The 72,089-nt window shown below is 47.9% G+C and overlaps 1 protein-coding gene across 1 annotated transcript; it reads left to right on the top strand.

The window, feature by feature from the left end:
• Positions 1-28,338: 28,338 nt before the first annotated feature.
• Positions 28,339-69,910, top strand: PTGER3 (prostaglandin E receptor 3). Its single transcript, XM_038745652.1, has 2 exons — positions 28,339-29,344; positions 67,681-69,910. Exons 1-2 carry the CDS (start codon positions 28,439-28,441, stop codon positions 67,975-67,977), a joined length of 1,203 nt encoding a protein of 400 aa, XP_038601580.1. The 5' UTR covers positions 28,339-28,438; the 3' UTR covers positions 67,978-69,910.
• The last annotated feature ends 2,179 nt before the right edge of the window (positions 69,911-72,089 follow it).

Raw genomic sequence — 72,089 nt, 5'->3', positions numbered from 1 at the left:
GATTCGTAGGTTGATAGGCAACCACTGGAGATTTTTGAGGAGGGGAGTGACATGCCCAGAGCGTTTCTGTACAAGGATAATCCAGGCAGCAGAGTGAAGTATAGACTGAAGCAGGGAGAGACAGGAGGATGGGAGATCAGAGAGGAGGCTGATGCAGTAATCCAGTCGGGATAGGATGAGAGATTGAACCAGCAAGGTGGCGGTTTGGATGGAGAGGAAAGGGCGGATCTTGGCGATTTTGTGGAGGTGAGACCAGCAGGCTTTGGTGACAGATTGGATGTGTGGGGTGAATGCGAGAGCGGAGGCGAGGATGACACCAAGGTTGCGGGCTTGTGAGACGGGACGGGTGCTAGTGCCGTCCACAGTGACGGGAAAGTCAGGGAGAGGGCAGGGTTTGGGAGGGAAGATAAGGAGCTTTAGATGGCAGGCAGACATCCAGATGGAGATGTCCTCTAAGAGGTCTTCCCCAGTTAAAGCCCCATTACTTCCCCTAACTACCGTCCCTTGTACATTGACTATACACTCGACTGTGTACCCCTAAAGTACTTTGATGCTCACCCCAGCTCCGCCTCACTTATATAGTTTGCTATCTATAATACATTTAAATAATCATAATAATGGTATTTGTTAAGCACTTACTGTGTGCCAGGCACTGTACTAGGAGCTGGGGTGGATACAAGCAAACTGGGTTGGACACAGTCCCTTGTCCCACGTGGGGTTCACAGTCGTAATCCCCGTTTTACAGATGAGGTAACTGAGGCACGGAGAAGCTAAGTGACTCACCCAAGGTCACACAGCAGAGAAGTGGCAGAGCTGGGATTGGAATCCATGACCTGATTCCCGGGGCCCGGTCTCCCCCTGTAGATTAAGTTCCCTGTGGGCAGGGATAGTGTCTATCGTCTATTATTCATTCATTCATTCATTCATTCATTCAATCGTATTTATTGAGTGCTTAGTGTGCAGAGCACTGTACTAAGCACTTGGGAAGTACAAGTTGGTAACATAGAGATGGTCCCTATGCAGTAGTGGGCTCACAGTCTAGAAGGGGGAGACAGACAACAAAACAACACATATTAACAAAATAAAATCAATAGAATAGTAAATATGTACAAGTAAAATAGAGTAATAAATATGTACAAACATATATACAAACATACTATTATAATCAACAATAATAACTCTGTACTTTCCCAAACATTTAGTACACTGCTCTGCACACAGGGCAGAATTATTAGGACCGATTGCTTGATTTCATTTGCAGATTGGTGGTCTGATGAGAGAGTCCTTCAAAAAATGAGAAGAAGCATAGCCCAGTGGAAAGAGCAAGGGCCTGGGGGCCAAAGCACATGAGTTCTAATGCCAGCTCTGCCGATTGCTTGCTGTGTGACCTTGGACAAGTAACTTAGTTTCTCTGTGCTTCAGTTTCCTCAGTTGTAAAAGGGGGCCCTCCTACTTAGACTGTGAACCCCATGTGGGGTAAGAACTGTGTCCGACCGAATTAACTTGCATCTACCCCATCGCTGAGTACATTGACACATAGCAAGCACTTAACAGATATCATTTAAAAAAATAAGCATTGACCACTGCCAAAGTGGAATCCTCTCTGCATGACTAATAGTCTGTGCTTAAACCTCATTTCTTGAGCAAGGAGCTGAGAAGCTTTAGTCCCCACAAGTGGTTCCTCCTGGGGATTGATTGATTGATGATTGATTGATTGATTGGGATGCACTGACCTCATTTTTAACACGGGTTTACTTTCCCCAATTTGAAAGAACCAGGGAATGTTCTTCCCATGAGTTGGCGCAAGTAATAATAATAATAATAATGGCATTCATTAAGCACTTACTATGTGCAAAGCACTGTTCCAAGAGCTGGGGAGGCTACAAGGAGATCAAGTTGTCCCACGGGGGGCTCACAGTCTTAATCCCCATTTTACAGATGAGGTTACTGAGGCACAGAGAAGTTAAGTGACTTGCCCACAGTCACACAGCTGACAAGTGGCGGAGCCGGGATTTGAATCCATGACCTCGGACTCCAAAGCCCGGGCTCTTTCCACTGAGCCACGCTGCTTCTCTAAGTAGATTTGGTGTAATAATAATAATAATACCATTTATTAAGTGCTTACTATGTGCAAAGCACTGTTCTAAGCCCTGGAGAGGTTACAAGATGATCAGGTTGTCCCACGGGGGGATCACAGTCTTCATCCCCATTTTACAGATGAGGTAACTGAGGCACAGAGAAGTTAAGTGACTTGCCCAAAGTCACACAGCCAATTGGTGGAGCCGGGATTTGAACCCATGACCTCTGACTCCAAAGCCCGTGCTCTTTCCTACTGAGCCACGCAGTAGGAAGAAATGATTGTGTGCACGCGATAGCGTCAGACAAAGTGAGATGCGCCTAAACCTCCCCACCTCAGTCCCAGCTTACTTCCCTATACCTTACAATCAATCAATAGGATTTGTTGTGCGGCAATAATAATAATAATGGTATTTGGTAAGTGCTTACTCTGTGCCAGGCACTGTTCTAAGTGCTGGGGTGGATACAAGCAAATCGGGGTGGACACAGTCCCTGTCCCATGTGGGGCTCACATTCTTAATCCCCATTTTACAGATGAGGAAACTGAGGTACGGAGAAGTGAAGTGACTTGCCCTAGATCACACATCAGACAAGTGGAGGTGCCAGGATTAGATCCCATGACCTGATGCCCAGGCCCATGCCCTATCTACTACGCCATGCTGCTTCTCAGCTATCATGTACAGAGCACTGTACTGAACACCTGGAGAGTAAAACAGAGTTGGTAATCACAATTCCTGCCACAAAGAGCTTTCAATTTAACTGGGGAGACAGACATCAGTCACTCAGTCATATTTATCAAGTGATTGCATTTATTAAGTGTGTACTGTGTGCAGAGCACTGTACTAAGTGCTTGGGGGAGTACAATCTAACAGAGCTGATAGACGTGTCCGCTGCCGTCTCAGCTGCCTTGACACTGTAGACCATCCTCTTCTCAACACGTTATCCAACCTTGGCTTCCCGGACTCCGTCCTGTCCTGATTCTCCTCTTACCTCTCTGGCCGTTCATTCTCAGTCTCCTTTGCGGGCTCCTCCTCCCCGTCCCATCCCCTTACTGTCGGGGTTCTTCAAGGGTCAGTCCTTGGTCCTCTTCTGTTCTCTATCTACACTCACTCCCTTGGTGACCTCATTCGCTCCCACGGCTTCAACTATCATCTCTATGCTGATGACACCCAAATCTACATCTCCAGCCCTGTTCTCGCTCCCTCCCTCCAGGCTCGCATCTCCTCCTGCCTTCAGGACATCTCCACCTGGATGTCTGCCCACCACCTAAAACTCAACATGTCCAAGACTGAACTCCTTTGTCTTCCCTCCCAAACCCTGCCCTCTCCCTGACTTTCCCATCTCTGTTGACGGCACTACCATCCTTCCCGTCTCACAAGCCCGCAACCTTGGTGTCATCCTCGACTCCGCTCTCTCGCTCACCCTTCACATCCAAGCCGTCACCAAAACCTGCCAGTCTCACCTTCAGAACATCTCCAAGATCCGCCCTTTCCTCTCCATCCAAACCGCTACCTTGCTGGTTCAATCTCTCATCCTGTCCCGACTGGATTACTACATCAGCATCCTTTCTGATCTTCCAGTCCCTGTCTGTTCCCACTTCACTCTGCTGCCCAAATTATCTTTGTACAGAAACACTCTGGGAATGTCACTCCCCTTCTCAAAAAATCTCCAGTGGTTGCCTATCAAGCAAAAACTCCTCACTACTGGCTTTAAAGTTCTCCATCACCTCGCCCCCTCCTACCTCACCTCCCTTCTCTCCTTCTCCAGCCCAGCCCGCACCCTCCGCTCCTCTGCCGCTAACCTCCTCACTGTACCTCATTCTCTCCTGTCCCACCATCGACCCCCAGCCCACGTCCTCCCCCAGGCCTGGAATGCCCTCCCTCTGCCCATCCACCAAGCTAGCTCTCTTCCCCCCTTCAAAGCCCTACTGAGAGCTCACCTCCTCCAGGAGGCCTTCCCAGACTGAGCCCTCATTTTCTTCTGCTCCTCCTCCCCTACCCATCGCCCCTACTCCCTCCCTCTACTGTACCCCCTTCCCCGCCCCGCAGCACTTGTGTATATTTGTACATATTTATTATTCTAATTATTTTATTAATGATGTGTTCGATTGATCTATTTTGATGCTATTAATGCCTGTCTACTTGTTTTGTTTTGTTGTGTGTCTGTCTCCCTTCTAGACTGTGAGCCCGTAGTTGGGTAGGGATTGTCTCTGTTGCAGAATTGTACTTTCCAAGCGCTTAGTACAGTGCTCTGCACACAGTAAGTCCTCAATAAATACGATTGAATGGATGAATGAAAGAAGCTTACAATAATTTGAAAATTGGATACAGTATGATTCCGAATGCCAAATGGTACTTTTTGTTTCTTTGTGGCTTTGTAAAATTACAGAACTTAATACAGTAAAATTGTAACACATTCTGTACTAGTGGTAGTTATAGCAATAATGTAATGTAGGAATTTGCTTCCAAAAATGTCAATCATGGTAATCTCATCTAACCATCTACTTTGTAATCCATTGACTCAGTGGTTACTATTACACAATTTTCCTATCTCATCTTCTGCCAAGTTAGAGAACTCCCTGAATCTAGTTTTTTGGGGTTTTTTTTTCTTTCAGAAGCTCTCTGGATCTTGGATAAGGAGGTGATAGATATTTTTAGTTCCTGTTGCTCAGTGCCTGACACTTTCGGTAACAGTCAGGCTATCAATCAATCAATCAATCACTAGCGTTTATTGAGTGCTTACTCTGTGCACCCTGAGCCCGTTGTTGTGTAGGGACCATCTCTATATGTTGCCGACTTGTACTTCCCAAGCGCTTAGTACAGTGCTCTGCACACAGTGAGCGCTCCATAAATATGACTGAATGAATGATTACAGGTTTTGGGTTTAAGCACTGTAGTTTTGTTCCCAAATTCCCCAGGCATTGGCAGTGTCTTGGATTAATTGCAGAAACTTCAAATATTCCACTGGATCTTCATGGTGCTTATGACATCACTGACGTAGCCAACTCTAAGTGGAATTCAGCGTGTTTTTTGCTGCAACTCAGCGCTCAAGCCTAAATAAACAAGGCTTGAAGACTTGCAATTTTTTTTTGGTGGTGGGTGGGGTTGTATTTTTTTGTTTTGTTTTGTCTTTGAGATGGTCTCCTAATTGGCCCACCGCAAACCCTATTAGAATGATTGTACTTCCCAAGCGCTTAGTACAGTGCTCTGCACACCATAAGCACTCAATAAATACAATTGAATGAATGAATGAATGAATGAATGAATGATTCTTCAGAATGCGATGGGTAGTTAAGGACAGAATCATTCGAGTAGCATCTGTTGCTAGGCAATGCTTGTTCTTAACATCTACGTTGTCATCCTGTTTGTTCATGTGCCCTCAATTTCAGGACCAATTTAACTCTATTATAATGGGGGTAAGAGAATTCCCGAGATGGAGAAGTAAACGTTCAGAGTTTGGATTGAATTTAAATTGCAAGCCGGAAAGCCAAAACATTTAAATATGAATAAAAAATCAAATCTTCTGTGAATATAAAAATCAAGTCTCACAAAGCTGAGGTGCCAGTGGAGGAGGTGGCTCTATAGCTCTAAATGAAAATGATAGAGAAGCAGCATGGCTCAGTGGAAAGAGCACGGGCTTTGGAGTCAGCGGTCATGGGTTCAAATCCCAGCTCCGCCAATTGTCAGCTGTGTGACTTTGGGCTTAACCTCTCTGTGCCTCAGTTACCTCATCTGTAAAATGGAGATTACGACTGTGAGCCCCCCGTGGGACAACCTGATCACTTTGTAACCTCCCCAGCGCTTAGAACAGTGCTTTGCACACAGTAAGCACTTAATCAATCAATCAATCAATCAATCAATTGTATTTATTGAGCGCTTACTATGTGCAGAGCACTGGACTAAGCGCTTGGGAAGTACAAATTGGCAACACATAGAAACAGTCCCTACCCAACAGTGGGCTCACAGTCTAAAAGGGGGAGACAGAGAACAGAACCAAACATACCAACAAAATAAAATAAAATAAAATAAATAGGATAGAAATGTACAAGTAAAATAAATAATATTGCCATTATTATTATTATTTCAAAACATTTTTGCCGTGCCATTCACTGTTACAGTAGATAGTACACTCCACAAGCATCTTGTCAATCAATCAATCAATCAATCGTATTTACTGAGCGCTTACTGTGTGCAGAGCACTGTACTAAGCGCTTGGGAAGTACAAGTTGGCAACACATAGAGACGGTCTCTACCCAACAGTGGGCAATCAAATCATGCCTTTAAAAAGCTGAGGAGGCGGACCCCCAAATTGGGTTCACCTGAGGAAAGCGGAGATGTTGCGGACTGCAATAGCTCCAGGAAGAAGTCAAGCAGAGAGCGCCTAGTCAAAGTTTCTGTAAGTTCTTCAGGACAACTTTATACAGGATGCCTTGCGCTATTAGGCTCACTGGATGGTGCTGTTGTTTCAGACAAAGCCAGGACGTACCTCTCGGCAGTACAAAACGCCCTCCAAAATACAAAACTAGATTCCTGGTTCCACAGCCTCCCGCTCTTTTGGACTTCAAAATAGTTCTACAAAGGTGCTTCAGGCATAATTAGGTCAATCAGTCAATCAATTGTATTTATTGAGCGCTTTCTGTGTGCAGAGCACTGTACTAAGTGCTTGGGAAGTACAAGTCAGCAACACATAGAGACAGTTCCTACCCAACAGCGGGCTCACAGTCTAGAAGGGGGAGACAGAGAACAAAACCAAACATACTAACAAAATAAAATAAATAGAATAGATATGTACAAGTAAAATAAATAGAGTAATAAATATGTACAAACATATATACATATATACAGGTGCTGTGGGGAAGGGAAGGAGGTAAGTTGGGGGGGATGGAGAGGGGGGCGAGGGGGAGAGGAAGGAAGGGGCTCAGTCTGGGAAGGCCTCCTGGAGGAGGTGAGCTCTCAGCAGGGCCTTGAAGGGAGGAAGAGAGCTAGCTTGGCGGATGTGGGGAGGGAGGGCATTCCAGGCCAGGGGGAGGACGTGGGCCGGGGAAGGCCTCCTGGAGGAGGTGAGCTCTCAGCAGGGCCTTGAAGGGAGGAAGAGAGCTAGCTTGGCAGATGTGGGGAGGGAGGGCATTCCAGGCCAGGGGGAGGACGTGGGCCGGGGGTCGACGGCAGGACAGGTGAGAATGAGGCCTAACGGTGAGGAGGTTAGCGGCAGAGGAGCGGAGGGTGCGGGCTGGGCTGGAGAAGGAGAGAAGGGAGGTGAGGTAGGAGGGGGCGAGGGGATGGACAGCCTTGAAGCCCAGGGTGAGGAGTTTCTGCCTGATGCGTAGGTTGATTGGTAGCCACTGGAGATTTTTGAGGATTAGGTGATGCCAGTGGAGAGTTACTCTGATAAAGCAGGTTTGGGCCATTACAAAATGGGCCAGCTAAAGGGCCGTGTCTGGCTACTGATCTCCTGCAGGCCCCGGACCCCTTTCCTTGGCTCTGTGAGCGACCCCGCAGCCAACCTTGGCTCTGCTTCTCCTGCAACTGGACTCTGTCCCAGGACTCTGCACCTCTTCTCTTTCCAAGGCTTCAGCCAACTAAAATGCTAACGTTTATTTTACCCCCTACTTCAGCTGCACTTATGTATGTGTAAATAATCAATTGCCCAGTCAACAACCTTCTGATTATTCTGTTTCTATTCTATTCTATTTGTGTATTTTATGTCTTGCCTCCCCCATTAGACACTTGTCTGCTGCATGACCTTGGGCAAGCCGCTTAATTTCTCTGTGCCTCAGTTACCTCATCTGTGAAATGGGATTTAAGACTGTGAGCCCTACATGGGACAACCCGATTACCTTGTATCTACCCCAGTGCTTGGCACATAGTAAGCACTTAGCAAATACCATTCATTCAATCATATTTATTGAGCGCTTACTGTGTGCAGAGCACTGTACTAAGCACTTGGAAAGTACAAGTTGACAACACATAAAGACGGTCCCTACCCAACAGTGAGCTCACAGTCTAGAAGGGGGGGTCGCAGTCTAGACAACTTCTATTTTATATCAAAAGGCAGAGAGCGGCAGCAGCAGCCTCAGTAGTAGGAGTAGGATTGGTAGTAATTGTATCTTATTGAGTGCATACTGGTGCATTGCACCTAGTTTGGGAAAGTAGCAAAAAAAGCGGACACATTTCCTGCTCACTAGGAGTTTCTAGAGGCATTTCAGATCCACCAATATCCTGCTACTTTGAAGCAGCGTGGCTTAGTGGAAAGACCCCGGGCTTGGGAATCAGAGGACGTGGGTTCTAATCCTGGCTCTGCCACTTGTCTGCTACATAGATAGCTCAGGTCCAAGCCCAGACCACTCCTCGAACTCCAGCTTGCTCACTGTGTCCCGATCTCTTCTATCTCACCACTGACCCCTTTCCCACATCCTCCCTCTGCCCTGGAAAACTCTTCCCCATAATAATAATAATGATGGCATTTATTAAGCGCTTACTAAGTGCAAAGCACTGTTCTAAGTGCTGGGGAGGTTACAAGGTGATGAGGTTGTCCCACGGGGGGCTCACAGTCTTAATCCTCATTTTCCAGATGAGGTAACTGAGGCACAGAGAAGTTTAGTGACTCGCCCAAAGTCACACAGCTGATAATCGGTGGAGCTGGGATTTGAACCCATGACCTCTGACTCCAAAGCCCATGCTCTTTCCACTGAGCCACGCTGCTTCTCTATCCCCATCCAAACATGCCAGACCACCACTCTCCCCACCTCTAAAGCCTGACTAAGGAAGCCTTTCAAATTTAACTTCCCCAATTAGGCCGGCCCTCTCTCCAACTCCCTCTCCCTTCTTCACTCATTCATTCATTCATTCATTCATTCATTCATTCATTCATTCATTCATTCGTTCGTATTTATTGATCGCTTACTGTGTGCACAGCACTGTACCAAGCGCTTGGGAGAGTATAACAATCAACAGATACATTCCCTGCCCACAACGAGCTGTGTTGTCTATACCCTTGGAACTGTATCCTTTGGGCATTTCATTCATTCATTCATTCACTCAGTCGTATTTATTGAGCGCTTACTGTGCGCAGAGCACTGTACTAAGAGCTTGGAAAGTACAATTTGGCAACGTAAAGAACCCAACAATGGGCTCACAGTCTAGAAGGGGGAGACAGACGGCAAAACAAAACAAAGCAAAACAAGTAGACAGGTGTCAATACCATCACAATAAATAAAATTATAGATATATACACATCATTAATAAAATAAATAGAGTAATAAAAATGTACAAATATACACAAGTGCTGTGGGGAGGGGAAGGGGGTAGGGCAGAGGGTGGGAGTGGAAGTGTTGGGGTGGGGAGGAGGAATAGAGGATAAGGGGGGGCCTCAGTCTGGGAAGGCCTCCTGGAGGATGTGAGTTCTTTATTATTATTATTATTATTATTATTATTATTATCATTATTATTTGATTTTCACCCCCCCCCCCCAGGCCCACAGCACCTATGGAACGCAGCCAAATCGTACTTTCCAAGTGCTTCGTACAGTGCTCTGCACACAGTAAGCACTCAATAAATATGATTGAATGAATATGGAACTGTCTATAAATTACTTATTTGAATTAATATCTGTCTCCCCCTCTAGACTGCAAGCTCGTTGAGGGTAGGGAACATGTCTACCAACTCTGTTGTACTCTCCCAAGCACTTAGTACAGTACTCTGAACACAATAAGTACTCAATGGATTGATTGTTTGATTTCCTAAGTGGGTGGGTAGTCAGTTATTTTTACAAGGTAAAATCAAATCGATATGTAGGCCACAGTCTTCCCAAAACTCTCAGGCCTCCCACTTGCTTTGGGAAAACAGAGCTGAGTAATCTAAAATTGATGGAACACCAGTTCTATTTTTTTCCCCCTGTTCAGAGGAAGGGCTACCAAAGGAACCAGGCCGTCTGTGGATCAATCAATCAATCAATCAATCATATTTATTGAGTGCTTACTGTGCGCAGAGCACTGTACTAAGCGCTTGGGAAGTACAAGTTGACAACATATAGAGACAGTCCCTACCCCACAGTGGGCTCACAGTCTAAAAGGGGGAGACAGAGAACAAAACCAAACATATTAATCAAAATAAAATAAATAGAATAGATATGTACAAGTAAAATAAATAAATAAATAAGTAGAGTAATAAATTTGTACAAACATATATACATATATGCAGGTGCTGTGGGGAAGGGAAGGAGGTAAGGCGGGGGGGATGGAGACGGGAAGGAAGGGGAGAGGAAGGAGGGTGCTCAGTCTGGGAAGGCCTCCTGGAGGAGATGAGCTCTCAGCAGGGCCTTGAAGGGAGGAAGAGAGCTAGCTTGGCGGATGGGCAGAGGGAGGGCATTCCAGGCCCGGGGGATGACGTGGGCCGGGGGTCGATGGCGGGACAGGCGAGAGCGAGGTACAGTGAGGAGATCAGCGGTGGAGGAGCGGAGGGTGCGGGCTGGGCAGTAGAAGGAGAGAAGGGAGGTGAGGTAGGAGGGGGCGAGGTGATAGACAGCCTTGAAGCCCAGGGTGAGGAGTTTCTGCCTGATGCGCAGATTGATTGGTAGCCACTGGAGATTTTTGAGGAGGGGAGTAACATGCCCAGAGTGTTTCTGGACAAAGACAGTCCGGGCAGCGGCATGAAGTATGGTTTGAAGTGGGGAGAGACACGAGGATGGGAGATCGGAGAGGAGGCTGATGCAGTAGTCCAGACGGGGTAGAATGAGAGCTTGAACGAGCAGGGTAGCGGTTTGGATGGAGAGGAAAGGGCGGATCTTGGCAATGTTGCGGAGCCGAGACCGGCAGGTTTTGGTGACAGCTTGGATGTGAGGGGTGAACGAGAGAGCGGAGTCGAGGGTGACACCAAGTTTGTGGGCTTGTGAAACGGGAAGGATGGTAGTGCCGTCAACAGTGATGGGAAAGTCAGGGAGAGGGCAGGGTTTGGGAGGGAAGACAAGGAGTTCAGTCTTGGACATGTTGAGTTTTAGGTGGCGGGCAGACATCCAGGTGGGGGTGTCCTGGAGGCAGGAGGAGATGTGAGCCTGGAGGGAGGGGGAGAGAGCAAGGGCAGAGATGTAGATCTGGGTGTCATCAGCGTAGAGATGATAGTTGAAACCGTGGGAGCGAATGAGGTCACCAAGGGAGTGAGTGTAGATCAAGAACAGAAGGGGACCAAGAACTGAACCTTGGGGAACCCCCACAGAAAGGGGATGGGAGGAGCCTGCAAAAGAGACTGAAAATGAACGACTGGAGAGATAAGAGGAGAACCAGGAGAGGACGGAGTCTGTGAAGCCAAGGTCGGATAGCGTGTTGAGGAGAAGGGGGTGGTCCACAGTGTCGAAGGCAGCTGAGAGGCCGAGGAGGATTAGGATAGAGTAGGAGTCGTTGGATTTGGCAAGCAGGAGGTCATTGGTGACCTTTGAGAGGGCAGTTTCCGTGGAATGTAGGGGACGGAAGCCAGACTGGAGGGGGTCGAGGAGAGAGTTGGTGTTGAGGAATTTGAGGCAGCGTGTGTAGATGACTCGTTCAAGGAGTTTGGAAAGGAATGGTAGGAGGGAGATGGGGCGATAACTAGAAGGTGAGGTGGGGTCAAGAGAGGGTTTCTTTAGGATGGGAGAGACGTGGGCATGTTTGAAGGCAGAGGGGAAGGAACCAGTGGAGAGTGAGTGATTGAAGATAGAAGTTAAGGAGGGGAGAAGGGATGGAGCGAGAGATGTCATGAGATGAGAGGGAATGAGGTCGGAAGCACAGGTGGCCGGAGTAGCACTTGAGAGGAGGGAGGAGAGCTCCTCTGAGGATACTGCTGGGAAGGATGGCAGAGTAGCAGAGAGCTTTGAGAGCCAGGGGTTTGGAGAAGGCGGGGGAGTGACTTTGGGGAGGTCGGACCTGATGGATTTAATTTGTTAATGAAGTAGGAGGCCAGATCGTTGGGGGTGAGGGAAGGAGGATGGGGAGGAACTGGGGGCCTGAGAAGGGAGTTGAATGTACAGAAGAGCTGACAGGGATGATGGGCATGGGTGTCAATAAGGATGGATGTGAAAAGTCTTTTGTAAGTTCCTTGTGGTCAGGGAATATGTCTGGCTCTTTTTGCTCTTTCCCAATTGACTGCATTTATTGAGTACTTACTGCTTGTAAGTACTTACTTCTCTCTGATCTCCCATCCTCGTGTCTCTCCCCACTTCAATCCGTACTTCATGCTGCTGCCCGGGTTATCTTTGTCCAGAAATGCTCTGGGCATATTACTCCCCTCCTCAAAAATCTCCAGTGGCTACCAATCAATCTGCGCATCAGGCAGAAACTCCTCACCCTGGGCTTCAAGGCGTCCATCACCTCGCCCCCACCTACCTCACCTCCCTTCTCTCCTTCTCCAGCCCAGCCCGCAACCTCTGCTCCTCCACCGCTGATCTCCTCACCGTACCTCGCTCTTGCCTGTCCCGCCATCGACCCCTGGCCCACATCATCCCCCGGGCCTGGAATGCCCTCCCTCTGCCCATCCGCCAAGCTAGCTCTCTTCCTCCCTTCAAGGCCCTGCTGAGAGCTCACCTCCTCCAGGAGGCCTTCCCAGACTGAGCCCCTTCCTTCCTCTCCCCCTCGTCCCCCTTTCCATCCCCCCATCTTACCTCCTTCCCTTCCCCACAGCACCTGTATATATTGTATATACATATTGTATATATTTATTACTCTATTTATTTATTTTACTTGTACCTATCTATTCTATTTATTTTATTTTGTTAGTATGTTTGGTTTTGTTCTCTGTCTCCCCCTTTTAGACTGTGAGCCCACTGTTGGGTAGGGACTGTCTCTATATGTTGTCAACTTGTACTTCCCAAGCACGTAGTCCAGTGCTCTGCACACAGTAAGCGCTCAATAAATATGATTGATGATGATGATGATGCTTGTCCAGCACTGTCCTAAGAGCTCGGGGGAGTGCAATGCAACACTATATAACAATATAACACATATTCTCTGCCCACAATGAGCTTACGGTCCAGAGGACTTGCACTTAGTATAGGGGAATGGCCGCTAGTGATCATTAAACACCATCATTACTACCATTGCTGCTATTCAACATGTCCAAGATAGAGCTCCTTCTCTTCCCTCCCAAACCCTGTCCTCTTCTGAACTTTCTCATCACTATAGACGGCACTACCATCCTTCCCGTCTCACAAGCCCGTAACCTTGGTGTCATCCTTGACTCTGCTCCCTCATTCACCCCTCACATCCAATCGGTCACCAAATCCTGGCCATCTCACCTTCACAACATCACCAAGATCCGTCCTTTCCTCTCCATCCAAACCGCTGCCACAGTACTACAATCACTCATCCTATCCCGACTGGATTACTGCATCAGCAGTAAGGAGGAGCAGCGTGGCTCAGTGGAAAGAGCGCGGGCTCTGTAGTCAGAGGTCATGGGTTCAAATACCGACTCCACCACCTGTCTGCTGTGTGACCTTGGGCAAGTCACTTAACTTCTCCGAGCCTCAGTTACCTCATCTGTAAAATGGGGATTAAGACTGTGAGCCCCACGTGGGACAACTTGATCACCTTGTAACCCCCCCAGTGCTTAAAACAGTGCTCTACACATAGTAAGCACTTAACACTTATGTACACTTATGGTTGTACATATTTATTACTCTATTTATTTATTTATTTATTTATTTTACTTGTACATTTCTTTCCTATTTATTTTATTTTGTTGGTATGTTTGGTTCTGTTCTGTCTCCCCCTTTTAGACTGTGAGCCCACTGTTGGGTAGGGACTGTCTCTATGTGTTGCCAATTTGTACTTCCCAAGCGCTTAGTACAGTGCTCTGCACATAGCAAGCGCTCAATAAATACGATTGATTGATTGATTGATTGATTAACAAATGCTATTATTATTATTATCAGCCTCCTTTCTGACCTCCCAACCTCCTGTCTCTCCCCACGTCAGTCCATACTTCATGTCATTGCCTGGATTATCTTCCTGCAGAAAAATTCAGGTCATGTCACTTCCCCTCCTCAAAAATTTCCAGGGGTTGCCTATCCACCTATGTATCAAATAAAACCTTCTCACCATTGGTTTTAAAACTGTCCATCACCTCGCCCCCTCCTACCTCACCTCCCTTCTCTCCTTCAACATCCCAGCCCGCACTCTCTGCTCCTCTGGTGCTAACTTCTCACTGTGCCTCGATCTTGCCCGTCTCACCGCCTATCCTATCTCTGGCCTGGAACTCCCTCCCTCCTCAAATCCGCCAATCACTCTTCCCCCCTTCAAAGCCCTACTGAAGGCTCACCTCCTCCAAGAGGCCTTCCCAGACTAAGCCCTCTTTTATAATAGTAATAATGGCATTTATTAAGCGCTTACTATGCGCAAAGCACTGCTCTAAGCTCTGGGGAGTTTACAAGGTGATCAGGTTGTCCCACGGGGGGCTCACAGTTTTAATCCCCATTTTACAGATGAGGTAACTGAGGCACAGAGAAGTTAAGTGACTTTGCCCAAAGTCACACAGCTGACAATTGGCGGAGCAGGGATTTGAACCCATGACCTATGACTCCAAAGCCTGTGTTCTTTTCCACTGAGCCACGCTGCTTCTCCTCAGCCCCCCTCCCTTCCGCGTCACCTCGACTCGCTCCCTTTGCTCTCCCCCCACCACCCCAAATCACTAATGTTTATATGCATACATCTATAATTCTATTTATTTATCCTGCTGCCTGTTTACTTGTACTTTACTTTACTCACCTGCTGTCTGTCTCCCCTCTCGACTGTAAACCCGGTGTGGGCAGGTATTGTCTCTCTTTTTTGCTATATCTTGTACTTTCCAAGCACTTAGTACAGCGCTCTGGGCACAGTAAGCATTCAAGAAATTCATTCAATCGTATTTATTGAGCGCTTACTGTGTGCAGAGCACTGTACTAAGCGCTTGGGAAGTACAAGTTGGCAACATATAGAGACAGTCCCTACCCAACAGCAGGCTCACAGTCTAGAAACGCGACTGAATAATAATAATAATAATAATAATAATAATAATAGCGTTTATTAAGCGCTTACTATGTGCAAAGCACTGTTCTAAGCACCGGGGAGGTTACAAGGTGATCAGGTTGCCCCCCTGGCTCATGGTCTTAATCCCCATTTTACAGATGAGGTAACTGAGGCACAGAGAAGTGAAGTGACTTGCCCAAAGTCACACAGCTGACAATTGGCGGAGCCGGGATTTGAACCCATGACCTCTGACTCCAAAGCCCGTGCTCTTTCCACTGAGCCATGCTGCTTCTCTGAATGAATGTTTCCAAACTTGACCCACCGTTGGGAAGGGACCGTCTCTATATGTTGCCAACTTGTACTTCCCAAGCACTTAGTCCAGTGCTCTGCACACAGTAAGCGCTCAATAAATACGATTGAATGAATGAATGAATGAATGAATGAATGAATGAATGAATGAAAGGATGGCTTCCCATCTCACCCTAAACTGAGGCCACAGCAGGAGGAGTACAGGTAGGGGGGAAAAAAAAGCCCACCGGGGTTCAGTGGAAAGAGCCCGGGCTTTGGAGTCAGAGGTCATGGGTTCGAATCCAGGCTCTGCCAATTGTCAGCTGTGTGACTTTGGGCGAGTCACTTCACTTCTCTGGGCCTCAGTTCCCTCATCTGGAAAATGGGGATGAAGACTGTGAGCCCCCCGTGGGACAACCTGATCACCTTGTAACCTCCCCAGCGCTCAGAACAGTGCTTTGCACATTGTAAGCGCTTAGTAAATGTCATCATCATCATTATTATTATGCTGGAGGCCCAGCTGGATTCTCCACTGATAGGCCGTCCTCAGCAGGTGGCAGTCTCTGCCTTGGGATTGGGCTGAATGGAGCTGGGCTGTGGGCAGAGGTGGAAAGGGAATCCAGGAGGAAGCCCCATCCCCTCGGGATTCACAGGAATATAGCCCCCTTGGCAAATGCCACGGGCAGCTCCCTCTCCGCTCCGCTCCGCTCCACTCCGTGCTGGAAGAAGGCCAAGCCAACCTCTTTGCCAGGGCGAGTGCTCACCCGGTGTTTTCTCTGCCCGTCCCACCCAAGTGTCCCAGTTAGAGAAGCAGCGTGGCTCAGTGGAAAGAGCCCGGGCTTTGGAGTCCGAGGTCATGGGTTCAAATCCCACCTCCGCCTCTTGTCGGCTGTGTGACTCTGGGGCAAGTCGCTTCACTTCTCTGGGCCTCAGTGACCTCATCTGTAAAAGGAGGAGAAAGACTGTGAGCCCCCGCCGTGGGACAACCTGATCACCTGTGCTTAGAACAGTGCTTGGCACATAGTGAGCACTTAATAAATGTCATTATTATTATTATTAGTTTATCATTATCATCAATCATATTTATTGAGCGCTTACTGTGTGCAGAGCACTGGACTAAGCGCTTGGGAAGTACAAGTTGGCAACATATCGAGACAGTCCCTACCCAACAGTGGGCTCACAGTCTAAAAGGGGGAGACAGAGAACAGAACCGATCACACTAACAAAATAAAATAAATAGAATAGATATGTACAAGTAAAATAAATAAATGAATAGAGTAACAAATATGTCCAAACATATATACATATATACAGGTGCAGTGGGGAAGGGAAGGAGGTACGATGGGGGGGGATGGAGAGGGGGATGAGGGGGAGAGGAAGGAAGGGGCTCAGTCTGGGAAGGCCTCCTGGATTGGGTGAGCTCTCAGTAGGGCCTTTAATCAATCAATCAATCAATCATATTTATTGAGCGCTTACTATGTGCAGAGCACTGTACTAAGCTCTTGGGAAGTACAAATTGGCAACATATAGAGACAGTCCCTACCCAACATTGGGCTCACAGTCTAAAAGGGGGAGACAGAGGAAGAAAAAAAAAACAAACAAAAAAAACCCAAACATACTAACAAAATAAAATAAATAGAATAGAATAGAATAGAATAGAATAGATATGTACAAGTAAGCCTAGAAGTGATTTATTAATAATAATAATAATACTTGTTAAGCACTTACTATGTGCCAAGCACTGTTCTACACGCTGGGGTAGATCCAGCGCTTAGAACAGTGCTTCGCACATAGTAAGTGCTTAACAAATGCCATCATTATTATACAAGTTAATCAGGTTGGAAACAGTCCCTGTCCCACATGGGGCTCACACTCTTAATCCCCATTTTGCACAGATGAGGTAACTGAGGCACAGAGAAGTGAAGCGACTTGCCCAAGGTCACACGGCAGACACGTGGTGGAGCCAGGATTAGAACTCATGACCCTCTATCTCCCAGGCCTGTGGTTTATCCACGACGCCACGCTGCTTCTCTAAAAGTAAGAATGAAATGTGTAACTGTAAAGGCGTCTCAGTCGTTGTTGGGTAGGGATTGTCTCTATCTGTTGCCGAGCTGTACTTTCAAGCGCTCAGTACAGTGCTCTGCATGCAGTAAGCGCTCAGTAAAGCAGCTGAGAAGCAGCGTGGCTTAGTGGGAAGCGCTCCGGCTTGGGAGTCAGAGGTTGAGGGTTCTAATCCTGGCTCTGCCACTTGTCAGCTGTGTGACTTTGGGCAAGTCACTCAACTTCTCTGTGCCTCAGCTATCTCATCTATAAAGTGGGGATTAAGACTGTGAGCCCCATGTAGGACCACCTAATTGCCTTGTATCTACCCCCAGAGCTTAGAACAATGCTTGGCACATAGTAAGTGCTTAAAAAAGATCTAGATTGCGAGCCCGTTGTTGGGTAGGGACCGTCTCTATATGTTGCCGACTTGTACTTCCCAAGTGCTTAGTACAGTGCTCTGCACACAGTCAGCGCTCAATAAATACGATTGAATGAATAAATATGATTGAATGAGCGAGTTCAGAAAGGTGTCGCCTCAGGGAGAAAGTCAGCAAAAAACTGGGAAGGCGGCAGCCCGAAAACTGCTCATCGGCCCGAGGTTGGGCCCGCCGCAGGAACTCTAGGAGAAAGAACGAGGAAGTTGGCGAGGGAAATGAAAGAACGGGTCATTTTGATGACATTTATTACACACTTACTGCATACCAGCTGGGTAGTTGATACGAGATGAGCAGATTGGACACAGCCTCTCTCCCACGCGTGGCTCCTGTCCTTCGCCCCATTTTAACGTATGACGAAACAGGCCCGGACCAGTTCAGCTGTTGGACTCGGTCACGGAGTAGCAGGCGGGGCGTTCCGGGAGAGATGAGTCCTTGGCGTCGCCAAGCGCTTAGTACAGTGCTCTGCACACAGTAAGCGCTCAATAAATATGACTGAATGAATGAATGACTCGACGGAGTAAGGCAAGACAAGAACCCAGGACTCCTGACTCCCAATTCCGTGGAATTGGAAGTGCACTAGTGGGAAGATTATGGGCTTCCGAACCTTTTACACCCAGTGTTTGAGAATTTCACCTCGCGGCTTGTGTAACAAAAATAATAATAACTCACCCGTCTACTTGTTTTGTTGTCTGTCTCCCCCTTCTAAAGAATAATGATGGCATTTGTTAAGCGCTTACTATGTGCCAAGCACTGTTCTAAGCGCTGGGGGGATATAAGGTAATCGGGCTGTCCCACATGGGGCTAACAGTCTTAATCCCCATTTTACAGGTGAGGTAACTGAGGCCCAGAGAAGTTAAGTGGCTTGCCCAAAGTCACACAGCAGGCAAGTGGCACAGCCGGGATTTTTTTTTTAATGGCATTTATTAAGCGCTTACTATGTGCCAAGCACTGTTCTAAGCGCTGGGGAGGTTACAAGTTGATCAGGTTGTCCCACGTGGGGCTCACAGTTTTAATCCCCATTTTACAGATGAGGTAACTGAGGCCCAGAGAAGTTAAGTGACTTGCCCAGAACCACTCAGCTGACAATTGGTGGAGCCGGGATTCGAACCCTTGACCTCTGACTCCAAAGCCCAGGCTCTTTCCACTGAGCCACGCTGCTTCGCTGCTTCTAGACTGTGAGCCCATCGTTGGGTAGGGACCGTCTCTATATGTTGCCAACTTGTACTTTCCAAGCGCTTAGTCCAGTGCTCTGCACACAGTAAGCGCTCAATAATTGAGTTAATGAATCAATGAATATTTGTTCAGCGCTTACTATGTACCAGGCACTGTACTAAATGCTGGACTGCCAGAGGATGCACCTCTGCATCTGAGAAGCAGTGTGGCTCAGTGGAAAGCGCATGGGCTTGGGAGTCAGAGGTCATGGGTTCAAATCCCAGCTCTGCTGCCTGTCAGCTGTGTGACTTTGGACAAGTCACTTCACTTCTCTGGGCCTCAGTTACCTCATCTGTAAAATGGGGATGAAGTCTGTGAGCCCCACATGGGACAACCTGATCACTTTGTATCCTCCCTAGTGCTTAGAACAGTGCTTTGCACATAGTAAGCGCTTAACAAATACCAAAATTATTATTATTATTATTATTATTATTATTATTATTATTACCTAATGAGAAGGAAAGTAAAGGAGAACAGTGCTACTTTAAAGCAGTGTTGCCTGGTGGAAAGAGCACAGGCCTAGAGGTCACTCATCAGCCGCGTGACCATGGGCAAGTCACTTACCATCTCTGTGGCTCAGTTTCCTCACCTGTAAAATGGGGATTAAATCCTACTACCTTCTATTTGGATTGTAAACAGGCTCTGAGTGCAACCTGATTATGGTGTATTTATCCCAACCCTTAGTACGGTGCTGGGCACATAATCAGCCCATAATGAATACCATTAAAAAAGTATACGATTCTAGCTGCCCAGCTCTCGGTAGCGGTCGTGTCGTTAAGTTACCCAAAAGTGAGCTCTGCAGCAGAAATATATTGAAAACCTAGTGAATCTGTGAAATCAAGCAGGATGACTTGGAAAATCATACGCAAGGGAGTTCAGTTTAGCTTCCCTAGTCTCCACATATAATGAAACAGTCTGGATTTTACTGAATAAATAGCATTTCCAATCCAACGCAACTCTGTGTTCACGATGCTTTCGCAGGACGGCCGAGTCTGTGGCTTTTGCATCAGATGTTAGGATTCTATTCAAAAAATGGCTATGATTTTCTGGAGAGGCTCTGGAAAACATTTGTTTTTTTCAACCATGAGTATGAGATTCATTTCAGCACACATAAAAGGAGAAACTATTTTTTTTTAATCAAGGTTTTCAAATGCACAACTCGGTCACTTCTTACTCGTTTCACAATTAATAAGGAGAGTCTGTTTCTTTCCACAATTCCACGGTCTAGGGCTCATTCCCAAATTCGCAACCACATTACGGGGTAATAAAAATGGCAAGAACTCAAAGGAGCACGAATAGGTGGCCATCTCATTCACTGATACAAGATGACTGGTGAATTCAATTGTGATTTTAAAGGTATCACTAAAATGAAATTAAATCTGGGCTTATTTTCTTCCCTCTTGACAAAATCACAACTCGCTTGGGGGTTCACCCAGTGAGAGGCTAGAGATACTACTCCTGTTTGGTATTTTTTACAGGGTAAGAAAAAGCAGGGCCAAAACAACAAAAGCGGCTGAAGATACTACTCCTGTTCGGTATTCGTTACAGGGTAAGAAAAAGCAGGGCCAAAACAACAAAACCAAACCCCAAAATACTGCATATAGGCATCAGAAAACAAATTCAGATTTCCACGATTCGCTATACCCTCTAGACTGCGAGCTCGTTGTGGGCGAGGATTGTCACTCTCTACTGTTGTATCGGACCTTCCCAAGCGCTTAGTACAGTGCTCTGCACAGAGTAAACGTTTAATAAATACGATTGAATGAATGAATGAATGAATATACCTGCACGTTAAATATGAAATCGGGAATGGGAAAGAAAACCACCGTCCTTCCGGACCACCTCACCTCCCGAAAGCTCAGGGGCATCCACTGCTCAGCCAAGGTTGCGTCTGGAGGTTGGCATCAATCAGTCAATTGTATTTATCGAGGACTTATTAATAGTAATAATTGATTCATTCATTCAATCAATCAATCAATCAATCGTATTTATTGAGCACTTACTGTGTGCAGAGCACTGTACTAAGTGCTTGGGAAGTACAAGTTGGCAACATATAGAGACAGTCCCTACCCAACAGTGGGCTCACAGTCGTTTTTATTGAGCACTTACTGTGTGCAGAGCACTGTACTAAGCGCTTGGGAAGTACAAGTTGACAACATTCAGAGATGGTCCCTACCCAACAGTGGACTTACATGATATTGATAATAACGGTATTTGTTAAGCGCTTACTAGAACAGTGCTTCACACATAGTAAGCGCTTAATACCATCATCATTATTATTACTATGTGCCAGACAGGATGAGGAGCACTGTAATAATAATAATGATAATAATAATGGCATTTATTAAGTGCTTACTATGTGCAAAGCACTGTTCTAAGTGCTGGGGAAGTTACAAGGTGATCAGGTTGTCCCACTTGGGGTTCACCGTCTTCATCCCCATTTTACAGATGAGGGAACTGAGGCCCAGAGAAGTGAAGTGACTTGCCCAAAGTCACACAGCTGACAATTGGCGGAGCCGGGATTTGAACCCATGACTTCTGACTCCACTGTACTGAGCGCTTGGGAGAGCACACTACAACAGAGTGAGCAGACCCATTCCGGACCCACAGGGTGGGTCTGGAACTTATCCTCGGTGTGCGGCGGGGAGAATCACGAGGTGTTTAAAAAATGGCTCTAAAATTAACAGGTGGCAACAGCGTCCGGGAAACTCGATACAGCGGGGGTCCTTCTCGGCTGGCGCCCCTTGGGATGGGGGTTAGGGGGAGGAGGAGAGGAGGAGGAGGAAAAGGAGGTGGAGGAGGAGGAGGAGGAAAAGGAGGAGGAGGAGGACGAGGAAAAGGAGGAGGAAAGGAGCAGGAGGAGGAGGAGGAAAAGGAGGAGGAGGAGGAGGAGGAGGAAAAGGAGCAGGAGGAGGAGGAGGAAAAGGAGGAGGAGGAGGAAAAGGAGCAGGAGGAGAAGGAGGAAAAGGAGCAGGAGGAGGAGGAGGAAAAGGAGGAGGAGGAGGAGGAGAAGGAGGAGGAGGAGGAGGAGAAGGAGGAGGAGGAGGAGGAAAAGGAGCAGGAGGAGAAGGAGGAAAAGGAGCAGGAGGAGGAGGAGGAAAAGGAGGAGGAGGAGGAAAAGGAGCAGGAGGAGAAGGAGGAAAAGGAGCAGGAGGAGGAGGAGGAAAAGGAGGAGGAGGAGGAAAAGGAGGAGGAGGAGGAAAAGGAACAGGAGGAGGAGGAGAAGGAGGAGGAGGAGGAGGAAAAGGAGCAGGAGGAGGAGGAGGAAAAGGAGCAGGAGGAGGAGGAGGAAAAGGAGGAGGAGGAGGAAAAGGAACAGGAGGAGGAGGAGAAGGAGAAGGAGGAGGAGGAAAAGGAGGAGGAGGAAGAGGAGGAGGAGTAGGAGGAGGAAGAGGAGGAGGAGGAGGAGTAGGAAGGAGGGTTGTCCCCGTGCCCTCCCCTCCGGCCCGCTCTGGCTGCCAGGGTCCTAGGGGCATCCTGGGCCTGGGCCTCTGGAGGCGGAGAGGGGCAGGACCGGACGCTCCCGGGGGTCAGTGCCCCCCTCCTTATTCATTCATTCAGCGTGGCTCAGTGGAAAGAGCCCGGGCTTTGGAGTCAGAGGTCATGGGTTCAAATCCCGGCTCCACCACTTATCAGCTGTGTGACTGTGGGCAAGTCACTTTACTTCTCTGGGCCTCAGTTACCTCATCTGTAAAATGGGGATGAAGACTGTGAGCTCCCCGTGGGACAACCTGATCACCTTGTTAGCCTCCCCAGCGCTTAGAACAGTGCTTGGCACATAGTAAGCGCTTAATAAATGCCATTATTATTATTATTATTCATTCAGTCGTCTTTATTGAGTGCTTATTGTGTGCAGAGCACTGGACTAAGCGCTTGGGAAGTCCAAGTTGGCAACATATAGAGACGGTCCCTACCCAACAGCGGGCTCCTCGCCCTCGCAGCCCGGGAAGCGCAGCTCCAGAGCGCCCAGCTTTGGGGCTCACAGCTCGGGGCGCCCAGGTTTCGGGGCGCACAGCTCTGGGGAGCACAGGTCCCCATCCTCCCCGCCCTACCTCCTTCCCCTCCCCACAGCACCTGTGTATATGTTTGTACAGATTTATTACTCTATTTATTTTCCTTGTACATATTTACTATTCTATTTATTTTACTTTGTTAATATACTTTGTTTTGTTGTCTGTCTCCCCCTTCTAGACTGTGAGCCCGTTGTCGGGTAGGGACCGTCTCTATATGTTGCCAGCTTGGACTTCCCAAGCGCTTAGTCCAGGGCTCTGCACACAGTAAGTGCTCAATAAATACGATTGAATGAATGAATGAATGAATGGATGAATGAATAGGGCGCACAGGTAATAATAATAATAATAATAATAATGGCTTTTGTTAAGTGCTTACTATGTGCAAAGCACTGTTCTAAGCGCTGGGGGGATACAAAGTGATCAAGTTGTCCCACGTGGGGCTCACAGTCTTAATCCCCATTCTTACAGATGAGGTAACTGAGGCTCAGAGAAGTTAAGTGACTTGCCCATGGTCACACAGCAGACTTGTGGGGGAGCTGGGATTCGAACCCATGACCTCTGACTCCAAAGCCCGGGCTCTTTCCACTGAGCCACGCTAGGTCCAGGTCGCACAGCTTTGGGGTGCTCAGCTCCGGGAAGCATAGCTTTGGGGTGCCCAGCTTTGGGGTGCCCAGCTTTGGGGCGCACAGGTCCGGGGCACACAGACTCTAGGGCGCACAGCTCGGGGGGCGCACAGCTCGGGGGGTGCACAGCTTTGGGGCTCACAGATCCGGGGCGAACAGACTGTGGGGAGCACAGGTTCGGGGCGCACAGCTTTGGGGTGCACAGCTTTGGGGCTCACAGATCCGGGGCGAACAGACTGTGGGGAGCACAGGTTCGGGGCACACAGGCCTGGGTGCACAGCTTTGGGGTGCACAGCTTTGGGGCACACAGCTCTGGGGCTCACAGCTTTGGGGCGCACAGACTCTGGGGAGCACAGACTCTAGGGCGCACAGGACTGGGGCGCACAGCTTTGGGGTGCACAACTTTGGGGCGCACAGCTCTGGGGCGCACAAATTTGGGACGCACAGCTCTGGGGCGCACAGGCCCTGGCAGCACAGACTCTGGGGAGCACAGGTCTGGGGCGCACAAACTCTCGGGCGCACAGGTCCGGGGCGCACAGCTTTGAGGTGCACAGTTTTGGGGCGCACAGAGTCCGGGGAGCACAGCTCCGGGGCACGCAGCTTTGGAGTGCACAGCTTTGGGGCGCACAGCTCTGGGGCGCACAGGTCCGGGGCGCACAGACTCTGGGGAGCACAGGTCTGGGGAGCACGGACTCTAGGGCGCACAGCTCGGGGGGCGCAAAGGTCCGGGGCGCACAGTTTTGGGGTGCACGGCTCCGGGGCGCATTGCTTTGGGGTGCACAGCTTTGGGACGCACCGGTCTGGGGCGCACAGACTCTGGGGAGCACAGACTCTAGGGCGCACAGGTCCGGGGCGCACAGCTCGGAGGGCGCACAGCTTTGGGGTGCACAGCTTTGGGGCGCACAGCTCTGGGGAGCACAGGGCCGGGGCGCACAGACTCTGGGGAGCACAGGTGTGGGGCGCGCAAACTCTAGGGCGCACAGCTTTGGGGCGCACAGCTCGGGGGGCGCACAGGTCCGGGGTGCACAGCTTTGAGGTGCACAGTTTTGGGGCGCACAGACTCCGGGGCGCACAGCTTTGAGGTGCACAGTTTTGGGGCGCACAGACTCCGGGGAGCACAGCTTTGGAGTGCACAGCTTTGGGGCGCACAGCTCTGAGGAGCACAGGTCCGGGGCGCACAGCTTTGAGGTGCACAGTTTTGGGGGCGCACAGGTCCGGGGAGCACAGCTTTGGAGTGCACAGCTTTGGGGCGCACACAGCTCAGGGGAGCACAGGTCCGGGGCGCACAGCTTTGAGGTGCACAGTTTTGGGGGCGCACAGGTCCGGGGAGCACAGCTTTGGAGTGCACAGCTTTGGGGCGCACACAGCTCAGGGGAGAACAAGTCCGGGGCGCACAGCTTTGAGGTGCACAGTTTTGGGGCGCACAGGTCCGGGGCGCACAGCTCTGGAGTGCACAGCTTTGGGGCGCGCACAGCTCAGGGGAGCACAGGTCCGGGGCGCACAGCTTTGAGGTGCACAGTTTGGGGGCGCACAGGTCCGGGGCGCACAGACTCCAGGGAGCACAGGTCCGGGGCGCACAAGTCTGGGCTGCACAGGTCCGGGGCGCACAGCTTTGAGGTGCACAGTTTTGGGGCGCACAGACTCCGGGGAGCAGAGGGCCGGGGCGTACAGCTCGGGGGGCGCAAAGCCCGGCCGGCTCCCGCGGGGGCTGAGCATGTCGTCTCATGTGGGGCTCACAGTCTTAATGCCCATTTTACAGATGAGGTAACTGTATATATGTAGATATATACAATATATATATAACTGTATATATGTATATATATATATATATGTATATATATACACATACATCATCATCATCAATCGTATTTATTGAGCGCTTACTATGTGCAGAGCACTGTACTAAGCGCTTGGGAAGTACAAATTGGCAACATATAGAGACAGTCCCTACCCAACAGTGGGCTCACAGTCTAAAAGACTGTACATATATACATGCGTATATATATATATGTATGTATGTAGGTACATATGTATCATATGTATGTATATATGTATATATGAGGTAACCTGTATATATGTATATATGTTTGTACGTACTTATTACTCTATTTATTTTACTTGTACAGATTTATTTATTTTATTTTGTTAATATGTCTTGTTTTGCTGTCTGTCTCCCCCTTCTAGACTGTGAGCCCGGTGTTGGGTAGGGACCGTCTCCCTATGTTGCCAACTTGTACTTCCCAAGGGCTTAGTCCAGTGCTCTGCACACAGTAAGCGCTCAATAAATACGATTTAAATGAGTGGATGAATGAATCCAGACTCCGGGCCGGCCCGGCCGGGGAGCGCTCCCTCCTCGGGTCCGGAGACAGACAGGAGGAGCCCGGGGGCGGGGGTCGTCCATTCCATCGGATTTATTGAGCGCTTACTGTGCGAAGTCCAAGTCGACAACTTCTAGAGACGGTCATCATCATCATCATCAATCGTATTTATTGAGCGCTTACTATGTGCAGAGCACTGTACTAAGCGCTTGGGAAGTACAAATTGGCAACATCTAGAGACCGTCCCTACCCAACAGTGGGCTCGCAGTCTAAAAGGGGGAGACAGAGAACAAAACCAAACATACTAACAAAATAAAATAAATAGAATAGATATGTACAAATAAAATAAATAAATAGAGTAAAAAATATGTACAAACATATATACATATATACAGGTGCTGTGGGGAAGGGAAGGAGGTAAGATGGGGGGGATGGAGAGGGGGACGAGGGGGAGAGGAAGGAAGGGGCTCAGTTCCTGCCCAACACCGGGCTCACAGTCTAGAAGGGGGAGACGGAGGACAAAACCAAACATGGAGACAGGTGTCAAAATCAGGTGTCAAAATCAGGGCCCCGGGGAGGGAGACAGAAGGACCCTTAGGGCGGGGGGCATACATTCATTCATTCATTCATTCATTCATTCATTCATTCATTCAATCGTATTTATTTGAGCGCTTACTGTGTGCAGAGCACTGTCCTAAGCGCTTGGGAAAGTACAATTTGGCAATCTATAGGGACAATCCCTGCCCCCAAAACGGGCTCCCAGTCGGGAAGAGGGGGACAACCGGGCCGGCAGACAGAAGGCCCCCTTAGGCTGGGGGCCATTCATTCATTCATTCACTCATTCATTCATTCAATCGTATTTATTGAGCACTTACTCTGTGCGGAACGCTGTATTATTCATTCATTCATTCAATCGTATTTATTGAGCGCTTACTGTGTGCAGAGCACTGGACTAAGCGCTTGGGAAGGACAAGTCGGCAATATCTAGGGATAATCCCTGCCCAACAACGGGCTACCAGTCGGGAAGAGGGGGAAAACCGGGGCGGCAGGCAGAAGGACGTCTTAGGCCGGGGTGTGTGTGTAGGGGGTGTGGGGTGTGTGTGTGTGTGAGTGATTCATTCAGTCATTCAATCGTATTTATTGAGCACTTACTGCGTGTAGCGCACTGTATTAAGCGCTTGGGAAGTACAAGTCGGCAATATGTAAGGATAATCCCTGACCAACAACGGGCTCCCAGTCGGGAACAGGGGGACAACCGGGGCGCCAGGCAGAAGGACCATGAGGGCGGGCGGGGGTCCCGGGGAGGGAGACGGCCGGCTCCCTGAGGGCTGGGGTCCCGGGGAGGGAGACGGAAGGACCCCTTAGGGTGGGGGTCCCGGAGAGGGAAACAGAGGGACCCCTTAGGGCGGGGGTCCCGGGGAGGGAGACGGAAGGATCCCTTAGGGCGGGGGTCCTGGGGAGGGAGACGGAAGGATCCCTTAGGGCGGGGGTCCCGGAGAGGGAGACGGAAGGATCCCTTAGGGCGGGGGGCCCGGGGAGGGAGACAGAAGGATCCCATAGGGTGGGGGTCCCGGGGAGGGAAACAGAAGGACCCTGAGGGCGGGCGACCCGGGGAGGGAGACAGAAGGATCCCTTAGGGCGGGGGTCCCGGGGAGGGAGACAGAAGGATCCCTTAGGGTGGGGGTCCCGGGGAGGGAGACAGAAGGATCCCTTAGGGTGGGGGTCCCGGGGAGGGAGACAGAAGGACCCCGAGGGTGGGGGTCCCGGGGAGGGAAACAGAAGGAACCCTTAGGGCGGGGGGCCCGGGGAGGGAGACAGAAGGACCCTGGGGGGGGGGGGGGGGTCCCGGGGAGGGAAACAGAAGGACCCTGAGGGCGGGGGTCCCGGAGAGGGAGACAGAAGGACCCCTTAAGGTGGGGGTCCCGGGGAGGGAAACAGAAGGATGCCTTAGGGTGGGGGTCCCGGGGAGGGAAACAGAAGGACCCCGAGGGTGGGGGTCCCGGGGAGGGAAACAGAAGGACCCTGAGGGCGGGGGTCCCGGGGAGGGAGACAGAAGGACCCTGAGGGCGGGGGTCCCGGGGAGGGAAACAGAAGGACCCTGAGGGTGGGGGTCCCGGGGAGGGAGACGGCCGGCTCCCTGAGGGCGGGCGGGGGTCCCGGGCCCGGGCGGGGGGGGGGGTGGCGCTCTGCGCCCGGGCTCTCGTGTGCCCAGCGCACGGGGGGCGGGCCCCCCCAGGTGCCCGCCCCCTCCCCTGCCGGACTGGTCCGGCCCGCCCCCCGCGCGGGGCCCCGCCCCCCGCCCCCCGCCTGGGCCTTAAAGCTCGGGGCAGCGCGCCTCGGCTCGGCTACAGCGCGGGGGGCGCCAAGCGGAGAAGGGAGGTGCGGCGATGGGGCGGCCCCTCCGGGCCCCGTGCCCGTGCCGGTGCCCGTCCCAGCGGCGACGGCGTCCGGCCAGGGCAGCATGAGGGCGCCGGGGGCGGGGAGCCTGTCCCCGTTGTGCGGTGGCCACAACGCTTCGCAGGCGGCCCCGGCCCCGGGGAACGTGTCGTCGTCGTCGTGGGCGTCGTGGTGGTGGTGGTCGTCGGGGTCCGGGTGGGCGTGCGTGCCGCCGTCGGTGGGCATCCCGCTGGCCATGATGGTGACCGGCCTGGTGGGCAACGGGCTGGCCCTGCTGCTGGTGGGCCGCGCCTACCGCCGGCGGGGCGGCGGGGGGCCCGGGGGGCCCGGGGGGGCCGGCGGGCGGCGCCGGTCCTTCCTGCTGGGGCTGGGCGGGCTGGCCCTGACCGACCTGGCCGGCCAGCTGCTCACCAGCCCCGTGGTGCTGGCCGTCTACCTGTCGGGCCGGCCGTGGCAGCGGCTCGACCCGTCGGGCCGCCTGTGCCACTTCTTCGGGCTGAGCATGACGGCCTTCGGCCTGTGCTCGCTGTTCCTGGCCGGGGCCCTGGCGCTGGAGCGGGCGCTGGCCATCGGGGCCCCGCACTGGTACGCCGCCCACCTGCGGGCCGGAGCCCCCCGGGCCGTGCTGCTGGCCGCCTGGCTGGCCGGCCTGGCCTTCGCCCTGCTGCCCGCCGCCGGCGTGGGCCACTACGGCGTCCAGTGGCCCGGCACCTGGTGCTTCATCAGCACGGCCCCGGGCCCCGGCGGGCGGACTCCCCGGGGCCGCCGCTTCTTCGCCGCCGCCTTCGCCGGGCTCGGCCTGGCCGCCCTGGCCGTCACCGTGGCCGCCAACCTGGCCACCGTCCGGGCCCTGCTGGCCCGCTGCCGCCCGCCCGCCCCCGCCCCGCGCTGGGGCAGGGTCACCGCCGAGACCGTCGTCCAGCTCACGGGCATCGTCTGCGTCCTGGCCGCCTGCTGGTCCCCGCTCCTGGTACGGACGGGGGCGCCGGGCTCGGACGGGTGGGTGGGTGGCCCCGTGGGTGGCTGGCTGGATGGCTGGCCGGCCGCTGGGCAAGTGGGTAGCCGATGGGTGGGTGGCCCCGTGGGTGGCTGGATGGATGGATGGATGGATCGCTGGCCGCTGGGCAAGTGGGCATCCGATGGGTGGGTGGGTGGCACCTGCTGCGCAAGTGGGTATCTGATTGATGGGTGGGTGGGTGTCTGCCGGGTAAGTGGGTATCTGACGGCTGGGTGGGTGTCTGCCGGCTGGGTGGGTGTCTGCTGAGTAAGTGGGTTTCTTCTAGGGTGAGTGCTGGGTGGGTGTCTGCTGAATAAGTGGGTTTCTGCTGGGTGAGCGTCTGCTGGATGGGTGGGTGAGTGACCGCTGGGGAAGTGGGGTTCCGCTGGGTGAGCGTCTGCTGGATGGGTGTCTGCTGAATAAGTGGGTTTCTGCTGGGTGAGTGTCTGCTGGATGGGTGGGTGAGTGACCGCTGGGGAAGTGGGGTTCCGCTGGGTGAGCGTCTGCTGGATGGGTGGGTGAGTGCTGGGTAAGTGGGGTTCTGCTGGGTGAGCGTCTGGGTGGGTGAGTGACTGCTGGGGAAGTGGGTATCTGGTGGGTGGGTGGGTGTCTGAGTAAGTGGGTTTCTGCTGGGTGAGCGGCTGCGGGATGGGTGTCTGCTGAATAAGTGGGGTTCTGCTGGGTGAGCGTCTGCTGGATGGGTGGGTGAGTGACTGCTGGGGAAGTGGGGTTCTGCTGGGTGAGCGTCTGCTGGGTGGGTGTCTGCTGAATAAGTGGGTTTCTGCTGGGTGAGTGCTGGGTGGGTGTCTGCTATGGGTATCTGATGGACGGGTGGGTTTCTGATGGGTGGGTGTCTGCTGAATAAGTGGGTTTCTGCTGGGTGAGCGTCTGCCGGATGGGTGGATGTCTGCTGGGTGGGTGAGTGCTGGGTAAGTGGGTATCTGATGGGTGGGTGGGTGTCTGCTGAGTGAGTGGGTTTCTGCTGGGTGTCTGATGGGTGGGTGTCCGCTATGGGTATCTGATGGACGGGTGGGTGTCTGCTGAATAAGTGGATTTCTGGTGGGTGGGTGTCTGCTGAATAAGTGGATTTCTGCTGAGTGAGCATCTGCTGGATGGGTGGGTGTCTGCTGAATAAGTGGGTTTCTGCTGAGTGAGCATCTGCTGGATGGGTGGATGTCTGATGGACGGGTGGGTGTCTGCTGGATGGGTGGGTGTCTGCTGAATAAGTGGGTTTCTGATGGGTGGGTGTCTGCCGGATGGGTGGGTGTCTGCTGAATAAGTGGGTGTCTGATGGGTGGGTGTCTGCTGAATAAGTGGGTTTCTGCTGAGTGAGCATCTGCCGGATGGGTGGGTGTCTGCTGAATAAGTGGGTGTCTGATGGGTGGGTGTCTGCTGAATAAGTGGGTTTCTGCTGAGTGAGCATCTGCTGGATGGGTGGATGTCTGCTGGGTAAGTGGGTGTCTGATGGGTGGGTGGGTGTCTGCTGGGTAAGTGGGTGTCTGCTGGATGGGTGGGTGTCTGATGAATAAGTGGGCTTCAGCTGGGTGAGCGTCTGCTGGATGGGTGTCTGTCTTCTGGGTGGGTGAGTGACTGCTGGGTAAGTGGGTATCTGATGGGTGGGTGGGTGGGTGTCTGCTGGGTGAATGTCTGCTGAGTAAGTGGGTTTCTGCTGGGTGGGTGGGTGTCTGCTGAGTAAGGGGGTGTCTGCTGGGTGAGTGGGTGCCTGCTGGGGGAGTGTATCTGCTGGGTGTACGTGTGTGGATCTGCCACGGCTAACAGGCATAATTAAGGGGGGTTGCGTATCAAGTGTCTAGTATGTCAAACTCTGGGGAAGAGACGAGATTATCCGGTCGGACACTGGGCCCCTGACCCACAGCGAGAAGGAGAACAGACGTCGAATGCTCATTTTACGGGCGAGGAAACTGAGGCGGGTCACCGGGCCGGCAAGGGGCAGAGCTGACTTGAGAGCCCAGGTGACTTGCCTCACAATCCCGTGCTTCTGGTACGGCGTTGTTCTGCCGTGTGCTTGCGGGCAGGGAATGTGTCTGTTCATTGTTGTGGTGTCCTCTACCGAGCGCTTAGCGCACAGTGAGAGCTTAATAAGAAAGACTAAATGAAAGTGAGAGGCGAGGTGGAAGGAGGTCCACAGACCTTCACCCTGTTTGGAGGGAGAGGAGCCATCAGACTGAATGAAAACTGATGTTTTTTGGTTGGAGTAGTCATAGTATGCCGTAAGTGCCTATTGAATGCAAGGCAGTGTAGTAAGCCCTGGGAAATCTCAGGGGAGAATAGGTACAAGCAGCAAGAGAAGCAGCATGTCTCAGTGGAAAGAGCACCGGCTTTGGAGTCAGACGTCATGGGTTCAAATCTCGCCTCCGCCCATTGTCAGCTGTGTGACTTTGGGCAAGTCACTTAATTTCTCAGGGCCTCAGTTACCTCATCGGTAAAATGGGGATGAAGACTGTGAGCCCCCCAGGTGCCCGGATTATCTTTGTCCAGAAACGCTCTGGGCATATTACTCCCCTCCTCAAAAATCTCCAGTGGCTACCAATCAATCTGCGCATCAGGCAGAAACTCCTCACCCTCGGCTTCAAGGCTGTCCATCCCCTCACCCCCTCCTACCTCACCTCCCTTCTCTCCTTCTACAGCCCACCCCGCACCCTCCGCTCCTCTGGCTGCTAATCTCCTCACCGTACCTCGTTCTCGCCATCGACCCCCGGCCCACGTCATCCCCCGGGCCTGGAATGCCCTCCCTCTGCCCATCCGCCAAGCTAGCTCTCTTCCTCCCTTCAAGGCCCTTCTGAGAGCTCACCTCTTCCAGGAGGCCTTCCCAGACTGAGCCCCTTCCTTCCTCTCCCCCTCGTCCCCCTCTCCATCCCCCCCATCTTACCTCCTTCCCTTCCCCACAGCACCTGTATATATGTATATATGTTTGTACATATTTATTACTCTATTTATTTATTTATTTATTTATTTAGGGACAACCTGATCACCTTGTATCCCCCCAGTGCTTAGAACAGTGCTTTGCATGTAGTAAGCGCTTAACAAATGAAATCATTATTATTGTTATTATTGCAAGGACAGAAGCAGCCGAGTAGTCTGTCCATCATATTTATTAATAATAATAATAATAATAATAATATTAATGGCATGTGTTAAGTGCTTACTAAGAGGCTTGCCCAGGATCACACAGCTGACAAGTGACGGAGTCGGAATTAGAAGCCACGTCCTCTGACTCCCGAGCCTGTGCTCTTTCCACTGAGCCATGCTGCTTCTCATAATGATGGCATTTGTTAAGCACTTACTATGTGCCCAGCGCTGTTTTAAGCGCCGGGGTAGATACAAGGTCATCAGATTGTCCCACGTGGGGCTCACAGTCTTAACCCCCATTTTACAGATGAGGTCAATGAGACAGAGAGAGTTGAAGCGGTTTGCCTAGGGTCACACAGCAGACAAGTGGCAGAGCAGGGATTAGAACCCATGACCTCTGACGCCCAAGCCCGGGGTCTTTCCACTGAGCCACGCTGCTTCTCAGGACTGAACCCAGTCCATTTGGGCCCGGGGCAGAATGAAGCCAGGGGTCACCTGGAGGCGACCGGGGCAGGGGGCCTTAAAACTGGCCAAAGCTGCTCCCAAAGGCCGACGACCTTTCCGGGCTTGGACGTCAAAAAGAGCAAAACCTCCGAAGTCTGAAGTTAGAGAGGAGAGCGGTATGGCATCCCAGTTGCTTCTGCAGATCTTGGTGAGCGGTGTGGTATCCCAGTCACTTCTGCAGATTTTACAAAGACCAGGCCAGGATTCTGCCCATAGAGCCCCCAGGGACCAGCGGCTCCTCTTCACTTCTTGCAGCGAGCCACCGAAAGGCAATTTCACCTCTTCGCAATAATAATAATAACAATAATAATGGCATTTATTAAGCGCTTACTATGCGCAGAGGACTAAGAATGACTTTTCCCTGATTGAGAATAAAATGTTAGGGCTTTGGTTTGGATTTTATACTTTGCAGTTTAAAATCAAGGCGTTTTAAATCAATAATAATGATGGTATTTCTTAAGCACTTAGTCTCGCACGCTCCGCTCCCTTGCCGTTAACCTCCTCACTGGGCTTCATTCTCACCTGTCCCGCCATCGACCCCCGGCCCACGTCCTCCCCCAGGCCTGAAATGCCCTCCCTCTGCCCATCCGCCAAGCTAGCTCTCTTCCTCCCCTCAAAGCCCTACTGAGAGCTCACCTCCTCCAGGAGGCCTTCCCAGACTGAGTCCCCTCCTTTTTCCTCCCCTCCCCATCGCCCCTCCACCCTCCCTCTGCCCTACCCCCTTCCCCTCCCCACAGCACTTGTGTATATACGTACCTATTTATTACTCTATTGATTTTACTAATGATGTGTATATAGCTATAATTCTATTTAATCTGATGGTATTGACACCAGTCTACTTGCTCTGTTGTCTGTCTCCCCCTTCTAGACTGTGAGCCCGTTGTTGGGTGGGGACTGTCTCTATATGTTGCCAATTTGTACTTCCCAAATGCTTAGTACAGCGCTCTGCACACAGTAAGCGCTCAATAAATACGATTGAGTGCTCAGTGCTTAGAACAGTGCTTTGCACATAGTAAGCGCTTAACAAATACCAACATTATTATTAATGAATGAGTGAATGTGCCAAGCACTATTCTAAGCGCTGGGGTAGATACAAGATAGGTTGTCCCACTTGGGGCTCACAGTCTTAACTCGCATTTTGCGGATGAGGTAACCGAGGCACAGAGAAGTAAAGCGGCTCTCCCGGGATCACACAGCAGATAAGTGGCAGAGGTGGGATTAGACTCCCGAGCCTGGGCTCTTTCCACTAAGCCACCCTTGAGATCTGCAGCTGCCATTCTATAATTGATTTTTGAATACCCTTACTCAGTAAAAACTGTCTCATTAAAGGATGTAGTAAAACATCGGAAGCATATGCACGGCCTTTCCTGCAATTTTGGTGCATTCTGCAACACCCCATGAGTCCTTCCTTTACACGTCTTTGATGTTGCCAGGAAGAAAACAAATAACCGTCCCCCCACCCACCCCCCCCACCCCCACACACACACTAAGGTCTGATAGGAGGTCTGTGAAAAGAAAGCCAGCCCTTCAGAAAAAGCAAGTTGTATTTAACTAATACACTGTAATCTCTACTCTGGGAAACTGCCCTTTCCCTGAAAGGGGACAGTATTTCTTCCTTTCGAGAGAAATAAAATCTCCAGTTCACTTCAGAAAGACCCATGGTACCATCATTTAAGTTTTCTAAAGGAGCTGGCAATCTTCCTTTTTTTTTTTCTGTGTAATCCTGGACTCATACCAGTAGAAACTCCAGAAATCGAATTTTCACACTAACGGTGCTAAAAGGAGGTGTCTCTCTCACCCTTCCCTCCGCCCCACGCCCTCCCTTCACTTCGGTCTATTAGCATTAATGAACTAAGAGAAAATAATGCTACAGGATAATTAAAGCTAACATCAATCAGGCAATAATATTTATTCAGCATTTTGTGTATGCAGAGCACTATGCTAAGCTAGGAGAGTACCACAAAATAGAATTCAGAGATACAACCCGGCCTCGAGAATTTTATAATCGCCTTGGATGGATTCTTTTTTAACAATTATTAGAACAGTTTTTCCTTGGCAAAAAAAAAAAAATCAGGATTCTAAATGCTTTATCCTAATTTTTCAGTTAGCTTCAGAAAAAAAAGTGTCCAAACAAGCACATTTAAACAACATTCACTCCAAGGGCACAGATGCTCAAATGGCATTGTGTGTGTGTGTGTGTGTGTGTGTGTGTGTGTGTGTGTGTGTGTGTGTGTGCGTGCGCGCACGTGTGTGCGTTTGTGTGTAAATATATATATATATATTTGATGTAATAATAATACTTGTCATATCGGCTAAGCACTTACTATGTGTCTTGATTATACTAAGCACTGGGTTAGATACAAGATAGTCATGTCAGACAGTCCTTGTCCCACATGGAGCTCATAGTGGGAGGGAAAGAGAAACGGGATTGAATCCAAATTTTGCAGAGAAGGGAACTGAGGCCCAGAGAAGTTAATTGACTTGCCCAAAGTCACACAGTAGACAAGTGGCAGAGAAGAGAGTAGAACCCAGATCCTCTGACTTTCAGGCCCATTCTCTGTCATAATAACAATTGTGGTATTTGTCAAGTGCTTACTATGTGCCAAGCACCGTTCTAAGCGCTGGGGTAGATACAAGGTAATCGCGTTGGACACAGCCCCTGTCCCACATGGGGCTCACGGTCTTCATCCCCATTTTAAGAATGAGGGAACTGAGGCACAGAGAAGTGAACAGACATGCCCAAGGTCACACAGCAGACCCGTGGCAGAGCCGGGGTTAGAATCCACAATCTTTGACTCCTATACCTGTGCTCTTCCCACTAGATTCACACTGCTAGCCGCTAGACCACCCTGCTTCTCTATGTAATAACAATAATAATAATGGTATTTGTTAAGCACTTACTATGTGCCAAGCACTGTTCTAAGCGCTAGGGGATTACAAGGTAATTAGGCTGTCCCACGTGGGGCTCACCGTCTTCATCCCCATTTTACAGATGAGGGAACTGAGGCATAGAGAAGTTGAGCGATTTGCCCAAAGTCAGACAGCTGACAAGTGGCGGAGGCGGGATTAGAACCCATGACCTCAGACTCCCAAGCCCGAGCTCTTTCCACTGAGCCACGCTGCTTCGTTGAACACAATGAACTTACATTAAACAGTTACACTTCACTGGGGACCAGCTTTCTGATGCCATAATACTAAATGGGTGAGAGTGAGAATAAAGGTGTGCATTCATCGTACTAGTCTGAGCTCACGTCTTACGATTTCTCGCAGAGCCGACAATATCTACACAGATTAATAGGGCAGTAATCCCAAGAGCCAAATATAAACCTTGTGTACGGTGAAGTGTGAAAACCAACACTTGGAACCTAATCTGAATTTTGCAGAAGGAAGGTCCTCTTAGAAGTTGCTCAGGAATAAGCTTGCACTTGCCTTTTAAGAATCAGTGGGAATGATGACCTATTTGTTTATTCATCTGCATTCGATAAATCGTTAAAATTTGATTCCAACCAGCACAATTTGCTTTGAATTATTTAGTGTTGTACTCCACAACAGAATAGTAAATCTAAGGTTGGTTAAAGTATGTCCAGTGAGCTCTTACTAATCTCTTCCTGGGTAGTAACTTTGCTGTGTATTGCCGCAGTCAGAAAACCGAGGGATTTTAGTGGGAGTTATTAAATTTAGTATAGAAAGCAATAATGAAGTTCAGTTTTATATACTTTGACTAATGATGCGGAGGCGGAATTATTTGCCTGGGCAGTTCCTGCCTTTATTAGGCAAAATATCTGGGATGGAAAATGTAACTTTTTATATTCTACTTGACGAATGCGGAAACTGAAGTGATCGCTTCACGTGACGGTATTAGTTTGTTTTTCTCTCGGGGCCGGCGGGGTGGGGTGGAGGGGAAAATTACGAATGGTAAATTTTATTTTATAACATTAAATTCTGGGTTAATGAATATGTCTTGCGTGAAGAAGACTTGCCTTTAAAATTTGCGTGAGATTCATCCTTTGATTCGTGGTAAATGATGGGCTAAGCCTTGCCGCGACGAATGAAAATATTTGATTCACAGCTATTGGTCCTGGTTCTGGAGTTTGTTCTTGTCCAGGGGCAGGGGACTGTTGCAGTTTGAGGCGAGTGACTGGGCAGACTCTTTGCTTCCTAGTTGAGTTCTCCAGCAGCTTCTCCCGCAAGCGAGGGGGTATCTAGTTGGCTCCTCTCTGCAGGACGTTGAGGTCCTTGAGGGCAGGGATCAGATCTTCTAACTCTGTTATAATCTCCTAAGCACTTGGTACAGTGTGTCTCCCCCTTGAGACTATCCGCTTGTTGAGGGAAGGGAATGTGTCCGTTATATTGTACTTTCTCAAGCGCTTAGTCCTGTGCACACGATCGGTTGATCTGCATATGGTAGGTGCTCAGTAAACACTGCTGACAGTTTGTTCCCCACCAGGGTCTTCCAGAGGGGAAATGAAGAGTTTAGCTGGGGAGTTAAGTCATATGCCTGCCTCTGGAAAGAGCACGGGCTTTGGAGTCAGAGGTCATTCATTCATTCATTCAATTGTATTTATTGAGCGCTCACTGTGTGCAGAGCACTGTACTAAGTGCTTGGGAAGTACAAGTTGGCAACATAGGGAGACGGTCCCTACCCAACAGCAGGCTCGCGGTCTAGAAGGGGGAGACAGACAACAAAACAAAACATACTGACAAAATAAAATAGAATGAATATGTACAAGTAAAATAAATAGAGTAATAAATACGTACAAACATATATACATATATACAGGTGCCGTGGGGAGGGGAAGGAGGTAAGGCGAGGGGGATGGGGAGGGGGAGGAGGGGGAGAAGAAGGAGGGGGCTCAGTCTGGGAGTCATGGGTTCAAATTCCGGCTCCACAATTTGTCAGCTGTGTGACTTTGGGCAAGTCACTTAACTTCTCTGTGCCTCAGTTACCTCATCTGTAAAATGGGGATTAAGACTGTGAGCCCCACATGGGACAACCCGATCACCTTGTAACCTCCCCAGCGTTTAGAACAGCGCTTTGTGCATAGTAAGTGCTTAATAAATGCCAACATTATTATTATTATTACCACATCCCAACTTTAGCTCCCTTTCTGGAGTATCCACCAGAAGATCCTTCTAGAAGTGCTTAGTACAATGCCTCTAATCCCCTCTAGATGGTGAGCTCAGTGTGGGCAAGGATTGTCTCTCTTTATTGCTGTATTGTACTTTCCCAAGCGCTGAGTACAATGCTGTGCCCACAGTGAGCGCTTCATAAATATGATTGAATGAATGAATGCCTGGCACACAGTAAGTGCTCAACAAGTATCTTGATTATTATCAGAAGGAAGGAAGTGGAGAGATTGTGGATCACAAACGGCCTCTTTCTAACTTCTGATTTCTGTGAGCACTCATTAATGAACAAAAAGCTTTATTCTTCTTTGCTGAAAATATTTTAATTATTATTGTTCTTATCAGGATGGTGTTTATTAAGTGCATACTGTGTGCCAGGCACTGTTCTAAGCACTGGGGTAGACACAAGGTAATCAGGTTGTCCCACATGGGGCTCACAGTCATAATCCCCATTTTACCGAGGAGGTAACTGAGGCCCAGAGAAGTTAAGTAGCTTACCCAAGGTCACACAGCAGACAAGTGGCACAGCAGGGATTAGAACCCACATCCTCTGACTCCCAAGCCCGTGCTCTTTCCACTAAGCCATGCTGCTTCTGTAATGATATATAATGAACACATTACATTACAGAGGCCTCCAGGAGGCCTTCCCAGACTGAGCCGCCCCTTTTCGTCTCCTCCTCCTCCTCCCCTCCCCATCATTCATTCATTCAATCGTATTTATTGAGCGCTTACTGTGTGCAGAGCACTGTACTAAGCGCTTGGGAAGTACAAGTTGGCAACATAGAGAGACGGTCCCTACCCAACAGTGGGCTCACAGTCTAGAAGGGGGAGACAGGGAACAAAACAAAACATGTAAACAGAATAAAATAAATAGAATAGATATGTACAAGTAAAGTAAATAAATAGAGTAATAAATACGTACAAACATACATATATACAGGTGTGGGGAAGGGAAGGAGGTAAGGCGGGGGGATGGAGGGGGGAGGTGGGGGAGAGGAAGGAGGGGGCTGAGTCTGGGAAGGCCTCCTGGAGGAGGTGAGCTCTCAGTAGGGCCTTGAAGGGAGGAAGAGAGCTAGCTTGGCAGATGGGCAAAGGGAGGGCATTCCAGGCCAGGGGGAGGACGTGGGCCGGGGGTCAACGGCTGGACAGGTGAGAACGAGGCACGGTGAGGAGATTAGCGGCAGAGGAGCGGAGGATGCGGGCTGAGCTGGAGAAGGAGAGAAGGGAGCTGAGGTAGGAGGGGGCGAGGGGATGGACAGCCTTGAAGCCCAGGGTGAGGAGTTTCTGCCTGATGCGTAGGTTGATTGGTAGCCACTGGAGATTTTTGAGGAGGGGAGTAACATGCCCAGAGCATTTCTGGACAAAGACTATCTGGGCAGCGGCGTGAAGTATGGATTTAAGTGGGGAGAGACAGGAGGATGGGAGATCGGAGAGGAGGCTAATACAGTAATCCAGATGGGATAGGAATGAGAGCTTGAACGAGCAGGCTAGCGGTTTGGATGGAGAGGAAAGGGCGGATCTTGGCAATGTTGCGGAGCTGAGACCGGCTGGTTTTGGTGACGGCTTGGATGTGAAGGGTGAACGAGAGAGCCGAGTCGAGGATGACACCAAGGTTGCGGGCTTGTGAGACGGGAAGGATGGTAGTGCCGTCTACGGTGATGGGAAAGTCAGGGAGAGGGCAGGGTTTGGGAGGGAAGACAAAGGAGTTCAGTCTTGGACATGTTGAGTTTTAGGTGGTGGGCAGACATCCAGCTGGAGATGTCCTGAAGGCAGGAGGAGATGCGAGCCTGGAGGGAGGGGGAGAGAGCAGGGGCAGAGATGTAGATCTGGGTGTCATCAGCGTAGAGATGATAGTTGAAGCCGTGGGAGCGAATGGGGTCGCCAAGGGAGTGAGTGTAGATCGAGAACAGAAGGGGACCAAGAAATGAACCTTGAGGAACCCCTACCGCCCCCCTCCCTCCCTCTGCCCTACCCCCTTCCCCTCCCTACAGCACTTGTGTATATTTGTACATAGTCATTACTCTATTTTATTAATGATGTGAATATAGCTATAATTCCATTTATTCTGATGGTATTGTTACCTACTTGTTTGGTTTTGTTGTCTATCTCCCTCTTCTAGACTGTGAGCCTGTTATTGGGTAGGGACCGTCTCTATATGTTGCCGACTTGTACTTACCAAGGGCTTAGTACGGTACTCTGCACGCAGTAAGCGCTCAATAAATATGATTGAATGAATGAATGTAATGTAATGTAAGGCCGTCAGCATGGAGGAAAAAATACAAATAAAACTGGAAGGTGATAATGCTTTGGAGGGTTTTTTAAATAAGCGAATGATGTGTGTGACAAATGCGGGGATATTAGACCAAAGTATTGCTTGGTGCTTACACAGGTGATTACAGATTACAGGTTTTGGAAAGGACAAGTGGAATTTCACAACTTGCTCTGATCTCCCTCAGGCTAGGGGATATGTCCAGCAATCCTGGCAGCAAGAAAAATCAAAGATAAGTTGGGAAGCTGCGAGTCTCTACCTGACAAAGTCTTCCAAACTATCTGGTAGTTCTTTCTTCCCAACCGGTCCTTGTTTACCTCTCTATTTTGCTTGTCTACATAAGAAGCTACAGAACTGGAGATTGTGGACGGAGTGAGAGAGAGAGGCTTGGGAGAGAAGCTTATCTTGGAGTAATTCAGCCCTCTCCTGGGATGCTTAGAGAAGAAACTTTTCAAAAGCCTGTAGGGACTCAGGGAGCCCTCATCTCTTCCCAGGGATTTTTTTTTTTTAATAACTCACCTGTGCTGGTCAGCAGCAACATGGGAGAGAGTCGAGGGTAGAGACAAAAGTTTACTGTGCAGAAGGAGGTAATGGCAATTAATGAATGGTAAACCACTTCCGTATCTTTACCAAGAAAATTCTTTGATTTTTTATGGTATTCAGAGCTTACTGTGTGCCAGGCCCTGTACTAAGCACTGAAGTAGATGCAAGCTAATCAGGTTGAATGCAGTTCTTGTCCCATGAGGTAACTGAGGCAAAGTGAAGTGTGCTTAGTACAGTGCTCAAGAGCTTAGTACAGTGCTCAAGCGCTTAGTACAGTGCTCTGCACACAGTAAGCGCTCAGTAAATATGATTGAATGAATGAAATAATAATAATGATAATTAAATACGGTTGAATGAATGAAATATAATAATAATAATGGTAATAATAATGATAATTGTGGTACTTGTTAAGCGCTTACTATGTGCCAAGCACTGTTCTAAGCACCGGGGTAGATACAAGGTGATCAGGTTGGCCCACATGGGGCTCACAGTCTTAATCCCCATTTTACAGATGAGGGAAGTGAGGCACAGAGGAGTTAAGTGATTGGCCCAAGGTCACACAACAGACAAGTGGCGGAGTCGGGATTAGAACCCACGACCTCTGACTCCGAAGCCGGGGCTCTTGCCACTGAGCCACGCTGCTTCGGTCACTCAGCAGTCAGGTAGTGGAGCCAAGATTAGAATTCATGTCCTTCCAACTCCCAGACCTATACTTTATCCACTAGGCCAGGCTGTTTCCCTAATGATTGATTGGTCGATTGATTAACACGTGAAGCTGGGGTGGGTGCCCGACACCTGCTCCTGGGCTTGCCTCTGTCCGGTCCTCTGCTCCCCAACGTCCCCCTTGCCACATCCTCTGATTCATTCATTCAATTGTATTTATTGAGCGCTTACTGTGTGCAGAGCACTGTACTGGGAAGCAGAAGTCAGCAACATATAGAGACGGTCCCTACCCAGCAGCGGGCTCACAGTCTAGAAGGGGGAGACAGACAACAAAACAAAACATAACCACAAATTAAACAGAATAAATATGTACAAATAAAATAAATTAATAGAGTAATAAATCCGTACAAACATATATACATATACACAGGTGCTGTGGGGAGGGGAAGGAGGTAAGGCGGGGGGGGGTGATGGGGAAGGGGAGGAGGGAGAGAGGAAGGAGGGGGCTCAGTCTGGGAAGGCCTCCTGGAGGAGGTGAGCTCTCAGTAGGGCTTTGAAGGGAGGAAAAGAGCCAGCTTGGCGGATGTGCGGAGGGAGGGCATTCCGGGCCAGGGGGAGGACGTGGGCCGGGGGTCAATGGTGGGACAGGTGAGAACGAGGTACGGTGAGGAGGTTAGCGGCAGAGGAGCGGAGGGTGCGGGCTGGGCTGGAGAAGGAGAAAAGGGAGGTCAGGTAGGAGGGGGCGAGGTGATGGACAGCCTTGAAGCCCAGGGTGAGGAGTTTTTGCCTGATGCGTAGGTTGATTGGTAGCCACTGAAGATTTTTGAGGAGGGGATAACATGCCCAGAGCGTTTCTGCACAAAGACTATCTGGGCAGCGGCGTGAAGTATGATCTGGCCCTGTCTCTTGTTCCTACCCTGGCCTCTGTGCCTGCCCTGGCTCTGGCCCTGTCCCCTGCTCCGGCCCTGTCACCTCTTCCATCCCTGTCCCCTCTTCCAGTCCCACCCCCTGTTTCTGTCCCCTACTCCGGCCATGTCTCCTGTTCCTCCCCTGTCCCTCATTCCCATCCCTTATTCTGGCCCTGTCTCCTGTTCCTTCCCTGTCCTCTGCACCAGCCCTGGCTCCGGCCCTGTCCCCTGTTCTTGTCCCCTACTGTGGCCAAGTCTCCTGCTCTTACTCTGTCCTCTGCTCCGGCCCTGTCCCCTGCTCCGGCCCTGTCCTCTGTTCTCATCCCCTACTGTGTCCCAGCCTCCTGCTCCTACTCTGTCCTCTGCACCGGCCCTGGCTCCGGCCCTGTCTCCTGCTCTCATCCCCTACTGTGTCCCAGTCTCCTGCTCCTGCCCTGTCCTCTTCACCGGCCCTGGCTCCAGCCCTGTCCCCTCTTCCAGTCCCATCCCCCGTCGAGAAGCAACGTGGCTCAGTGGAAAAGAGCACAGGCTTTGGAGTCAGAGGTCATGGGTTCAAATCCCGGCTCTGCCGATTGTCAGCTGTGCTACTTTGGTCAAGTTACTTCAGTTCTCTGTGCCTCAGTTCCCTCATCTGTAAAATGGGGATGAAGACTGTGAGCCACCCGTGGGACAACCGGATCACCTTGTATCCCCCCCCAGCGCTTAGAACAGTGCTTTGCACATAGTAAGCGCTTAATGTTATTATTATTATTATTATTATTCCCATCCCCTATTGTGGCCCAGTCTCCTGCTCCTGCCCTGTCCTCTGCACCGGCTCTGGCTCTGGCCCTGTCCTCTGTTCTCGTCCCCTACTGTGGCCCAGTCTCTTGCTCCTACCCTGTTCTCTTCACCGGCCCTAGCTCTGGCTCTTTCCCTACCTCGGGCCCCATCTCCCCTGCCGGTCCTGACACACAGTATGTGGGTGTGCTCTCCCCAGCCACCGGGCCGCATTCATTCATTCATTCATTCATTCATTCAATCGTGTTTATTGAGCACTTACTGTGTGCAGAGCACTGTACTAAGCGCCTGGGAAGTAGAAGTTGGCAACATATAGAGACGGTCCCTACGTAACAGCGGGCTCAGGCCCTGGTGTGTTCTCTCATGCTTCCTACACCCTCAAGGAGGGTCACACTCATTCTCACCCTAACCACTAAAGGTGAAGTTAGTTTGCTGGTAGCGAAACTTGCTCAAACATGTGTCTGTGTATGCTCACTGGAATCATTCATTCATTCATTCAATCGTATTTATTGAGCACTTACTATGTGCAGAGCACTGTGCAAAGCACTTGGGAAGTACAAGTCAGCAACATTTAGAGACGGTCCCTACCCAACAACAGGTTCACAGTCTGGAAGGGGGAGACAGACAACAAAACAAAACAAGTAGATAGGTGTCAATACCAACAGAATAAATAGAGTTATAGCTATATGCACATCATTAATAAAATAAATATAGTAAATACGTACAAATAAAATAGAGTTATAAATATGTGCAAATATATACAAGTGCTGAGGGGAGGGGAGGGGGGTGATGGGGAGGATGAGGAGGAGAGGAAAAATGGGGGGGTTCAGTCTGGGAAGGTCTCCTGGAGGAGGTGAGCTCTCAACCTCCTGGAACTTCTCCATCTCTGTCTGTCAGTAATCAGAATCATTTCACGCCCTGCTCAGCTCACAGTTCTGGTTGCCCCTCCCCAGACCCCACTCATCCTAAACAAAATAGCAGGCTCATCTGGAGAGACCAAGCCCACAGGCCAGCACCCTAGTGAGAGACCCCCTAATACTTTCCCCTCCCTCCCCCTGAAACAAAACCCGGCTTCCCTTACCTTTCTCCCTTGGGGCGGGAGCTAGCAGTGAATAAGCAAACATTACTCTGCTAAGTAGTAATAAAAATGACAATGATGGTATTTATTAAGCACTTCCTGTGTGCCAGGCCCTGTGCTAAGTAATAATTACAATGATGGCATTTATTAAGTACTTCCTTTGTGCCAGCCTGTGCTAAGTAGGAATAATAATGATGGTTTTTATTAAGCGTTTACTTTGTGCCAGATCCTGCTCTACGACCTGTGGTAGATATAAAATAATCAGATTGAATGCAGTCTCTGGCCCCCAGAGGGTTTACAGATGAAGATGGAGGGAGGAAGTTTTTTTTTTAGCATTTGTTAATCGCTTACTATGTGCAAAGCACTGTAGATTTCCATTTTGCAGCTGAGGAAACTGAGGTACAGAGAAATTAAGTGACTTGATCAGGGTCACACTGCTGACAAATGGTGGAGCCTTTTAGACTGTGAGCCCACTGTTGAGTAGGGACTATCTCTATATGTTGCCAACTTGTACTTCCCAAGCACTTAGTACAGTGCTCTGCACACAGTAAGCGCTCAATAAATACAATTGATTGATTGATTGATTGGAGCTGGGATAAGAACCCAGGTCTCTGCCAGCACTGTGCCCTTTCTACTAGGCCACACTGCCGTAGCGCTTCACAATGCATTAAACTTTCCAAGGATTTTTCTGAAGGGCAAGTAAAACCAATCAGTGAATTCGGGTGACAAGATTTATTTTTCTTTCTTTTGCAGACGAGAATTGAAATGCAACTAATTTTGAAATATCTGATGACAGTTGAAAATGATTAGTCCTCTCAAAGTACTACTGTGGTTCTTGCGAGCTCATTTTCATTTGGCCTGAATGCATTTGCTTTTAAACTTTATCCATCAAAACTGTCACTGAGTTTATAATCTAGAAATAAATGTAGAAGTTTTCATCTCTGTTTATAAAACATAGATAGCAGTGGTTTCATAACAGCAGTTCTTTAAAAAAAAACCTTAGAATTTAGATGTGGTGAAACTAGAATTAGTTGAGGTGGCATTCCTGAAGAGGAGAAATAAGTGAGTTCATTATTTTATGTGTATCACATGACACATAAGCGCTTAGTACAGTGCTCTGCACACAGTAAGAGCTCAATAAATACGATTGATGATGATGATGATGACAGAATTCTGGGCCAGATGGACCACTGGTCCTATGGGCATTTTGGGTTTTAAGGGGATGTCCCATGACTCAAAGTCCTGTTATTTATCTTGTTGTTTGACTGACTGACAGGTCAACGGCAGACAGTTGGGGTGAGGGAGAAAGATACTCGACTAGAGATGAGAACATTTCAAAGTACGTCTTTCCAGAAACATCTTTCCATGGGACAACCCAACTGTGCCATATACATTGGATTTCCTTCCAGTTTTCCCCAAATGCACAACAAAAGTCTTTTTAGACATTGATTTTAACTTCTGCCATCTTTTAGGCCATCTGAATTATCTGTATGCCTGTTCTCCAGCGTGACTCAGTGGGAAGGAGGCAAGATGGGGGGTATGGAGAGGGGCACGAGGGGGAGAGGAAGGAAGGAGCTCAGTCTGGGAAGGCCTCCTGGAGTAGGTGAGCTCTCAGTGGGGCCTTGAGCTCTCAGTAGGGCCTTAATGAATACCACTAATAAATACCACTTAATAAATACCACTAATATTATTACTATTGGGGACCGGGGTGGCTGGAGGATGGCAGGGGTGTGGCCAGCGGGAGGGGGGAAGCGGAGCCGATGTTCCCACCCAGTGGGTCTGAACTGGCAAGTTTGAGGGGGAGGAAGAGAGCCAGGCGGGTCATACAGGGAGCCAGTGTGGTGTAGGAGAAAGAGCCAGGAAGCCCGGGTTCTAGTGTCAGCCAGCTCTGCTACTGGCCTACTCTGGGACCTTGGGCAGAGTCACTACACTTCTCTGGGCCTTAAGTTCCTCAACTGTAAAATGGGGAATAGATTCTTGCCTAGGCCATTTCTTAGAAATGAGAGCCCCTTGAGGGACCGGGACTGTGTCCAGTCTTGATCTGATCTTCTTGTTTCCACCCCAGCATTTAACACGTCATTCGGCAGATTATTCTGGTGCTTCGATGTCTGGGAGGCTGCCACCGCTGCCTCAGTGCATTCATTCATTCAGTCGTATTTATTGAGCGCTCACTGTGTGCAGAGCACTGTACTAAGCGCTTGGGAAGAACTAGTCGGCAACAGATAGAGATGGTCCTTACCCAACAACGGGCTCACGGTCTAGAATGGGGAGACAGACAAAACATGTGGACAGGTGTCAAGTCATCAGAGTAAATAGAAGTAAAGCTAGATGCAAATCATTAACAAAATAAATAGAATAGTAAATATGTACAAGTAAAATAAATAGAGTAATAAATCTGTACAAACATATATACAGGTGCTGCAGGGAGGGGAAGGAGGTGGGGGGCGGAGGAGAGGAAAAAGGGGGCTCAGTCTGGGAAAGGAGAGAATCCCACGGGACAACCCGTGAGAAGCAGCATGGCGTAGTGGATAGAGCACGGGCCTGGGAATCAGAAGATCAGCGTTTCTAATCCCAGCTCTGCCACTTGTCTGCTGTGTGACCTTGGGCAAGTCACTTCACTTCTCTGGGCCACCGTAACATCATCTGTAAAATGGGGATTGAGACTGGGAACCCCATGTGGGACAGGGACTGTGTCCATCCTGATCCCAGACTGAGCCCATTCCTTCCTCTCCCCCTCGTCCCCCTCTCCATCCCCCATCCTACCTCCTTCCCTTCCCCACAGCGCCTGTATATATGTATATATGTTTGTACATATTTATTACTCTATTTATTTATTTATTTTACTTGTACATATCTATTCTATTTATTTTATTTTGTTAGTATGTTTGGTTTTGTTCCCTGTCTCCCCGCTTTAGACTGTGAGCCCGCTGTTGGGTAGAGGCTGTCTCTATGTGTTGCCAACTTGTACTTTCCAAGCGCTTAGTACAGTGCTCTGCACACAGTAAGCGCTCAATAAATACGATTGATTGATTGATTGATTTGCCTGTATCCACTCCAGCACTTAGTACAGTGCCTGGCACACAGTAAGTGCTTAACAATTATCATCAATTATTATTAACCCAACTCCGCACTGGGGCTCCAGAGCGATCCCCCTTCTGATCTCCCTTCTGGTCCCCTTCCTGAATCCCTTGTTTCCCGTTTGTCATTTAATGTTTCAAACATCATCCCCTTGCTCTCTGAAACCCAGCGTAGGAGGATGGGCCCCACTGTTTATATTCAACAATCTGCTCTTTAGCCACAAAGAAAGCTGGTAAAAGTCAGGAGGCCCCAGTTTTGATTTGGGAGATAATGAATGAATGTGGTTCCCTGTAACAGCCTTTTAAATTTATTTATTTATTATTTATTTATGTATTATTATTATTTATTTATTTATTTTATTTTGTTAATATATTTGGTTTTGTTCTCCGTCTCCCCCTTCTAGACTGTGAGGCCACTGTTGGGTAGAGGCTGTCTCTATATGTTGCCAACTTGTGCTTCCCAAGCGCTTAGTACAATGCTCTGCACACAGTAAGTGCTCAATAAATACGATTGATTGATTGATTGGTTGATTTAAATGAAGGTGACACAGATAGCTCTGCAGCCTTCCAGGACTCTTCCCAAGTTGACTTAGTTCTTCCAGCCAGCAAAAATCCCCCTCAGCTAGTATCTGCCTTTTCCTATATGTGGCTTCCTGGGTTTAACTCATCCTTTGGTTTGGTGAGTGTCTTATCATCATCGGTGTGCAGAGCTCTGAACACTTAGCCTGGGATCATACAGTGGGAATAAAAGACAGGATTGCTGCCCTCTAGGAGTTTATAATAATAATAATAATAATGGCATTTCTCAAGCGCTTACTATGTGCAAAGCACTGTTCTAAGCACTGGGGTAGATACAAGGTGATCAGGTTGTCCCACGTGGGGCTCACAGTCTTAATCCCCATTTTACAGATGAGGTAACTGAGGCCCAGAGAAGTTAAGTGACTTGCTCAAGGTCACACAGCTGACAGTTGGCAGAGCTGGGATAACCCATGACCTCTGACTCCCAAGCCCGGGCTCTTTCCATTGAGCCACACTGCTTCTCATAGTTCAGTGGAAGGAGACAAGCCCACACAAGTTGCTCTATGAGTGATGCTTAAGTGATAACAAAACTCTACCAAAAAAAACCCAATTTAATAAATAAAGTTGCACACTTGTTTCAAGACCGTGGTTGACAGGGAATTTTTTTTGGAGGATCTGATTTTTTATGAATGCTCTGAAAACCCAGACTGAGCTCCTTCCTTCCTCTCCCCCTCACCCCCCCACCCCCCGTCTTACCTCCTTCCCTTCCCCACAGAACCTGTATATATGTATATATGTTTGTACATACATATTTATTACTCTATTTATTTATTTATTTATTTATTTTACTTGTGCATTTCTATCCTATTTATTTTATTTTGTTGGTATGTTTGGTTCTGTTCTCTGTCTCCCCCTTTTAGACTGTGAGCCCACTGTTGGGTAGGGACTGTCTCTATGTGTTGCCAATTTGTACTTCCCAAGCACTTAGTACAGTGCTCTGCACATAGTAAGCGCTCAATAAATGTGATTGATTGATTGATTACTCTATTTATTTTACTTGTACATATCTATTCTATTTATTTTATTTTGTTAATATGTTTGGTTTTGTTCTCTGTCTCCCCCTTCTAGACTGTGAGCCCACTGTTGGGTAGGGACTGTCTCTGTATGTTGCCAACTTGTACTTCCCAAGCGCTTAGTACAGTGCTCTGCACACAGTAAGCGCTCAATAAATACGATTGATTGATTGATTGATTGACTGATTAGGGAGAAGGGAGTTCCCAGCAGTGGGAAAACTATGAACAGTGGGTTGGAGACAGAAGAGTCCTGAGTAAGGTGCATTCAGCAGGTTTGCATGGGAATCTTCTGGATGAAGATAATCTCGAGGCAGAAGGAGAGCTGAGATGGTCTGTTTTAAAGCAGGAGACAGGACAAGGCCAGAGATGTAGATTTGGGAGTCACCTTGCAGAGATGACCAGTGAACTCATGGAACTGGCTGAGTTGTGAGAAGGAATGCTATTTCAGTAATCAATCAATCAATGGTATTTATTCATCATCATCATCATCATCAATCGTATTTATTGAATGCTTACTGTGTGCAGAGCACTGTACTAAGCACTTGGGAGAGTACCAGCACAATAGAGTTGGTGAACACGTCTGGAGACAGACATTAAAATAGGTTGCAGAAAGGGGAAATAGAGTAAGGGGAAAGCATTCAGTAGTATTTATTGAGCACTTACTGTGTGCCGAACACTAGTCTGCATTTGAGGACTTAATAAATAATAATATTTGTGCTATTTAAGCACTTACTCTATGTCAAGAACTGTACTAAGCACTGGGGTAGATAGAAGATCGTCAGGTCCCACGTGGAGCTCACACTGTAAATAGGAGGAAGGACAGGTATTGAATCCTCATTTTGCAGATGAGGTAGCTGAAGAACAGAGAAGTTAAGTGACTTGCCCTCGATTCCACAGCAGACAAGTAGCAGATCTGGGGTTAGAACCAGAGAACTTCTCCAAGTTAGAACTTAGAGAAGCAGCGTGGCTCAGTGGAAAGAGCCCGGGCTTTGGAGTCAGAGGTCATGGGTTCAAATCCCGGCTCCACCACTTGTCAGCTGTGTGACTTTGGGCAAGTCACTTCACTTCTCTGGGCCTCAGTGACCTCATCTGTAAAATGGGGATGAAGAGTGTGAGGCCCCCCGGGGGACAGGCTGATCACCTTGTAACCTCCCTAGCGCTTAGAACGGTGCTTTGCACATAGTAAGCGCTTAATAAATACTGTCATCATCATCATCATCATCAACCCAGATCCTCTGACTTCCAGGGCAGGGCTCTCTACCACGCCAATGCTGCTTCTCCCCTGAACTTTGAGAAGGCCCTTCGCAATCCTCTGCCTCTCCCAGGCCTCTCCCAGTCATGCGAGTATGGGGATTTGGAGGATTGATCTAGCCCCTAATTTTTTTTTTAATGCCCTTTGTCATATCCCATGACTAATCTAGGGCCAGAATTGAGAGGAAAAGGACTACTTAGTTGGAAAGAGTATCCCCCACCTTGGCTGCCAAAACCTCAGCGCTTTCAGTTGGTGACGGAATTAAGATCTTAGATCTTAGAATAAGATCTCAGGTTCAAATCCCACAGTCAATGAGCAGTGTTACGTGGGCGATCGTGTGTCCTGAGCAGTTTAATAGACTCTGTGGACCAGTAATGACCTAGGAGAGAGAAGGTGTGGCATGCCCCCTCAACGAGTTTCATAGCAAGATCCTAGGATTTAGTCAGTCAGGCAGGCAGGCAACTGTATTTATTGAACACTTACTGTGTGCAGAGCATTGTACTAAGCACTTGGGAGAGTACAATACAACAACACAACAGGCACATTCCCCGCTCACAATGAGCTTATAGTCTAGATGGGGAGACAGAAGCAGTGAGGCTGAGGGAGAAGAGGACGGGCTTGGGAGTCAGAGGTTGTGGATTCCAATCCCAGCTCCGCCGCTTACTTCTCTTCTCTGTGCCTCAGTTAGCTCATCTGTAAAATGGTGATTAAGACCGTGAGCCCCATGCGGGACAACCTGATTACCATGTATCTACCCCAGCACTTAGAACAGTGCTTGGCACATAGTAGGTGCTTAACAAATACCGTTATTATTATTATAAATAATACTAATTTTGTTGAGAATAAATGATTTTGTTGAGAATATGGATTCTACTCTGGGGAGGATCAGATATATAATGATGGTCATTATTATTATAATTGTGGTAGTTATTAAGCACTTAGGGTGTGTTATTCGCTGAGGCAGATGCAAGGTTGGACACAGGCCTCGGAGTCTGGGCAGCTAGGGAGAGCCGGTTTCCTGACGCAGTTTTACAGGTGAAGAACTTGAGGTCTAGAGAGTTTAGGAGACTTGCCCAAGGTCACACAACAGGGCAATGGCAGGGCTAGGTTTAGAATAATTATTAATAATAATAATAATAATATTTTTTAAGCACTTACTATGTGCAAAGCACTGTTTTAAGCACTGGGGGATACAAGGTGATCAGGTTGTCCCATGTGGGGCTCACAATCTTAATCCCCATTTTACAGATGAGGTAACTGAGGCCCAGAGAAGTGAAGTGACTTGCCCAAAGCCACACAGATGACAATTGGTGAAGCCGGGATTTGAACCCATGACCTCTGACTCCAAAGCCCGGGTTCTTTCCACTGAGCCACGCTGCTTCTCTAACTACAGTGCTTGGTCATTTGCTTAGGTAGGGTGGCCTGAGAAGAATCGGTCCCTTTCCCTTTGCCTACGGTCAGCTAGCAGCTGCCTAATGAGAGTTGAATAATGTGTTTTCACCAGGTAACCTGCAGGGCAGCTGTGGGAGAGACAAAATGCCAGGCCGTTCAGCTACACACTAGGTTAGCCAGCTCATTTCCAAGAACCCGGCTCCTTCACTTGTCTGCTGTGTGACTTTGGGCAAGTCACTTAACTTCTCTGGGCCTCAGTTACCGCTTCTGTAAAATGGGGATGAAGACCGTGAGCCCCCCGTGGGGCAACCTGATCACCTTGTAACCTCCCCAGCGCTTAGAACAGTGCTTTGCACATAGTAAGCGCTTAATAAATGCCATCATTATCATTATTATTAAGGATGTGGGCCGATGGCGGAACAGGTGAGAACGAGGCCCTGTGAGGCAGTCAGTGGCGGCAGAGGAGCGGAGGGTGCGAGCTGGGTTGTAGAGGGAGAGAAGGGAGGTGAGGGAGGAGGGGGCAAGGGGATGGACAGCCATGAAGCCGAGAGCGAGGAGTTTTTGCTTGATTCATAGGTTGACAGGAAGCCACTGGAGATTTTTGAGGGGAGTGACATGCCCAGAGTGTTTCTGCACAAAGATGATCCGGGCAGCAACGTGAAGTATAGACTGAAGCGGGGAGAAACAGGAGGATGGGAGATCAGAGAGGAGGCTGATGCAGTAATCCAGTCGGGATAGGATGAGAGATTGAACCAGCAAGGTAGCGGTTTGGATGGAGAGGAAAGGGCGGATCTTGATGATGTTATGGAGGTGAGATCGGCAGGTTTTGGTGACAGATTGGATGTGTGGGGTGAACGAGTGAGTGGAGTCAAGGATGACACCAAGGTTGCGGGCTTTTGAGACGGGAAGGATGGTAGTGCCGTCTACCGTGATGGGAAAGTCAGGGAGAGGGCAGGGTTTGGGAGGGAAGATAAGGGGTTCAGTCTTGGACATATTGAGTTTTAGATGGCGGGCAGGCATCCAGATGGAGATGTCCTGAAGGCCGGAGGAGACATGAGCCTGAAGGGAGGGAGAGAGAGAGCAGGGGCAGAGATGTAGATTTGGGTGTCATCAGCATAGAGAAGATAGTTGAAGCCATGGGAGCGAATGAGTTCACCAAGGAAGTAAGTGTAGATCAAGAACAGAAGAGGACCACGAACTGACCCTTGAGGAACCCCTACAGTAAGGAGATGGGAGGGGGAGGAGGAGCCCACAAAGGAGACTGAGAATGAACTCTCCCAAGTGCTTAGTACGGTGCTATGCACATAGTAAGCATTCATTAAGTACCATTAGTTTGTTGTACCATATTTACTAGTATGCCTCAGAATCTTTCATGCCGTTCTTTTTTTTTTTCTTCTGGAAGGAAGAAAATGCTTGGGGTAGAATTTGACAATTAGCTTTCTCAGAACTACAGATTCTTTCAACAGACTATCTTCTCTACCACCATTATTCAAATCTGTTTTTCCAGAAGATTGACAGATGTAGTTAAAGATATAAACCATATGGCTCCGTTACTTTTTGACAGGTGGTGGTTTCAGAGATAAAGGACATTCTCTTTCACATCCCAAGCTAACTAAAATTCAGTCAGTCAGTGCCACCACCACCTCCTCCTCTCTGCCTGAGATACCATGTACAGCTGAGCTTGCATGCTCTGGTTTATGAAGGGATACATCTTTCTGCCGAAGGTCAGAGAGTTTTCATACTTCCTTTGCAGCATTTTAAAGTAAATGATGAGCTATTTAGCAAGAGAACTTTAAAACCACCAAGCATCTTTGTACCACTTGTTGCTTTGAGAACAGGTGTTCTGTTAGTGCTAAAAACCATTGCACCCACTTATCCTCTTACATTTATGAGTTTCTTGGCTTTGAAATTTGCTACAGTTGATTGCTGTAGAGTACCATCCAATGTCATCAAGATGGAAGTCTCTTGATTGCCTAGCTGAGCCATATTGATACAGGGAGTTCTATTAAACAGTTTTTTGGTTCTTGAAAAGCCTAGTGTTAATGGGAGAATAGCACTGGGGTGACCATTGAATCAACAGCAGTGTATTAGTTATGGAATAGATTCATTAGTAATAATAATAATAATAATAATAATAATAATAATAATAATGATGGTGATGATGGTACTTGTTAAATGCCTACTATGTGCCAAGCACTGTTCTAAGTGATGGGGAAGATACAAGGTAATCAGGCTATCCCACGTGGGGTTCACAATCTTCATCCCCATTTTACAGATAAGGTAACTGAGGCACAGAGAAGTTAAGCGACTTGCCCAAAGTCACACAGCTGACAAGTGGTGGAGCCAGGATTAGAACCCATGACCTCTGGCTCCCAAGCCCAGACTCTTTCCACTAAGCCACGCTGCTTTGTGCAGAGGACTGTACTAAGCTTTTGGGAGAGTACAATTCAACAATAAATAATTAATATACTTGAAGAGGTGATCCTGACTGACATTTCTTGATATAAATTCCTACATTACTGCATTTCCATCACTAGTAGGTTGCTTGATACCCATACTACTCTGTTACGCTATTGTATTGAATGTTGTAAAGTTCCACAAACACAGACTCCTATCAGTCAATCAGTAGTATTTATCGAGTGCTTACTATGTGCAGAGCACTGTACTAACAGCTTGGGAGAGTACAATACAACAGAATTGGCAGATGCTCTCCCTGCCCATGACGAGTTCACAGTCTGGACGTGGCAAATAATGTGGTAATGATGCCATTGCATAGTAAGGCAGAGGTCCCTCCTCCCCATCCCCCCCGCCCTACCTCCTTCCCCTCCCCACAGCACTTGTATATATTTGTACTGATTTATTACTCTATTTATTTTACTTGTACGTATTTACTATTCTGTTTATTTTGTTAATGATGTGCACATAGCTTTAATTCTATTTGTTCTGACGATTTTGACGCTTGTCTACATGTTTTGTTTTGTTGTCTGTCTCCCCCTTCTAGACTGTGAGCTCACTGTTGGGTAGGGACTGTCTCTATATGTCACCGACTTGGACTTCCCAAGCGCTTAGTACAGTGTTCTGCACACAGTAAGAGCTCAATAAATACAATTGAATGAATGAATAGAATACCCAGCAGCCTCACATCTCCATCAACGCCACACACTGCACACAACTGCTTCTTCCTCCACCAGCTCTCCATGTGCCCAACTGAGGATTGTGTTAGACCGCTTTTGTTTTTGTTTTGGTATCTGTTAAGCGCTTACTGTGTGCCAAGCACTGCTCTAAGCACTGGGGTAGCTACAAGTTTGTCATGTTGGACACAGTCCCTGTCCCACATAGGGCTCACAGTCTAAGTAGGAGGGAGTAGGATTTAATCCCCCATTTTTCAGTTGAGGAAACTGAGGCACAGAGAAGTTAAGTGACTTGCCCAAGATCACACAGCAAGCAATTGGCAGAGCTGGGATTTAGAACCCAGGTCCCCTAACTCACAGGCCCATGATCCTTCTATTAGGCCACACTGCTGATGAGAGACCATTCCCTGATTTTTTCATTGTATTATAAAATGAAGCATAATAAAAGCATATCTTAGAATAGAACCGGATGTATATTCCAGTCATGCAGAAGGACACCATGGCTGATGTGAGCCCGTTGTTGGGTAGGGACCGTCTCTATATGTTGCCAACTTGTACTTCCCAAGTGCTTAGTCCAGTGCTCTGCACACAGTAAGTGCTCAATAAGTACGATTGAATGAATGCATGAATGAATGAATATTCAGGGAAGGAAGCGGAGGAGGAGGCAAAGTTTTCTGGAATTACAAGCACAGCTTTCAGGGCTGAGGGCAGAGTAGAGTTCTTCGGAAGTGTTGTTTGTTACAGGGCTGGGCCTGAGTTTCCAGCCCGAGAACCAGTTCATTCCAGATTAATACCAACCAAGGGCAAATGCTTGGGCAATATAGGAGGAAGCTTCTTCCCACAGTTCCAGCATGTTTCATTCCTGAAGTGATTCCTCAGTGGGATCATTAAACGAGTGAAACTTCCTGCAGGCCATGCTGGGAACTGTGGAGGCTAAAGCAATGGAGACAATGGCCGACTTGCCAAGGCAAATGTGTTATAAATAGTAATTTTGGAGGAATAATTTGTGAAAACGTCATCCTTACAGAAAGAGCATCTATAGCTTCCAACCCGCTTTTCGCCATCCCCACAAATTAATTTCCGTGAACTAACGCTTGATTTTAACCATGCCCCATAGATACGTTAGTGTCATATAAGCCCCTTGTGGGCAAGGAATGTGCCTTCCAACTGTGTTGTATTGTACTCTCCCAAACACTTAGTACAGTGTTCTGCACACGGTAAGCACTCAATAAATACCATTGATTGATTGATAAGGCCCAAAGATCACTAAAGTGCTATCCTGACTCCACCATTTGTCTGCTGTGTGACCTTGGGCAAGTCACTTAACTTCTCTGTGCCTCAGTTACCTCCTCTGTAAAATGGGGATGAAGCCTGTGAGCCCCCCCTGGGACAACCTGATCACCTTGTATCCCCCCAGTGTTTAGAACAGTGCTTGGCACATAGTAAGTGCTTAGCAAATACCAACATCATTATTATTATTATTATTATTATTATTATTATTATTATTTTAACATGAGGCAGTGTGGTCCAGTAGAAGGAGCATAGATTGAAAGTCAGAAGATCTGATTCTCCTCTCAATTCTGCCACTGGCCTGCTGTGGGACCCCAAACAAATCACTTACTCTATCTGGATCTCAGTTTCCCTATCTGTAAAATGGGGATACTAACGGTCTCTCTCTCTTATTATTATCATTATGGTATTTGTAAAGTGCTTATTATGTATCGAGTACTTTTCTAAGCACTGGGGTAGCTACAAGTTAATTGGATAGGTCACAATCTAAGTAGGAAGGGAAAACTAGAACTTAATCCCCATTTTGCAATTGAGGAAACTGAGGTACAGAGAAGTGAAGTGACTTGCCCAGGGTCACACAGCAAAGAAGTGGTGGAGCTGGGATTGAAACCCAGGTCTCTTAATGTCCAGGCCCGCGCTCTTTCCACTAGGTCCATGCTGCTTCAACAGTTGCTTGCATTTCACCCCCGCTCATAGTTAAATAATAAATAATAATAATAATGGTATTTGTTAAGTGCTTACTATGTACCAAGCACTGTTCTAAGTACTGGGGTAGATAAAAGTTATTCAGATTGGGCATAGTCCCTGTCCCACATGGGGCTCACACTCTTAATCCTCATTTTACAGATGAAATAACTGAGGCACAGAGAAGTTAAGTGACTTACCCAAGGTCACAAAGCAGACTATGGTATTTATTAAGTGCGTACCATGTGCCAGGCACTGTTCTGAGCACTGGAGTAGACACAGTCTTAATTCCCATTACAAGATAGAGTCTTAATTCCCATTTTACAGATGAGGTAACTGAGGCACAGAGAAGTTACATGGCTTGCCCAACGTCACACAGCAGACAAATGGCAGAGCCAGGTCCTTTTGATTCCCAGGCCCGTGCTTTATCCACTAGGACATGCTGCTTCTCCTATTGATAGTGATAAATAAATAGAATAGTGAAAAATATGACACTGTAACTCAAATTGCACTGAGGGGAGATGATCTCAGAAGGAATTCAAGGTAGAGCCGTCTGCAGACATTTAGTGAAGCAGTGGCCTCAGTGGGTGTCAGCAGGGGATCAAAATAGGAAGGACCACTGCTCCCCCCTGGGTCACCAGCTCAGTTTTCTTGTATCCATCCCGGCTTTTAGTACAGTGCCTGGCACATAGTAAGCGCTTAACAAGTATCATTGGTATTACGATTTTCATTATCATTATCAAGTGTTTGTGAGCAGAAAGCCCGGTTAGATTTTGGTTGCTCTCTGGCACAGGGAGACCTGTGACCCCTCTGGCCTTGCCCCCTCCCACAGTACTCTATCCCGTCGGGGCGGACGACAGCAGCTGTGGATGTTGGCACAGGACAGGAGCTCGGACCACATGGCTGCCCAGAGAAATTCCCTGCAATTGTTCTCACCAAACCCAATTACATTTGCTTCCAGAACTCAGAGCATTTTCTAAGAAATAGAACACCGGACCTCTGCTCTAGAAACAGCAGTATTATTGCCATCACCCCTCTCTGGTTTCTGCATTCCCATTACCCTTGATTTCTGGAAGAAACTGCCGAGTTGAATTAATAAGGTGTCAATTTTCCTGTGCCAACAGCCGCTTAGAGTGCTCCTGTGGTTGTCTGCGGCTGCATTATAAATGAGAAATTCCTGGAAATGTCTCCTTTTGGTGGTTGCTGAACCAGGGATGTAATGTACGAAACCCGTTCTCGAAGGAATTGAAGGAGATGGAGAAAGAAACCTCAACATTCTATTTTAAGAAACTGTACCGAATCAATCTTTTTTGCATAAATATAAAGTCAAAAGTCAGCGCATTTTAGGCTGTACTTGACAAATGAAGGTTTTGCATGGATGAGATTTTCACGATTGGCTGTTGGGGATGAGGAGAGATAGGAATGTTAGAAAGTTCAGGAGGTTAAAAGACTGGCGAAAGGCTAGATTGCTATGTGGATGATAGGCCCCTAATAATAATAATTATTATGGTATTTGTTAAGCGCTTACTATGTGCCCGCCAGATAAGCACTGGGTTATTAGAGGGAAAAGTTAGGAATGTTAAATGAATGCTACATCCTTAACTGTGTCGTTGGTTGCCAAACAAGCTAAATACACACGCTTCTCTTAAGAAGCGTCTCTGGCCTCTGAGGCAGAACGCAAGGCTGGGTTGAGCGTGGGTCATGCCCAGTAATGGCATTGCTTATATTCTTCTGACTGTTTACTCATTTCTGTTCTTGAGGTTGATGGTTTTGTTCTGTTTGGTTTGCTTTCTGTTCTTGCTTTTCCCCTGTTTTTCTCAGAAAGTGCAAGTGTCCTCTTCTCCCACCCTGCCTGTCTTACACTAAGCCCCTCTGAGATCCACAGAATTAACTTTAAAAATGGGGGAGGGCATGGTGCACTTGCTGATTTTGAAGGTCTCAGTGATCATCTGGTTTGCGCCAACAGACGGCACCCGTTCTCCCTGCCAGCTGTCTTGCATTCAGTGCTGCTGGGCAGAGGGAGACTGGGCAAGAGAGTGGGGATGGCTCAGCACAAGCCATCACCGCTACTGCAAAACAACTGAAATATATATCCTGCTGGCAGTAGGACAGACGTTTGCTTGCCCTGTTAACCAGCGATGCTTGAGCCATCTTTCCCCCAAAAGGCACGACATCAGAAAGGATGCCCTGCTGTAATCTCAAGAACAAACTGGGCCAGAGATTTAGTACTTAGTACAGTGCTTTGCACATAGTAAGCGTTCAATAAATGCCATTGATTGATTTGCACTCAGCAACAGTCCCAATCATGATTGCAATCTCACCGTCAGCAGTGTCATCTTTAAGCTGAAGAAAAGCTCTGTGTTTCAGATTTCAAGCTCCTCAACAGTTGGAATCATAACTTTTACTTATTCTGTACGTTCCCAAAGTTCATTCATTCATTCACGCTTACTGTGTGCAGAGCACTGTACTAAGCGCTTGGGACGTACAAGATGACAACATATAGAGACGGTCCCTACCCAACAACGGGCTCACAGTCTAGAAGGGGGAGACAGACAACAAAACAAAACATGTGGACAGGTGTCAAGTCGTCAGAACAAATAGAATTAAAGCTAAATGCACATCACTAACAAAATAAATAGAATAGTAGATATGTACAAGTAAAATAAATAGAGTAATAAATCTGTACAAACATATACAGGTGCTGTGGGGAGGGGAAGGAGGTGGGGCACGGGGATGGGGAGGAGGAGAGGAAAAAGGGGCTCAGTCTGGGAAGGCCATTTGGAGGAGGTGAGCTTTCAGTAGGGCTTTGAAGGGAGGAAGAGAGCAGAGTCGAGGATGACACCACGGTTGCGGGCTTGTGAGATGGGAAGGATGGTAGTGCCGTCAACAGAGATGGGAAAGTCAGGGAGAGGGCAGGGTTTGGGAGGGAAGATAAGGAGCTCAGTCTTGGACATGTTGAGTTTTAGATGGCGGGCAGACATCCAGGTGGAGATGTCCTGAAAGCAGGAGGAGATGATACGAGCGTGGAGGGAAGGAGAGAGAGCAGGGGTGGAGAAGTAGATTTGGGTGTCACCAGCGTAGAGATGATAGTTGAAGCCATGGGAGCAAATGAGTTCACCAAGGGAGTGAGTGTAGATAGAAAGCAGAAGGGGACCAACAACTGACCCTTGAGGAACCCCTACAGTAAGAGGATGGGAGGAGGAGGAGGAGCCCGCAAAGGAGATGGAGAATGAACGGCCGGAGAGATAAGAGGAGAACCAGGAGAGGACGGAGTCTGTGAAGCCAAGGTTGGATAGTGTGTTGAGGAGAAGGGGGTGGTCCACAGTGTCGAAGGCAGCTGAGAGGTCGAGGAGGATCAGGATAGAGTAGGAGCTGTTAGATTTGGCAAGAAGGAGGTCATTGGTGACCTTTGAGAGAGCAGTTTCAGTGGAGTGTAGGGGCCAGATTAGAGGGTGTCTAGGAGAGAGTTGGAGTTGAGGAATTCGAGGCAGCGAGTGTAGACAACTTGTTCTAGGAGTTTGGAAAAGAAAGGTAGGAGGGAGATAGGGCAGTAACTAGAAGGGGCAGTGGGGTCAAGAGAGGGTTTTTTTAGGATGGGGAAAACGTGGACATGTTTGAAGGCAGAGGGGAAGGAACCAGTGGACAGTGAGCAGTTGAAGATGGAAGTTAAGGAGGGGAGGGGGGAAGGGGCGAGAGTCTTCATAAGATGAGAGGGAATGGGGTCCAAAGCACAGGTGGATGGAGTAGCACTTGAGAGGAGGGAGGAGAGCTCCTCTGAAGATACTGCTGGGAAGGATGGGAGAGTAGCAGAGAGGGTTGAGAGCAGGGGGGAGGGAAAAGGGAGAGGGGTGACATTTGGGAGCTCAGACCAATGGGGTTAATTTTACTAATGAAGTAGGAGGCCAGATCGTTGGGAGAGAGGGATGGAGGAGGGGCAGGAACAGGGGGCCTGAGGAGGGAGTTCATTGTATGGGACAGCTGACAGGAATCATGGGCATGGGTGTCAATAAGGGAGGAAAAATAGTTTGTTCGATGATATGCCTGGAAAGGTCTTAGCCTGGGCAATTAAGTCCAGACCTGAGAATCTGGAAGAGGAGAATTACCGGACATTATTTGATCTTTACTCCATTAGTGGCTTCTGTGATCACATACAACCTGTCCCAAATTTGGTTTCCTCTCATAATAATAACAATAGTGATTATGGTATTGGTTAAGCACTTACTATGTGTCAAGCACTGTTCTAAATGCTGGGGTAGATACAAGGTTTGACACAGTTCCTGTCCCACATGGGGCTCATAGTCTTAATCCCCATTGTACAGATGAGATGAGATAACAAGCAGCACAGAGAAGTCAATGACTTGTTCAAGGGCACACAGCAGATAAAGTGGCATAGCTGGTATTGGAACCCACGTCCTCTGATTTCCAGGCCCATGCTTTTTCCACTAGGCCACAGTGTTTCACTCATAAGAAAGGAATGTTTTTTGGCCTCTTTCCCTGGACTATTTTGAAGATTTAATACTGAGACCCTTATAAAACCTATGAGATGTTATATTTAGGCTCATTTGGTTAAAAATGAATCCCTCATTATTTTGCTTTATTCATCATTTGTTTTCTACAGTAGAGAGTTTTCCAGGAATCCAGAAGGAAGTCTGTATTTTTTTTGATAAAATAACAATAATAATAATAATGATAATAATGGCATTTGTTGAGTGCTTACTATGTGCCAAGCACTGTTCTAAGTACTGAGGTAGGTACAAGGTAATCAGGTTGCCCACGTGGGGCTCACAGCCTTAAACCCCATTTTACAGATGAGGTAACTGAGACACAGAGAAGTTAAGTGGCTTGCCCAAGGTCACACAGCAGACAAGTGGAGGGATTAGAACCCATGTCCTCTGACTGCCAAGCCCATGGTCTTTTCACTATACCACACTGCTTGAGTTGTATTGTTTATTGTCACATCATCAGTAAAATGCATGTTATTTGCTAGATCATGTTTTGGTAGAACCCTTCTTGAGTTCCACAGTTTCTGTGCATTTCCACCTGTTCGAATGATAATTTTGTTGAGAAAGAGGTGACACTAAGATCATAGTGACTTAACATGGCCGGAATCGAAATGTGATTAAACCCTAGCCTGGATTTGAGACCCCTCGGGGGAGAACCTTAACTTTTGCAGGTCCTTCTTCTTTGGTGCTTGCAGTTTGGTTTTGGAAGGATTTAGGGCATCTCTCAAGTGACTTTTATATTAGGGGTCACTCAGCTATAGGCCTTCCCTATAGGACATTCCTGCAGCAGACAGATTAGCCTAACATGCAGAAATTCATTGTTTTTGTGAGCCTCGGCTGTAGGGTGATCTGACAACAGATGCTGCAGTTGGCAGAGCAAAAGACAATAATAATAATAATAATGGCATTTATTAAGCGCTTACTATGTGCAAAGCACTGTTCTAAGCGCTGGGGAGGTTGCAAGGAGATGAGGTTGTCCCACGGGGGGCTCACAGTCTTAGTCCCCATTTTACAGATGAGAGAATTGAGGCCCAGAGAAGTGAAGTGACTTGCCCAAAGTCACACAGCTGGCAATTGGCAGAGCCGGGATTCAAACCCATGACCCCTGACTCCAAAGCCCATGCTCTTTCCACTGAGCCACGCTGCTTCTCTGTGTGCTTTATGTGCTTACAAATATAGACTACATTGCCGATTTTTTGACCACCTCCTAAAGTGTGATGGGGATGGGACCTCACCATCAGTTTCAAATTTGAAAAACAATGCTCTCTCTCTTTTTCTCTCTCTTCACTTCTCCAGTTCACATTCTGTTTATAGGATGTGCTAAGTATGTCAAGAGATGACGGTACTTGGCAGAGAAAGACCTAAAGGAGACACTGCTCTGATTTGGAATGTTTATTTCTAAGTCGGTGTTTTCTCCCCAACCGTTTGGTTCCCAAGCCCATATGCCCAGTTTATGGAATTAAATAGTCCCCTGGCTCCCTAACGGAGTCAGCGTGGCTAATGGAAAGAGCATGGGATTGGGAAGCAAGAGAGCTGAGGGCTAATTCCGGCTCCCTCACTTGCCTGCTGGGTGACCTTTGGGCAACTCACATATTCTCTGAGTGCCTCATTTTAGTCTGTGAGCCACATGTGCAACAGGGATTGTTCTTTGATCTGATTATATTGTGTCTACCGCTGTGTCTAGTACAGTACTTGGCAAATAGTACAATTGTGATAACAATTGTGGTGCTCGTTAAGCGCTTACTATGTGACAAGCATTGTACTAAACACTGGGGTAGATTCAGGATAATCAGGCAAGACACACAGTCCCTGTACCGCAAGGGGCTTAAAGTCTAAGCAGAAGGGTGAAGCGGTATTGCTTCTCCACTTTACAGATGAAGAAACTGAGGCACGGAGAAGTTAAGTGACTTACCCAGGGTCACATAGCAGACAAGTGGCAGAGCCAAGATTAGAACCCAGGTCCTCTGACTCCCAAGCCCGTGCTCTTTCCAGTAGGTCATGCAGTGTGGCTCAGTGGAAAGAGCCTGGGCTTTGGAGTCAGAGGTTATGGGTTCAGATCTTGACTCTGCACAATTGTCAGCTGCGTGACCTTGGGCAAGTCACTTAACTTCTCTGGGCCTCAGTTACCTCATCTGTAAAATGGGGATTAAGACTGTGAGCCCCCCCGTGGGACATTCTGATTACCTTGTTAGCTCCCCAGTGCTTAGAACAGTGCTTAGTACAAAGTAAGCGCTTAATAAATGCCATTATTATTATTAATTATTATTATTATTAATTATTATTATTATTATTATGCTGCTTTCCACAACAAATACTACAGTGATTATGAGAAAAGGACTGGGACACGCAGGTACTGGGGGTTCAGCGTAGGTCTGGGGAGCTGTATCCATCCATCCATTCATTCATTCAGTTGTATTTATTGAGCACTTACTGTGTGAAAAGCACTGTCCTAAGGGCTTGGGAAGTACAGTTCGGCAACAGATAGAGACAATCCCTACCCAACAATGGTCTCAAAGTCTAGAAGGGGGGAAACAGACAACAAAACAAAACAAGTAGACAGGCATCAATAGCATCAAATCCTATTTGATCTTATCCTATCCAGGCCACAACATGCTTAGGGAACTCTCACAATACAGATCCAGAGCACCCCAGCACTCCATTGCGCTCCAAGAGAGGAATCCTTGTCTGCTGTGAGATCTTGGGCAAGTCCCTTCACTTCTCTGGGCCTCAGTTACCTCATCTGGAAAATAGGGATTGAGACCTTGATCTCCACATGAGTCAGGAACTGTGTCCAACCCGATTTACTTGTGTCCAACCCAATTTAAAACAACTGTAAAGCTATTTTTCGTGATGGATTAGCACCTTTCCTCTGCCCTTAATCATTTCAGCCCCTTTGTGTGTTGACAGCGACTAGTGTTTTTAAAGTCTGAGTGGGAATCCATAGGAATTCAGCTTTTCTAGTTTCATTTCTATTTTTCTGTCAGGATGTCCTCAATGAGCCTTCCTTATTGCCATGCATCTGGGACTTTGGCAAAATATTTCACTGTCTTTCCAGGGCGGGACAATACGTTTGGACCTGTTTATTGCACCCCTAAGGCCCAATTAGTGAGTTAGTTCCTTTATCACTTCACTGGAATGTCTTAGCCCCCCACAATCCACCAGTGACCCTGTCCTTTAAAGGAATTCCCCAAGGTCAAATAGGTTGAACACAGGGAAAGGAAGCTTATTGTCAGCAAGATCTCTTGAGCCTCGGTGGAAGGAGTATGATCACTGGATGGATGCCGACCAGTACTTCCCAAGCACTTAGTACAGTGCTCTGCACACAGTAAGCAATCAATAAATATGATTGAATGAATTTACTTGTATCCACCTCAGTACTGAATACAGTGCCTGGCACATAGTAAGCACTTAACAAACAACACAATAATAATAATAATCCTGGTTGGATTTGGAACCCTCTCAAACATCCCCCTGTCCATCCCTGGGACCCAGAAGGCTGTTGGAACCCCTTTAATAATAAAAATAATAATAATAATTATGGTATTTGTTAAGTGCTTACTATGTGCCAGGCATTGTACTAAGCTCTGGGGTGGATACAAGCAAATTGGTTGGACACAGTCCCTGTCCCACACAGGGCTCACAGTCTTCATCTCCATTTTACAGTTGAGGTAACTGAAGTGATTTTGCCACCTGTCTACATGTTTTGTTTCGTTGTCTGTCTCCTCCTTCTAGACTGTGAGCCCATTGTTAGGTAGGGACCGTCTCTCTATGTTGCCGACTTGTACTTCCCAAGCACTTAGTACAGTGCTCTGCACACAGTAAGCACTCAATAAATACAATTGAATGAATGAATGAAGCACAGAGAAGTGAAGTGACTTGCCCAAGGCCACAGAGTAGACAAGTGGCAAAGTCAGGATTAGAACCCATGACCTTCTGATTCCCAGGCCTGTGCTCTATCCACTATGCCATCCCTCATCCCCTTCACCTCCATCCGGGTCCATGGACTGAGAATTGTCTTGTGATATACTGGGCCCCGAAGGGCATCTTGGAGTGGCCCCTGAGCTAGCCCAACCCCCGACAATGGCCCTGGATACGCCCAAGCCACCAGGCGGCTCAGAGGATCCTATGGATCCTCCTGAGTCCCCAGCTTCCTGTCAAGTAGCCTAAATGGGGGGAAAGCATTTTCATTACTGGAAAAATAATAATAATAATAATAATAATGTATTTGTTAAGCATTTACTACGTGCCAAGCACTGTTCTAAGCGCTGAGGGAGATACAAGGTTATCAGGTTGTCCCAGTTGGGGCTCACAGTCTTAATCCCCATTTTACAAATGACATAACTGAGGCACAGAGAAGTTAAGTGACTTGCCCAAAGTCACACAGCTTACAAATGGCGGAGCCGGGATTAGAACCCATGGCCTCTGACTCCCGAGCCCGTGCTCTTTCCACTAAGCCACACTGCTTCTTATCGCACTGCTTATCATCTAATAATGATAATAACGATAGTAATGATGGTATTTAAGTGCTTACCTTGTGCCAAGCATTGTTTTAAGCTCTGGGACAGATACAAGTTAATCGAGTTGGGCACAGTCCTTGTTCCACGTAGAGCTCCGTAGCCTAAGTAGGCGGGAGTAGGATTTAATTCCCATTTTCAGAAGATGTAATTGAGGCGCAGATAAATTAAGTTACTTTCCCAAAGCCAAACAGCAGATTAGTGAGAAGCATTGTGTCCTTATGGATAGAGCAAGGGCCTGGAATCAATCAATCAATCAATTGTATTTATTGAGCACTTACTGTGTGCAGAGCACTGTACTAAGCACTTGGGAAGCTACAAGTTGGCAACACATAGAGACGGTCGCTACCCAACAGTGAGCGCACAGTCTAGAAGGGGGAGACAGAGAACAAAACAAAACATATTAACAAAATAAAATAAATAGAATAGATATGTACAAGTAAAATAAATAAATAGAGTAATAAATATGTACAAACATATATACATATATACAGGTGCTGTGGGGAAGGGAAGGAGGTAAAATGGGGGGGATGGAGAGGGGGACGGAGGGGGAGAGGAAGGAAGGGGGCTCAGTTTGGGAAGGCCTCCTGGAGGAGGTGAGCTCTCAGCAGGGCCTTGAAGGGAGGAAGAGAGCTAGCTTGGCGGATGGGCAGAGGGAGGGCATTCCAGGCCCGGGGGATGACGTGGGCTGGGGGTCGATGGCGGGACAGGCGAGAACGAGGTACGGTGAGGAGATTAGCGGCGGAGGAGCGGAGGGTGCGGGCTGGGCAGGAGAAGGAGAGAAGGGAGCTGAGGTAGGAGGGGGCAAGGTGATGGACAGCCTTGAAGCCCAGGGTGAGGAGTTTCTGCCTGATGCGGAGGTTGATTGGTAGCCACTGGAGATTTTTGAGGAGAGGAGTAACATGACCAGAGCGTTTCTGGACAAAGACAATCCGGGCAGCGCCGTGAAGTATGGATTGAAGTGGGAAGAGACAAGAGGATGGGAGATCGGAGAGGAGGCTGACACAATAGTCCAGACGGGATAGGATGAGAGCTTGAATGAGCAAGTCAAAAGTACCTGGTTCTAATCCTGACTCTCCCACATGCCTGCTCTGTGACCTTAGGCAAGTCACTTAACTTGTCTGTGCATCAGTTACCACATCTGTAAAATGGGGATTAAGACTGGGAGCCCCAAGTGGGACATGGACTGTGCCCAACCTGATTAGCTTGTATCTACCCCAGCACTTAGTACAATGTCTGGCACATAGTGAGTGCCAGACATTGGCAAGCGCTTAGTACAGGGCTCTGCACACAGTAAGTGCTCAACAAATACGATTGATAGTAAGTCTTAAAAAGGACCCAGACTGAGCCCCCTTTTTCCTCTCCTCCTCCCCATCCCCCGCACCCTACCTCCTTCCCCTCCCCACAGCACCTGTATATATGTTTGTACAGATTTATTACTCTATTTTACTTGTACATATTTACTATTCTATTTATTTTGTTAATGATATACATCTAGCTTTAATTCTGTTTGTTCTGATGACTTGACACCTGCCCACATGTTTTGTTTTGCTGTCTGTCTCCCCCTTCTAGACTGTGAGCTCGTTGTTGGGTAGGGACCGTCTCTATATGTTGCCAACTTGTACTTCCCAAGTGCTTAGTACAGTGCTCTGCACACAGTAAGCACTCAATAAATACGATTGAATGAATGAATGAATGAAATACCTTTTTTAAAAAAAGTGGTGCCGTCAGAAGTAGAACCCAGGTCTTTTGAATGCCGGAGCCATGCTTTTTCCACTAGGCCATGTGGCTTCTCTTTTTGTGATTCTGGACTTTATTCTGTGGGTGCAAATGTTCCTGCTGGGGTAGGGGAAGGCGTGTGTTCTCTCAAAAGAACATGGAGTGGCTGAATACCATTTCTTTTATCACCTTCCTAGATTATGATGTTGAAAATGACCCTCGATCAAACATCAATGGAGCCCTGCAAGATCGACAACTTTCAGACTCTGGAACATCCGAAAGAATGCAATTTCTTCTTAACGGCAATCCGCTTGGCTTCTCTGAACCAGATCTTGGACCCCTGGGTTTATCTGCTGCTAAGGAAGATCGTACTGCGAAAATTTTGTCAGGTAGCGAATGCTATCTCCTGCTGCTCTAAAAATGGACAAAAAGGGCAGCCTATCCCATTATCAAACCAAGTCATACAGACAAGGAGCATGAAAGAGAACATTTAACCAACTTGCATGCTTAACTGCTTTCGGCAGCCAGTAGTCTTAAACCTTACTGTGAATTTAGGCATCTGCCACATGCTATGTGCACACATCAAAGAGGGATCTTGCTAGAAGGATGAAAGGACTCAGAGAGTTTGATAATTCTATTTCCCATAGGTGCCAAAACTATACAGGAAAGGAGAATATCTTAACAATGATCTGGTATTCTTGTGTCTTTCCCATTTAGAGTTGAACATGTGATGAATCCACGCAGTTTCCCGATGAGCTTTCTCTGGTGGATTGGGTCAGGACTGAGCATTGCAGAATATTTTATAAATCATTGAAACAGTGGTGGTTCACTCGAGAGTTGGTCCTCGTTGGTCCTACAACCATATTTCCCCCCACTTTTTTTAGAGGGAAGGATACAAGAATTAAAAGAATCTAAGGACTTTTTTTCTTTTGTGGTTAAGTGGTTGGAAACCAAACTGGGACAGAAAGTGTCATACGGTAGGTTAATATTGAAGCTTTTCCCTTTTTTTTTCTCCAAATTAATCCAGAGTTTAAAAGTAGCTTTACAAGTTTTTCATTTTAATTGATTCTCCCAGTTCTACACCGTCACGGGAGTTGTGTTCTTAAGGGGGCTGGCTGATTCTGCATGCTTACGGCAGAGAGTTTCCTCTGGCATTATGTCGTGTGTCTCCAGATGGGCTCACTTGACTGGAGGAATGCTCCCTGATTCCCTAGCAACTTTCTAGAAAAAAAGTTGTAGTGAAATTTTGCATTATGACAGACTTGAAGATTCAATCTACACTCTGCTGCTCTGGGTTTTATAAGTAATGGGGGTATTTGGGAATATCTCAATGCAAAATTATCTCCCTTTTTAGTGATGGTGCCAATTTTATAGAATAAAGTCTGCAGGTGGGTTTTCAGACACGTTATGTCGTTATTGAAGTAATTTTTTAGAAGTGGAAAATATTCATTAGATATTTGATCTGAGTAAATATCTCCTTTCCACTTAATTATCTCCAGTATGTTGAATATGCATATGGAATATGCCTCAACCTTTTTGCTTCTTGAAAAGAAAATCATCAAAAATCAGAATTGCAACTCTAATTCTGGGAAATTCAAGCATTTTTGATCATTACAATTGTGTTAAACTGTCAGTTTTGATGATCCTGTATTGAATACTAACAACCTTTTTTCATTAAAGAAAAAGTTAAATACTATAGGGCTGGATGGGACTTTATTTCCTCCTAAAACTGTAATGGGTAATGCAAATTGATTATGTGTATGGATAACTTTCAAACCAGTCACAATATCCTAATCCTGAACTTTATGTGCGATAGAACAGAGTTTATATTTCATTGTTCAGCTAATCTACTGGATTTATCTAATATTAGTCAACTGGGGTCTCAAGAATCTTTGACACTGTACTTGAAGTGCATCTTTAACAACAATAAAGCTCATTTAGGGCTTATCCAAATGTAAAGACAAACACTTTGCTGTATTAACTTGTGCAGCCCATTTGAATGGGTTCTGACATCTATGTTTTCTGTAAAGTGGGTTATCATCGTATTGCTCTCTCTCCTCTTTGAGAAGTAAATATCATTTATCTTAGTTGACAGATGCTGGACTTCCAACTTTCCTTTGGGTAAGGAGTTTTAAGCGGGATGCCTTTCAACAGGTAAAGTACAGGCATTCAGTGAACTTATACACGCAAAGGCCAAGTCATGACTTTAAAAGGGATCATCCAATTAAATGACCGCGCAGAATCAAGTGGAAGCAGAGCATTGTTGACGGCGCTAGAAAATCGTGTTGCGGTACCTGGATGAGATTAGGAAAGGAATAAATGTAATGTACATTCTAAATTCTTTACTAAAACTTGGTGGTTTAAAGGTACCACAAGCTGTATATTATTTTGTGACTCTTTCCCAATAAAAAAGTTGTCAAAACCAAATGAGCATCAATAGTATGTCCTGTAAGCTCGGGAGGAATACCTCATGCCATTATGGCCAGGGAAATGGAGAAAGTGAATAAGAACTATCATTGTGTAGGCTTCTGAAGAAGCCAGTTTGCCTCAAGTGTCATTATTATTATTATTATTGTTATTATTATTGTATCGGTTAAGCACTTACTGTGTCGTGCACTGTTCTAAGTGCTGGGGCAGGTACAAGTTAATCAGTTCAGACACAGTCCCTGTCCCACATGGAGCTCACAGTCTATCCTGTTTTGTGTGTGACAGACAATCTCCAGCACTCACTGTATTCCCAGAAACCAAACAGAAGACTGGCAGAGCTCCCCGCACCCTGAGGTAGCCAAGGTGTCTGTTGGATGGATTTTTGTCCTCCGCTTCGCTCCTCCCCTGGCACAATGGAGGAAGAGAGAAAGAAATAGAATCTCCCCCAAAACCCAACATTGGACACACAGTGAACTGCATATACAGGTCAAGAGAACTGCTGACAGATCCCCGATTAGTTTGGAAAAGACACTTAAAGGACAGGAATTGATTTTTTTTTTTTCGCTGTGCATTGTGTATCATGATATTTGCTCACATAATTGCTTCACTTTGGGGCATTTAGAACGATGATGAGTATAATAATAATTTTGGTACTTGTTAAGCACTTACTACGTGTCAGGCACTGTGGTAAATGCATGTCAGACAACAGTGCCTGTCTAAATAGTCTGTAAGTTCATTATGGGCGGGGAACGTGTCTGCTAATTCTGTTGTATTGTAGTCTCCCAAGCGCTTTTCGGCATTATTATCGTTGTTACACTACCACAGAATTGGTACACACGATCCCTGCTTACAAGGAGTTTGCAGTCTTCAGGGGAAAGTAAGACATTAAAATAATTACAGCTAAGGGAAATAGAAAAGTATGAGAACATTTATATAAGTACGTGGGGTTGGGGTGAGTAACAATGTTACTCCTTATCATTACTTCTGTTATTACTGTTTCTCAATAACAATTCATGTGAAGGATTTCCTCACAATCAACAGAATTTTTGGAGTACTTACAGTGGGAGAGCACTGGAGTACGTGGTGGGAATACATGGTGGAAGGGAAATGTATGGTACATATCCGTGAGAAGCTTTGATCCTAACGGAAGAAGACAAGTGGATCCAATGTCACCCACACACTGAAAACAGAGGACTAAGAGAATATGCATAAATGATAAAAACACAAATAAAAAGTCAACGAATAACTAATGACTATTGGTAAGGGATTAGAACCATGAGGTAGCTCCCTCTGAGAGCAGGAACTGTTCCATTGTAAACACTGAGGTGAAAGTGTCCTTGTAAAATTCCTTATCTGTGGCTCTTTAAAGTCTGGGTGATGTGAATGGAAAAAGGGACATGCAGTGCGAGTTATCAGGTAGAAATGAGTACTATATAAGAAGCAGATGCTTTATATCTGTGCTTGGACATGCACTTATCCAGATATTTGAGACCTAGTCTGAATAAATCAAATATTTCACATTACCAAAATGAATCTCTAGGAGCCTCAAGATAATTATTTACAGGGCTCGCAGCTACCAGTTCTGAGGTATTATAATAATAATTGTGGTATTTGCGAAGCACTGACTATGTGCCAACATTGTACTAAGCACTACAAGATTCTCGGGTCCCATGTGGGACTCACAGTTTAAGTAGGAGGGAGAACAAGTATTGAATCTCCATTTTGCAGATGAGGGAACTGAGGCACAGAAAAGTTAACTGACTTGCCCAGGGTCACACTGCAGGTAACTGGAGGAGCCGGGATTAAAGCACAGTTCCTCTTATTCCTAGGCCCTTGGTCTTTCCAGTAGGTCATGCTGTTCTCTTGCTTTTTTCCCCATCGCTTAGTGCAGTGCTCTGCACACAGAAAAAAACACTCAATAAATAGCATTGATTGATTGATTGGGTGGTCATAGCACAGTATTGACTTCATAAACCACAATTTTTGGTAACATTTCCCCTTCTAGCCTGTGAGCCCGTTGTTGGGTAGGGACCGTCTCTATCTGTTGCTGAATTGTACTTTCGAAGCTCTTAGTACAGTGCTCTGCACACAATAAGTGCTCAATAAATATGATTGAATGAATGAATGAATTAATTAATTAATTTTCCTTTTTGACTGACTCCACAACTCTTGGTGCTTC

Source organism: Tachyglossus aculeatus, chromosome 4 (genome assembly GCF_015852505.1).
Source record: "Tachyglossus aculeatus isolate mTacAcu1 chromosome 4, mTacAcu1.pri, whole genome shotgun sequence".
NCBI lineage: Eukaryota > Metazoa > Chordata > Mammalia > Monotremata > Tachyglossidae > Tachyglossus > Tachyglossus aculeatus.
This window is presented reverse-complemented; position numbering and strand designations above follow the sequence as displayed.

What these genes read in the sequence shown, in the direction of transcription:
- PTGER3 (XM_038745652.1), top strand. Translation starts at nt 28,439, where the DNA reads ATGAGGGCGCCGGGGGCGGGGAGCCTGTCCCCGTTGTGCGGTGGCCAC. An exon ending in CCTGCTGGTCCCCGCTCCTG is followed by an intron (nt 29,345 to 67,680) that starts GTACGGACGGGG and finishes TCACCTTCCTAG; the next exon opens with ATTATGATGTTGAAAATGAC.